The sequence below is a fragment of the Colius striatus genome, unplaced genomic scaffold (genome assembly GCF_028858725.1).
Source record: "Colius striatus isolate bColStr4 unplaced genomic scaffold, bColStr4.1.hap1 scaffold_46, whole genome shotgun sequence".
In the NCBI taxonomy this organism is placed as follows: Eukaryota; Metazoa; Chordata; class Aves; order Coliiformes; family Coliidae; genus Colius; species Colius striatus.
In genome coordinates, this window is record NW_026908527.1 from 870,621 (window position 1) to 940,942 (window position 70,322).

At 49.9% G+C, this 70,322-nt stretch overlaps 1 protein-coding gene, 2 long non-coding RNA genes and 1 pseudogene across 4 annotated transcripts; 1 reads left to right on the forward strand and 3 right to left on the reverse strand.

Annotated features, from left to right (window-relative positions):
• Window positions 1-18,702: 18,702 nt before the first annotated feature.
• Window positions 18,703-19,498, reverse strand: LOC133629457 (uncharacterized). Its single transcript, XR_009821033.1, has 3 exons — window positions 19,447-19,498; window positions 19,294-19,341; window positions 18,703-18,738 (listed from the first exon to the last, which is right to left on the reverse strand). It is a non-coding gene; the product is annotated as an uncharacterized LOC133629457 (long non-coding RNA).
• A 1,192-nt stretch (window positions 19,499-20,690) lies between these two features.
• LOC133629466 (protein NDRG2-like) lies at window positions 20,691-22,396 on the forward strand. The gene is made up of 6 exons (XM_062020095.1): window positions 20,691-20,701; window positions 20,867-20,918; window positions 21,024-21,071; window positions 21,543-21,578; window positions 21,705-21,756; window positions 22,113-22,396. Exons 1-6 carry the CDS (start codon window positions 20,691-20,693, stop codon window positions 22,247-22,249), a joined length of 336 nt encoding a protein of 111 aa, XP_061876079.1. The 3' UTR covers window positions 22,250-22,396.
• A 4,589-nt stretch (window positions 22,397-26,985) lies between these two features.
• LOC133629467 (DNA-(apurinic or apyrimidinic site) endonuclease-like) lies at window positions 26,986-31,067 on the reverse strand (annotated as a pseudogene).
• A 14,105-nt stretch (window positions 31,068-45,172) lies between these two features.
• On the reverse strand, window positions 45,173-49,909 carry LOC133629480 (uncharacterized). 2 transcript variants are annotated; one of them, XR_009821035.1, is made up of 6 exons: window positions 49,855-49,909; window positions 47,679-47,866; window positions 47,175-47,378; window positions 46,593-46,689; window positions 45,438-45,552; window positions 45,173-45,330 (listed from the first exon to the last, which is right to left on the reverse strand). It is a non-coding gene; the product is annotated as an uncharacterized LOC133629480 (long non-coding RNA). The 2 variants fall into 2 exon arrangements; XR_009821034.1 differs by lacking the exon at window positions 49,855-49,909 and adding an exon at window positions 48,967-49,018.
• Window positions 49,910-70,322: the final 20,413 nt, after the last annotated feature.

Genomic DNA, 70,322 nt, shown 5'->3' on the forward strand with positions numbered 1-70,322 from the left:
TACACAACTGGAGGGCAACAACCTTCTCTCCCTGGAGCAGCAGGTTCCCCAAAGCAGGATGCTCTTGCACACGTTGCTGATGTTCGGTTCTTGCCGTTGCCTGCTGGGGACACGAGAGTTGCCGTGGGCAGACCAGAGTTCCCGTGGGGAGATGAGCATCTCCTCTGCTCTGAGAGCGCGGCTTTGGCCCAGAGCAGTTTGCTGACACCCAAACCATGACGTTCTGGGGGCTATTGCATCTAGTAGTTCAGGATCATTTCTGATCCCTGTTGGTCTCTCTGTAGGTTGTGGGGTACCCTGAGCGCTTGGATCTTCGGCCCTACATGTCTGAGGTGCCTGCAGAGCCGCTCGTCTACAGCTTATACGCTGTCCTGGTGCACGCCGGTTCCACGTGTGACTCGGGACACTATTTCTGCTACACAAAGGTACCGAGCAACAGCCTTCCCAGCAGGGGAGAGACGTGTGCCATGAAGAGCAGCTGGCAGGGCAGGGCTCCTGGCAGCCCAGGTCTGGGGGGAGAAGGACTCCTTAGGAGCTGGGTTGGATTTGCTTGGTCCTCCTCTTGCTCCTACAGCTGTCTGCTGGTGTCTCTGTGGAGAAACCCTGCAGCTCCTCTGCAGACAGCAACGTCTTTCTTCACAGGACGGCAATGGGCAGTGGTACAAGATGGATGATGAGTCTGTGACTCCTTGTGACATCAATACAGTTCAGAGGCAGCAAGCCTATTTACTGTTTTATGTCAGGTAATGGCAAGTCTTACAAGAATGTGTCCAGAATATGTTTCCTTTCCCCGGCCTTGCTGTGTTTCTTCTTATCCCCTTGAGTGTTTCTCTTTCTGTCCTAGGAGACAATTAGCTAATTAACTCCCTGTAGCATTCAGTGCTGAGCAGTCTGAACTCTCCCACCGCAGTCCTTCTCATCCCTTCCTGGACTTTGGGCTGCTGCCATGCTGTCAGCCTCTACTTGTCTACTCTCTGCAGCTGGCTAATGTAGAGAAGAGCCCTTCAAGGGGGCCTACAGGAAGGTCAGGGAGAGACTCCTTCTTGGGGAAGGTAGTGATAGGAGGAGGAATAATGATTTTAAGTGGAAAGAGGGAAGATTGATGTCAGATATTAGGAAGAAATTCTTTCTCTGAGGGTGCTGACACCCTGGCACAGGTTGCTCAGAGAAGTTGTGGGTGCCTCCTCACTGGAGGTGCTGAAGGCCAGGTTGGAGTGGGCTTTGATCAACCTCTTCTAGAGGAAAGTGGCCCAGAGCATGTGGCAGGAGAGTTGGACCATGATCTTTCAGGTCCCTTCCAACCCAAACCCTTCTGTAATTCTATGTGTCTAAGGAATGGAGGCTGTGGGGGGCAGAAAGATGAGGACGTGCTGTGACAGGGGCAGAACTGGTGGCAAGACCCCAATCACAATTCCCATTTGTAGACTTGGTTAAGTCTTCACTCTGTCGCAGAAGCTGCTCCAAGGAAATGACTCAACAGTCCAGAACAGCCCTAAAGCAAGATCCTTTGTCTTTTCTTCTCCCCAGGAGCTCTGATTTGAAACCTGCAGAAAGAGCTTCTTCCTCCATCATGGCATTATATATCTCTTCCTTCTTCAGGCTGTTGCAGTCTAGCACCCAGCAGGCAGGTTCTGTAGGAGCACGGGGTCTGCCTTCACACACCAAGGTAACTCTGGTGAGGTGGCTCAGGGCGCCAAAGGGACAGTGGGTTTCTCTCTGGGCTCTTGCATTGCAACTCTTCACCCTCCCACGCTGCAGCTTTCTTGACAGCCACAACTCTTCTCTCTCTCAAGGCATCCCACCTAGATGCATCCTGCTTGTTGGCCTTTGACCCTTCTTTCCCCCTCCAGGGGAGGCTTTGGGAGGGCCTGAGCTGTCCCCTCGCACAGCTTCTGGAGAGTCCCCACAGTTGTGGTCCTTTCAGGAGCAAAGGACAGGACCTTTTCACAGCTCTCTTTGCAGGACACGGCAGTGCACTCTGCACAGGGCAGCAGCTCCCCTGCAACAGCCAGCAGAAGCCAGCTAAGCCAGGCAGCTGCCCCAGTGGCACGTGCAGGCCATCTGCACCTCACCTGGCCACGGACCCCCAGCAGCGGGAAATGCCACTGCTCAGGCCCCGGCCAACACGTTGGTGCTGCGCTGTCTGGTCAGCAGACAGCAGGCAGCAACAGACAGAAGCACACACACAGCCCTTCATCCCCCGATGAGAGCAGCAGCGCCAGGCAGAGGGCTCGCAGCAGATCCCCACAGTGGGGCAGCGGTGATCACAGCTGGAGCGTTGAGCCCGGGGACTATGAGCACTCAGCAGGAAGGTGGAGAAAGAGGAAGAGCAGTCCTGACATTCTTGGCCATGCTCCCAGCAATGACACAGCTCCAGGGTCCTCCAAGGTCCCCTCCATGGGGGTTCCCACACCCAAGGAGGAAACTCAGCAGATGCAGAGAGAGAGCAGCAGATCTGCGACACGGGGCCGTGATCTCCGCAGCCGTTTCGTGGAGTTCACTGATTATTGCAGCTCAGCAAGGAGAAAGAGGAGAGCAAGTCCTCCAAGTTGTGATGAAGCCCCAAGGAACAAAGTAGCTCCAGGGCCCTTCAGGATCACGTTCAATGTGTTTCTCATATTCAGGGCTGCCAAAAAGAAACATCAGCGGAGGCAGTGAAGGAGGAGCAGCTCTGCAGCACGGGGCTGTGATCAAACGTGCTGCTTTAGCCCTGGCTGGGTGCCAGGTGCCCACCAAGTCGCAAACTCCCCCTAGACTGGACAAGAGGAAATCTGCCGGATGGAGACGACCATCCAAGTGCTGCACTAAAGCCCTCAGGGACAAAGGGCCCCCGTTGAACGTGGCTCAGAGCCACGGCGGAGGCCACGGATGGAGCTGGGCCGGGACCCTGCCCAGCTGCGGTACGGCAGCAGCGCCGCACCGGCGGCCCTCCAGGAGTTGCTGGGGGTGGCCCTCGGGAGCAGCGCTGCAGGGCACAAGGGATCACGGGGGCTTTTTCCTGCACGGGCCTTCCCTCCCTGCACCGATGGCAGCAGAAGCGAGGAGCTTCCAGCCTCTCTGGGAACCATCCCGTGTGCCCGGCACATCGTCACATAAAGGATGTCTCTGCTGATCTGACTTGGTGTAGAGAAGTTTTTCTGCCCCAGCACATTTGCAACAACCTCACTCAATGGAGATGAGAGAGTCTGAGGCCCCCACACACACACTTGCTGCCAGTTCATGATGAAAACCCTGGAGATTTGTTCCCCACGCATTCACAGGGCCTGTTGCAATCTTCCCCCGCAGCTGCTGGGCTGTTCCTCCTGCCCCTGCTTACATTTCTGTACTCTAGTTCCATTGGCTCTTATCTCTTTGACAACTTCCATCTCTTCTGTCACTTTCTAACCATCCTTTGACCAATTCTGTCTGTCTCTTTAGGATCACCCCAATTCAAGCTAACTTGAGGCCAGGCTGATTTTTTCAGGCTATAGGGTTTATGGCACATTTCTGCCAAATCTCTTCTTCTCTCCTCAATGGCATGTCACCATCAACCCAAGCTTTGACCTTGAACAAATATTGGAGAATATTGACACACATTACCCACATTTTTCCTGACCCTGAACACTGATTCCCTCACACAATCACACCAGAGGGGCTTCAAACACCCTGGACACTGATTTCCTCACACACATCACACCAGAGGGGCTTCAAACGCCCTGGACACTGATTCCCTCACACACATCACACCAGAGGGGCTTCAAACCTTTTAGGTTCACACACTGGGCACAAATCATTTCCCACAGACACACACTGGCTGTAACAGAACAGTTGGGAGAGCAGCGGGGAGGGTGCTGCAGAGGCCGGCTCTGCAGGAGGCCTCAGTTTGATCCCTCCCCAGTGACCTCTCCTCCTTCCTCTCCTTTCTTCCCCTGTCGCCATGTTGGGCTCCCTGGCCTCACCTTCCCTCTGTGCCCTGAGGGGCCGCCGCCTCTGATTGGCTGCGGGGCTGTCCCTGCCCTGGCTGGGCCCGCCCTCCCTGAGGCAGCGTTTTCTCTGATTGGCTGAGGAGCTGTCACTCTGTCCTGGGCTGGGCCCGCCCTCCCTGAGGCGATGATGTCTCTGATTGGCTGCGGGGCTGCCACAGCCGTGGCTGGGCCCGCCCTCCCTGAGGCGCTGCCGCCTCTGATTGGCCGCCGCTCACACGTCAATCAGGGCTGAGCCCGCTTCCTGCGCTGCCATTGGCTGTGCGGGGCTCTGGCTCCCCTGTGGGCAGCCGCTGCCAGGACACCAGCTCTGCCTCTGGGCTCGGCGCTGCCCGAGCCAGGCTGTAACAACGACGCGATGGACACGGAGGGACAGGAGAAAGCCCCCAGCCCTTCAGGAAGGTCTCAGAGCAGCCTGTCAGGCAGCAAGGGCTGGGAGGGTGGAACTTGGCTGGCTGACATGGATCCTAGGACCTCTCTACAAGGGTAGGACACCCGGGGCTGAGGGCTTCCTTCTGTCCCTCAGCGTCCTGGCGTTTGCAGGGTGGGCTGAGCAGACTCGCTGTGCACCATGAGGGACACCTCACACCGCAAAAGAGTGAAGTGAGGCAGAACTCGGCTGGCTGAAAGGGTCCCCTGGCATCTCTCTGGAGGGGAAGGAAAGCTGCGACTGTCAGCGTTCCTCTGCCGCTCGGGCTCTGCCGCTGATTTCTTGTCTCCGAGCCCCTCCTTCTGGCAGAGCAGCCGTCCTGCATGCGACTGACACCCCTCCCGCAGCCAAAGGGACGAGCAAAGTCCCTCACAGCCAGCCAGACTCCACATCTTGTCCCACAACACTCCAGCAAAAGACACCTTTCCCCTCAAAAACCCACCTGAACCCCACTTTTCCCCTCAAAACCTCACCCAAACGCCACTTTTCCCCTCAGAATCAGGAATTGTTTGGTGGTTAAAGCCCCTGAAGCTGCTGCAGTCCCAGCGCTCCCCACACCCTGCCCAGCCCAGCACTGACCCACGGCCTCAGCACCTCAGCCCCACGGCTTTGGGGTCCCTCCAGGGCTGGGCACTCCCCCAGCTCCCTGGGCAGCCTGGCACAGGGGCTCACACCCCTCTCAGGGAAACGGTTCTGCCTCAGCTCCAGCCTCAACTCCCACCCAAACTGCACTTATTCCCCTCAAAACTCCTTAAAAACCCCACTTTTCCCCTCAAATCTCCACTAAACTCCCACTTTCTCCCTCAAAACTCCTTAAAAACCCCACTTTTCCCCTCAAATCTCCACTAAACTCCCACTTTCTCCCTCAAAACTCCACCAAAATCCCACTTTTTCCCCTCAAATCTCCACTAAACTCCCACTTTCTCCTCAAAACTCCTTCAAAACCCCCTTTTCCCCTCAATTCTCCACTAAACTCCCACTTTCTCCTTAAAACTCCTTCAAGACCCCCTTTTCCCCTCAATTCTTCACTAAACTCCCACTTTCTCCCTCAAAACTCCTTCAAAACCCCGCTTTTCCCCTCAAATCTCCACTAAACTCCCACTTTCTCCTCAAAACTTCTTAAAAACCCCACTTTTTCCCCACAAAACCCCCAAAGCCCCACTTTTCCCCTCAAAACTCTAACAAACACTTTTTCCTCTAAATTCCAATCCTTTTTTTCCCCACAATACTCCACCAAAATCCTACTTTTTCCCTCAAAACTCCTTCAAGACATGACTTTTTCCCTCCAAAACACCACAAAACCCCCACTTTTTCCTCAAAACTCCACTGAAACCCCTTTTTTTCCTCAAAACTCCATCAAAATCCCACTTTTTTACTCTGAAAGCCCCCCGAACCCCCTTTTTCCCTCCAAACTCTGCCAAAATCTCACTTTTCCTTCAAAATTGCACCACAACTCCATCAAAAACCCCCCTTTCCCCTCAAATCTCTACTACCACTTTTTCCCTCAAAACCCCTTCAAAACCCAACTTTTTCCCAGCAAAACACACCTTTTCCTCTCAAAGCTCCACTGAACTCCACCTTCTCCCCTCAAAACCCCCCTTTTATCCCTTAAGACCCCAAAACCTCCCCTCTTTCCTCTCAAAACCTCAGTTTTTCCCCTCAAACCCCCCCTTTTCCCCTCAAAAACCCCTCTTTTAACCCTTAAGACCCCAAAACCTCCCGTTTTCCCCTCAAAACCTCAATTTTTCCCATCAAACTCCCCTTTTCCCATCAAAACCCCTCTTTTATCCCTTAAGACCCCAAAAACTCCCCATTTTTTCCTCAAAACCTCCTTTTTGCTCTCGAAGGACCCCTTTCATCCCTTAAGATCCCCAAATCTCTCCTTTTTCTCCTCAAAACCTCCATTTTTCCTCCTAAAACCCCCTTTTTCCTCTCAAAAACTCCTCTTTTAACCCTTAAGACCCCAAAACTTCCCCCTTTTCCCCTCTAAACCCCCCTTTTATTCCTTAAGACCCCCAAACCCCCCTTTATCCCCTCAAAATCTCCGTTTTTCCCCTCAATGCCCCCTTTTTCCCTTCAAAACCTCTCTTTTATCCCTTAAGATCCCCAAACCTCCTTTTTTCACCTCAAAACCACTTTTTATCCCTTAAGATCCTAAAACTCCCCCTTTTTTGCCCTCAAATCTTGCCCTTTATCCCCTAAGACCCCAAACCTTCCTTTTTCCCCTCAAAACCACCTTTTATCCCTTAAGATCCCCAATCTCCCCCCCTTTCCCCTCAAAACCCCCCTTTTATCCTTTAAGACTCCACAACTCTCCCTTTTCCCCCAAAAGTCTCCTTTTATCCCTTAAGACCACAAAATCTCCCCTTTTTCCCCTCAAAACCCTTTTTCCCCTCAAATCCTTCGTTTTTCCCCTCACCCCAGCCCTTTTTCCCTCAAACTCAACTTTTTCCCTCAAAACTCCACCAAAACGCCCCCTTTCCCCTCAAAACTCCTCTAAACTCCCACTTTTGCCTCAAAACTTCACCAAACCTCACGTTTTGGCTCAAAACTCCCCCCAAACCCCCCTTTTTCCCCCTCAAAACCTCTCTTATCCCTTAAGACCCCAAAACCTCCCCATTTTCTCCTCAAAACCCCCTTTATCCCCTCAACCCCCCCCTTTTTGACTCAAACCCCTCTTTTATCCCTTAAGACCCCAAAACCCCCTTTTTCCCCTCAAAACCCCCCTTTTAACCCTTAACACTCCAAAACTCTCCCTTTTTCCCCTCTAAAGTCTCCTTTTATCCCTTAAGACCCCAAAATCTCCCCTTTTTGCCCTCAAAACCCTTTTTCCCTTCAAAACCTACTTTTTCCCTCAAAACACCACCAAAACTCCACTTTTCCCCTCAAAACTCCTCTAAACTCCCACTTTTGCCTCAAAACTTCACCAAAACCTCACTTTTTGTCTCAAAACTCCCCCCAAACCCCCCTTTTTCCCCTCAAAAGCCCCCTTTCATCCCTTAAGATCCCCAAATCTCTCCTTTTTCTACTCAAAACCTTCCTACTAAAACCCCCCTTTTCCTCTCAAAAACTCCTCTTTTAACCCTTAAGACCCCAAAATCTCCCCTTTTTCCCCTCAAAACCCCCCTTTTATTCCTTAAGATACCCAAACCTCCCTTTTTTCACCTCAAAACCCCTTTTTATCCCTTAAGATCCTAAAACTCCCCCTTTTTCCCTTCAAAACCCCTCTTTTATCCCTTAAGATCCCCAAATCTCCTGTTTTTCTCCTCAAAACCCCCTTTTTCCCCTCAAAACCCCTCTTTTATCCCTTTAGACCCCAAAACCTCCCATTTTCTCCTCAAAACCCCCTTTATCCCCTCAAAACCCCCCTTTTCGACTCAACCCCCCCTTTTATCCCTTAAGACCCCAAAACCCCCCTTTTTCCCCTCAAAACCCCTCTTTTATCCCTTTAGACCCCAAAACCTCCCATTTTCACTCAAAACCTCCATTTTTCCCCTCAGAACCCTCCTTTTCCCCTCAAAACCCCTCTTTTATCCCTTAAGACCCCAAAACCCCTTTTTCCCCTCAAAACCCTTTATCTCTTTAGACCCCAAAACCTCCCATTTTCTCCTCAAAACCTCCATTTTTCCCCTCAAACCCCCCCTTTTCCCCTCAAAACCCCTCTTTATCCCTTAAGACCCCCAAACCTCCCATTTTCTCCTCAAAACCCCTTTTATCCCCTCAAAATCCCCTTTTCGACTGAACCCCCCCTTTTATCCCTTAAGACCCCAAAACCTCCCATTTTCCCCTCAAAACCTCCATTTTTCCCCTCAAACCCCCCCTTTTCCTCTCAAAACCTCTCTTTTATCCCTTTAGACCCCAAAACCCCCTTTATCCCCTCAAAACCCCCTTTTTCCTGCCTTTAGACCTAAAGCCGCCCCTTTTCCCCTCAGCGCCAGGCCCCGCCCCTCCCCTCGGCCCGTCCATTTCTCACGGGGGGGGGGTGCGAAACAAACCCCCCTCATTTTATACAAAACCTTTATTCTGTAACAGTGTGTGTTGGGGTGGGGGGTCCCCCAAACCTCCCCCCGCGACCCCCCAACACTGAGAGGGGGGAGCACAGCGGGTGCCAAGGGGGGACACACACATAGGTGCCCCCCCCCCCCCCGCCATCATCCCGAGGGCCACAATGCCGCCCCCCCCCCGCCTTAAATCTCTTTATCTACACAATAAATACGGCGGGGGGCGGCTCAGGCGCGGGGGAGGCAGCGGGGGGGCGTCGGCAGCGGCGGGGCCAGGCCGGGGGGGCACAGGCAGCGGAACGAGCCCGCGGTGTTGAGGCAGCGGCCGGGCTGGCAGCGGGGGGGGCCCGAACACTCGTCCACGTCTGGGGAGGGCGGCGGCACAGAAGGGGTTAATGGGGTATTGGGGGGGGGGATGGGATGGGGGTGGGGATGGGGAGGGCTCAGGGTGCTGGGGAGGGGGTTTGGGTGCTGAGGAAGGAGTTTGGGAGGGGGGCTGGGTGCTGGGGTGGGCTGGGTGCTGGGGAGGGGGTTTGGGTGCTGGGGGAGGGGGTTTGGGTGCTGGGGAAGGAGTTTTGGAGGGGGTTTGGGTGCTGAGGGAGGGGGTTTGGGTGCTGAGGAGGGCCCTGGGAGCTAGGGAGGGGGTTGGGTGCTGAGGGAGGGGATCAGGGTGCTGGGGAGGGGGAGTTGGGTGCTGGGGAGGGAGTTTGGGAGGGGGTTTGGATGCTGAGGGAGGGGGGTTGGGTGCTGAGGAGGGCCCTGGGAGCTAGGGAGGGGATCTGGGTGCTCGGGAGGGGATTTGGGTGCTGGGGAGGGGGATAGGGAGGGGGTTTGGATGCTGAGGGAGGGGGTTTGGGTGGGGGCCTGGGTGCTGAGGGAGGGGGTTTGGGAGGGGGCCTGGGTGCTGAGGGAGGGGGTTTGGGTGCTGGGGAGGACTCTGGGTGCTGGGGGAGGGGACCCGGGTGCTGGGGAGGGGATCAGGGTGCTGGGGAGGGGGTTTGGGTGCTGAATGAGGGGGTTTGGGTGCTGGGTCGGGCTCAGGGTGCTGGGGAGGGGGATAGGGAGGGGGTGTGGGTGCTGGGGAAAGAGTTTTGGAGGGGGGCTGGGTGCTGGGGAGGGCTCTGGGTGCTGAGGGAGGGGGTTTGGGTGCTGAGGGAGGGGGTTTGGGTGCTGGGGAAGGAGCTAGGGAGGGGGTTGGGTGCTGAGGGAGGGGATCAGGGTGCTGGGCAGGGGGAGTTGGGTGCTGGGGAGGGCTGGGTGCTGGGGAAGGAGTTTGGGAGGGGGTTTGGGTGCTGGGGGAGGGCTCAGGGTGCTGGGGAGGGGGATAGGGAGGGAATTTGGGTGCCGAGGAGGGAATTTGGGTGCCGAGGAGGGAATTTGGGAGGGGGTTGGGTGCTGGGGCAGGGCTGTGGGTGCTGGGGCGGGCTCAGTCTTGAAAGGGGGCTCCTGGTGTTGGGGGGTGGTCAGGGTGCTGGGGGTCAGTCTGGTTGGGGGGGTCAGACTGAAAGGGGGCTCAGGCTGATTTGAGGGAGTCAGGCTGGTTTGGGGGTGTCTGTTTTGGGGGGCTCAATCTGGTGTGGGGGTGTCTGTGTTTTGGGGGGCTCAGGCTGGTTTGGGGGGCTCAGGCTGGTTTGGGGGTGTCTGTGTTTTAGGGGGCTCAGGCTGGTTTTGGCAGACAGTGTGTTTTGGGGGGTTCAGGCTGGTGTGGGGGTGTCTGTGTTTTGGGGGGCTTAGGCTGGTTTTGGGGGACTCAGGCTAGTGTGGGAGTGTCTGTGTTTTGGGGGGCTCAGGCTCGCTTTGGGGGACAGTGTGTTTTGGGGGGCTCAGGCTGGTGTGGGGGTGTCTGTGTTTTGGGGGGCTCAGGCTGGTGTGGGGTGTCTGTGTTTTGGGGGGCTCAGGCTGGTGTGAGGGTGTCTGTGTTTTGGGGGGTTCAGGCTGGTGTGAGGGTGTCTGTGTTTTGGGGGGCTCAGGCTGGTGTGGGATGTCTGTGTTTTGGGGGGCTCAGGCTGGTGTGGGGGTGTCTGTGTTTTGGGGGGCTCAGGCTGGTGTGGGGGTGTCTCACCGACACAGTCGAGCTGCGCCGGGTCCAGCCGGTAGCCGGGGTCGCAGCTGCAGGTGAAGCCGTCGGGGAGCCGGACGCAGCGCCCGTGGCGGCACCCACTGAGCACCCCACACTCCTCCCCTGGGGCTGGGGGGGTCAGGCTGGGGGTCAGCACCCCAAAATCCACCCCCTCCACCCCTCCTCCACCCCACCCCCTCCCCAAACTCACCCTCCTCCTCTTCCTTCTCCTCTTCCTCCTCCACCAAGGCTCCGTGGGCTTGGTAGGACCAGGCGTGGGGTCGGGGTGGGGGTCAGGGTGGGGGTCGGGGGGTTCATAACGGGGTCCCCGAGGTCGGTGAGGGATGAAAGGTAAAGGGGGGGCCTCAAAATCATCCCCCTCGTACCGGGGGGGGAGCGTAAAGAGGATCGTGAGCGCCAATGGTGCCAAGCCCCGCCCCGAAGGAGTAAGGGTCGTATTCGGAACGGGGGGGCAGAGTGGGGGGGGCGAGGTGGGACCCCCCGAAATAGTCGGGACTTTAAGGGGGAGGTGGGGGGGGGCGTAAGGGGGGGGGGTGCTCGAAGGGGGGTGCAGCGTAGCCCGGGGGGCGCAGAACGTTGCACAGGAACTCGAAGTCGTCTGGGGAGGGGGGAGGAGAGAGAGAGGAGAGAGGGGGGTTATGGGGGACCCCCACACACAGTAAACGGGAATGGGAGGGGGTTGGGGGGCTGCGGAGGGGGTTGGAGTGGGGGTTTAGGTGCTGGGGAGAGGGTTGGGGAGAGGGGCTGAGTGCTGGGGAGGGGGTTGTGGGGGGGGGGTTGGGTGCTGGGGAGGGAGTTTGGGTGCTGGAGGTGGGCTCAGGGTGCTGGGGAGGGGGTTTGGGTGCTGGGGGAGGACTCTAGGTGCTGTGGAGGGGATTGGGGAGGGAGTTTGGGTGCTGGGGAGGGGGTTTAGGTGTTGAAGGTGGGCCCAGGGTGCTGGGGAGGGGGTTGGGGAGGGGGTTTGGGTGCTGGGGAGGGGGTTTAGATGTTGGAGGTGGGCTCAGGGTGCTGGGGATGGGGTTGGGAGGGCTCTAGGGTGCTGGAGAGGGGGTTGGGGTGGGGGTTTGGGTGATGGGGAGGGGGTTTGGGTGCTGGAGGTGGGCTCAGGGTGCTGGGGAGGGGGTTGGGGAGGGGGTTTGGGTGCTGGGGAGGGGGTTGGGAGAGATCAGGGTGCTGGGGAGGGGGTTGGGAGGGCTTGGGATGCCGGGGAAGGGGGTTATGTGTTGGGGGTTTGGGTGCTGGGGGTGGGCTCAGGGGGTCTGGGTGCTGGGAGGGGGTTAGGGGGGGACAGGGTGCTGGGGAGGGGGTTTGGGTGCTGGGGGAGGGCTCTGGGTGCTATGGAGGGGGTTGGGGAGAGGGGTTTGGGTGCTGGGGAGGGGGTCTGGGCACTGGGGTGGGCTCTGGGTGCTGGGAGGGGAGTCAGGGTGCTGAGGGGGACAGAGGATGGGTGCTGGGGGGATAAAAACGCCCCCCAAAGGGGTCCTGAGATGGGGGGTGGGGGGCTACGCGCGACCTTCTTAGTGAGGCACTTGGGGTCCCATCATGGGGGTGCATGGAGGGGTCAGCTGGATCCCTCCCATCACCACGGGGTGAGTGGGGGCTGTTGAGGGGTCCCTGTTGCTGCCCGTTCCCGAAGGAAAACACAAAACAACCGAGGTCGTTTCATGCGGTGCTTTATTGAGGGGCCTGGGGACCTGAGGACTAGTGTCCAAAGTCAGAGCCCCCACTAACAGAAAATTTCACAGAGTTTATATACTTTCACAAATGATTACTTCATCAGGTCCCCGTGATGTTTACCAGTTTTCTTAGACTTTAGGATTATGTCGTGCTCTTTCATGTAGTTACTTGAGACAACGCTTATCTGAATCCACAACCAGAAATTTCCATAGATAACAAACAGGTAAACAGGTAAAGAGATAACGATTTCTTTGAGAAAACAAGATTCAGTGTTCAGCATTCTTCACTAATCTCTTTGCTTTATTTAAGCAAGAATGCACAAGCTCAGCATGCCCCACTAGTTCCCTAGACTGCTAGGTTACATCAACATCCCACACTGCTCACTAGGCCTCGATACAGACCTTAGCCTAACTACTTCTAACTTTCCATATACAGTAATGCTAACATTTTGAGGCCTTAAGTGGCCATTTGGGGCTCTTAATGGCCACCAGAAGCTCTCAGGAGCCATTTTGAGGCCTTAAGTGCCATTTGGGGCCCTCAGGAGCCATTAAAGCCACGACAGTGACGTTTTAGGCCTCTAAAGCCTCTTTTTAGGCCTCTAAAGTGACTCTAGGCCAGTAAAATGTCTTTTTAGGCCAAAAAGTGACTTTTTGGGCCTCTAAATTGACTTTTTGGCCAGTAAAGTGACTTTTTAGGCCTCTAAAGTCCATTTTTGAGCCTCTAAAGCACCCTTTTGACCTCTAAAGTGACTTTTTAGGCCTCTAAAGCCCCTTTTTGGGCAATAAAATGACTTTTTGAGCCATTAAAGTGACTCTTTAGACCTCAACCCTCTTTTAAGCTACTAAAGTGTCTTTTTAGGCCTCTAAAGTGACTTTTGGGACACTACAGTGACTTTTTGGCTACAAAAGTGACTTTTTAGGCCTCTAGAGCCCCTTTTTGGCCACTAAAGTGACTTTTTGGGCCTCTAAAATGACTTTTTTGGCTACTAAAGTGACTTTTTAGGCCTCTAAAGTCCATTTTTGTGCCACTCAAGTGAATTTTTGACCTCTAAAGTGACTTTTTAGGCCTCTAAAGCCCCTTTTTGACCTCTAAAATGACTTTTTAGACCTCTAAAGTGATTTTTTGGGCCTCTAAAGGGACTTTTTGGCCACTAAAGTGACTTTTTGGGCCTCTAAAGCCCCTTTTTAGGCCTCTAAAGTGACTTTTTAGGCCTCTAAAGTGACTTTTTAAACCTCTAAACCCCCTTTTTGAGCTGCTAAAGCCCCTTTTTGACCTCTAAAGACCCTTTTTGGGCCCCTAAAGTGACTTTTTAGGCCTCTAAAGCTCCTTTTTGGCCACTGAAGTGACTTTTTGGGCCACTAAAGCCCCTTTTTAAGCTACTAAAGTCCCTTTTTAGGTACAAAAGTGACTTTTTAGGCCTCTAAAGTCCCTTTTTAGGCCTCTAAAGTGACTTTTTGAGCCACTAAAGTGCCTTTTTAGGCCATTAAAGTTGATTTTTGAGGACTAAAGTGACTTTGGGCCTCTAGAGCCCCTTTTTGGGCCCCTAAAGCCCCTTTTTATCCCCGTCTGTGTGTCCCCTTGCCAGGTGACCCCGAGCTGGACGCCGAGGGGCGCGTGCTGACGGCCGAGTTCCCTGCCCTGCGCGTCGTCTGCGTCTACGTGCCCAACTCCGGGCGAGGCCTGGGCCGCCTGAGCTTCCGGCAGGCCTGGGACGAGCGCTTCCGCTCCTTCGTGTCCCAGCTGGACCGGTCCAAACCGGTCGCCATCTGCGGCGACCTCAACGTCACCCACCAGCCCTTGGACCTGAGGAACCCGTCGGGGAACAAGAGGAGCCCCGGGTTCACGCGGGAGGAGAGGGAGGCGTTCGGGGAGCTGCTGGGGGCCGGCTTCCTCGACAGCTTCCGGGTGTTTAACCCCTCGCTGCCCAACGCCTTCACCTTCTGGACCTACCTGAGCGGGGCCAGGGCCAGGAACGTGGGCTGGAGGCTGGATTACTGCCTGTGGTCCCAGAGGGGCAGGAAGGATCTGTGCAACAGCAGGATCGAGCAGCGGGCCCAGGGCAGCGACCACTGTCCCGTGGGGATCTACCTGGCACTGGAGGGGGCAGGCTGAGGGGCAAAAATGGGGCGGGAATGGGGCAAAAATGGGTTAAAATGGAGGGAAATGGGGCAGAAATGGGGGGAAATGGGGTGGGAATGGGGCAGAAATGGGGCAAAATGGGGTGGAAATGGGGCAGAAATGGGGCAGAAATGGGGCAAAATGGGGGGAAATGGATAAAAAATGGCTGAAAGTGGGATAAAATTGGAGGATAATGGAATAAATGGGTCAAAAATGGGTCAAAATGGGTAAAAAATGGGGGAAAATGGAATAAATGGGGTAAAAAATGGGTCAAAAATGGGGGGAAATGGGTCAAAAATGGGTCAAAATGCATCAAAAATGGGATAAAACTGGGAGATACTGGGATAAATGGGGGGAAATGGGTCGAAAATGAGTCAGAAATGGCTGAAAATGGAGGGAAATGGGTCAAAAATGGGGGGAAATGGGTCGAAAATGGGTAAAATGGGTCAAAAATGGGGGGAAATGGAATAAATGGGGTCAAAAATGGGTCCAAAATGGGGGGAATGGGTAAAAAACGGGTCAAAAATGGCTGAAAGTGGGATAAAATTGGAGGATAATGCAATAAATGGGTCAAAAATGGGTCAAAATGGGTAAAAAATGGCTGAAAGTGGGATAAAATTGGAGGATAATGCAATAAATGGGTCAAAATGGGTCAAAAATGTCTGAAAGTGGGATAAAACTGGGGGACAATGAGATAAATGGGGTCAAAAGTGGTGAAAGGTGTGTGAGAGGTGAGTGCGGACAGCGTGTCCCGCCGTAAGCGAGGTCAGGGCCAGGAACGTGGGCTGGAGGCTGGGGAAATGGGTCGAAAATGGGGGGAAATGGGGCAAAAATGCATCAAAATGGGGGGAAATGGGGCAAAAATGCGTCAAAAATGGGGGGAAATGGGTCAAAATTTGGGGGGAAATGGGGCAAAAATGGGTCAAAATGGGGGGAAATGAGTCGAAAATGGGTCAAAAATGGTGGGAAATGGGTCAAAATGGGGGGAAATGGGTCAAAAATGGGGGAAATGGGGCAAAAATGGGTCAAAAATGGCTGAAAATGGCGGGAAATGGGTCGAAAAGGGTAAAAAATGGCTGAAAATGAGATAAAATTGGAGGATAATGCAATAAATGGGGTTAAAATGGGTCAAAAATGGATGAAAAATGGGTGAAAAATGGGGGAAATGGGTCAAAATGGGTAAAAAATGGCTGAAAGTGGGATAAAATTGGGGGATAATGCAATAAATGGGTAAAAAATGGGTCAAAATGGGTAAAAAATGGCTGAAAGTGGGATAAAATTGGGGGTTAATGGAATAAATGGGGTAAAAAATGGGTCAAAATGGGTCAAAACTGTCTGAAAATGGGATAAAATTGGGGGATAATGGAATAAATGGGTAAAAAATGGGTCAAAACTGGCTGAAAGTGGGATAAAAAACCAAAACCCCTTCCCAGTCCCTCCCAGTTCCCTTCAATTTGTCCCAATCCCCTCCCAATTGATCCCAGTTCATCCCAGTCCCCTCCCAGTTCCCTCCCAGTTCATCCCAGTTGCTCCCAGTTCCCTCCAGTTCCCCTCAGTTCCCTCCCAGTTCATCCCAGTTCCCTCCCAGTGCCCTCTCAGCTCATTCCAGTTGCTCCCAGTTCCCTCCCAGTTCCTCCCCAGTTCATCCCAGTTCCTTCCCAGTTGCTCCCAGCCCCCTCAGTCCCCCCAGCTCATCCCAGTTGCTCCCAGTTCCCTCCCAGTTGCTCCCAGTTCCCTCTCAGTGCCCTCCCAGCTCATCCCAGTTGCTCCCAGTTCCCTCCCAGTTGCTCCCAGTTCCCTCTCAGTGCCCTCCCAGCTCATCCCAGTTGCTCCCAGTTCCCTCCCAGTTGCTCCCAGTCCCTCCCAGTTGCTCCCAGTCCCTCCCAGTGCCCTCTCAGCTCATCCCAGTTGCTCCCAGTTCCCTCTCAGTGCCCTCCCAGTTCGTCCCAGTTCCCTCCCAGTCCCTCCCAGCTCATCCCCGTCCCTCCCCAGTTCCCTCCCCAGTTCATCCCAGTTCCCTCCCATTCCCCCCCCCCCAGCCGCCGCTCCGCCTCTCAGCCAATCATCTCTCTTTAGTCCCGTTGCCGGGCAGACTCCACTCCCGTAGCAACCAATCAGTGCTCGGCGCCCTCCTCTCTCCGTCCAATCAGCGCCCGTGGCCGCGGTCAGGAGCAGGAGCCGCTCCCAGTTGCCTCCCAGTTGCCTCCCAGTGCCAAAGGTCAGAGTCTGGGTAGGCCGCACATCCATTCTGAGGGGAAAAGTGGGGGTTTGGGGCAATTTGGGGGGATAAAATGTGCTTTTGTGGCAATTCTGAGGGGAAAAGTGGGGTTTTGGAGGAGTTTTGAGGTGAAAAGTGAGGTTTTGGGGCAATTTTGGGGGATAAAATGAGGGTTTGGGGCAATTCTGATGGGAAAAGTGGGGTTTTGGTGGAGTTTTGAGGTGAAAAGTGAGGTTTTGGAGCAATTCTGAGGGGAAAAGTGGAATTTTGGAGGAGTTTTGAGGGGAAAGGTGGGGGTTTGGGGTATTTCTGAGAGGAAAAGTGGAGTTTTGAGGGGAAATGTGAGGTTTTGGGGCAATTTGGGGGGATAAAATGAGGTTTTGGGCTATTTCTGAGGGATAAAATGAGGTTTTGGGCAATCTGAGGGGATAAAATGAGGGTTTGGGACAATTCTGAGGGGAAAAGTGTGATTTGGGTGAAGTTTTGGGAGTTAAAGTGAGGTTTTGGGCTATTTCTGAGGGATAAAATGAGGTTTTGGGGCAATTCTGAGAGGAAATGTGGGGTTTTGAGGGGAAAAGTGAGGTTTTGAGGCAATTTTGGGGGATAAAATGAGGATTTGGGGCAATTCTGAGGGGAAAAGTAGGGTTTGGGTGGAGTTTTGAGGTGAAAAGTGGGGTTTTGAGGCATTTCCGAGAGGAAAAAGTGAGGTTTTGGTGCAACTTGGTGTGTAAGAGTTCCAGTTTGGTGGGGTTTCGATGCAAGAGTCTCCCCAGTCCATCCCAGTTGACACACTGGAGCGGCGGCTTTTATTGAGCGGCGGAAGGATCCGCAGGGAAAGGGGCCAAACCTCGTTGGCGGAGGGATCCCATTGGGGCACATTTAGATCCAGCTCTGGGGGAGAAGGATCCTCCAAAGCCCCTCCCAGTAGCTCCCAGTAACCCCCAAACTCCCTCCCAGTAACTCCCAGTAGCTCCCAGTTACCCCAAACTCCCTCCCAGTAGCCTCCAGTTACCCCAAACCCCCTCCCAGTAACTCCCAGTAGCCCCCAAAGCCCCTCTCAGTAGCTCCTAGTTACCCCAAACCCCATCCCAGTAACTCCCAGTGACCCCAAACCCCTCCCAGTAAATCCCAGTAACCTCAAACCTCTTCCCAGTAGCTCCCAGTAAGCTCCAGACCCCTCCCCACTAATTCCCAGTACCTCCCAGTAACTCTCAGTTACCCCCAAACCCCCTCCCAGTAGCTCCCAGTAACCCCCAAACACCCTCCAGTGACTCCCAGTAACCCCCAAACCCCTCCAAGTCCCTCCCAGTGACTTCCAGTAACTCCCAGTTACCCCCAAACACCCTCCAGTGACTCCCAGTAACTCCCAGTAACCCCCAACGCCCTCTCAGTCTCTCCCAGTAACCCCTAAATAACCTCCAGTGACTCCCAGTAACCCCCAAACCCCCTCCCAGTCGCTCCCAGTCCCTCCCAGTAACCCCAAACCCCCTCCCAGTAACCCCAAACCCCCTCCCAGTAACCCTCAAACACCCTCCAAGTCGCTCCCAGTAACCCCCAAACACCCTCGCAGTCGCTCGCAGTCGCTCCCAGTAACCCCCAAACCCCCTATCAGTGACTCCCAGTAACCCCAAACTCCCTCCCAGTCGCTCCCAGTCCCTCCCACTAACCCCCAACCCCCCTCCCAGTAGCTCCCAGTGCCCCTCCCGTCTAGATCCGGCCGTCGGACGTTGGGCGGAAGGATCCGATTGCCTAAGCGGCGGCGGAAGGACCCGAGAGGTGACGGAAACACCCGAGTCGTGACGGAAACACCCGAGAGGGGACGGAAGGAGCCGAAGCGCCGCCGGGTTCGGTTCGGGCGGTCCCTCCGTTACCGGGGAAGGGGCGGATCAAGGGCTCCCGGGTGCTCCCCCGACGCTGCCGCGGGACAGGGTTCGGCTCCGGCCCCGTTCGCCTTCGGCCGAGCCGGAACTGGCGACCGAAGCGGTTCGGGACCGGGACAAGCGAGTCACGGTGGACGCGGGCACTGCCGGGAGGGGAGACACCGCGCTTTAACCCCGCCCACCGCCCCCGCCTCGGCCAATCGGCGCGCGTCTGTCCGCGCCTCAGCCAATCAGATGGCGTGCGTCACAAAGGGGCGCGGCTTGGGCGTGGCCACACCTTCTGTCAGGCCACGCCCACGCCGTAAGCCACCCCCCCCACATTCCCCCCCCCTTTACCTGGGTGAGTTGGGGTTGGCCGCCCCTGTCTGCCATCTGAGGGGGCAAAGGGGGCACTGGGAGTTACTGGGAGGGACTGGGAAGGGGGGGGGTTGGGGGTGACTGGGAGTTACTGGGAGGGGGTTTGGGGGTTACTGGAAAGGACTGGGAGGAGCTGGGAGGGGGTTTGGGGTTACTGGGAAGGACTGGGAGGAGCTGGGAGGGGGTTTGGGATATACTGGGACGGGCTGGGAGGGACTGGGAGAGGGTTTGGGCTCACTGGGAGGGACTGGGAGGAGGTGGGAGAGGTTTTGGGGGCACTGGGAGGAGCTGGGAGGGGAGCTGGGGGTGACTGGGAGCTACTGGGAGTTACTGGGAGTCACTGGGAGACACTGGAGGGGGTTGGGGGTAACTGGGAGTCACTGGGACTCACTGAGAGATACTGGGAGGGGGTTTGGGGGTCACTGGGAGTTACTGGGAGTCACTTGGAATGGATTTTGGGTAACTGGGAGTTACTGGGAGGGGGTTTGCGGGTTACTGGGAGTCACTGGGACAGGTTTGGGGGTCACTGGGAGGCACTGGGAGTGCCTGGGGTCAGAGGTCAAAGGTCACCTTGAGGAAGGAAGTTTGGGTCGGGTCGAGCTTGACAATACACTCCACCTGGGGGGGGAGGGGCAAAGGGGAGAGGGCGGGGCTTAACGGGGTAATGGAGGGGTCACAGCATGTGGCCACGCCCCCCACCCCCCAACGCCACCCAAAACTCACCACGGTGTCCTCGTCAGGGGAGTTCTCACCGACCACCAAAAGCACGGGGCAGCTAGAGGGGTCAGGGGGTCACCACGGGGTCACGGGGTAAACGGGGGGTCACGGGGTCACAGCGGGGTCACAGGGAAATCACAGGGTCAGGGGGATGTCGTGGGGTCACGTAAGGCCACGGGGCCAGGAGGGGTGAAAGGGGCAAAAGGAGGTCATGAGGGCTCACAGAGGGGTCATGGAGGGGTCACCGGGAGGTCACGGGGTCATCGCAGGGTCACAGGATCAAGGGGAGGTCGTGGGGTCATGTAGGGTCATGGGGCAATGGGGGGTTATGAGAGCGTCACACAATAAGGAGGGGTCACAGAGTAATCATGTGCGTTGATTGAAGGGTCATGGGGTCACGGTGGGGTCACGGTGGGGTCACGGAGGGGTCACAGGGTCAGGGAGAGGTCATGGGGTCACATAGGGTCATAGGGCAAAGAGGGGTCACAGGGGCAAGGGGGGTCATAGGGGATGTGTGGGGTCACAGGAGGCGTGGGGGGGTCATGAGGGGTCACAAAAAGGTCATGGGGTCATGGAGGGGTCATGGGGTCACAGAGGGAAAAGGAGGGTCATGGAGGGGTCATCGGGGTCACTAAGGGATCCTGGATGAGTCATGGGGGTCACAGAGAGTAAGAGGGGTCATGAAGGGTCATGGGTCATGGAGGGGTCAAGGGGGGTCCTGGGGTCACCGGGGGTCACAAGGGGGTCACAGGAGGAGTCAGAGGTCAGGGGTGACTCACTGCAGGCTGCTGGCGCCACTGCGCTGCAGCCTCAGATCCCCGCGGCTGGGAAGGGGTTAAACACACCTGGCCTCTCCACAGCTCCCATACGCTGTGGTGTAAGTTAAGAGGGGGCATGTGTTATTTGAAAGGGAGCTGAGCAGTCCAAGTGAGTGGGTATGAAGATAGCTCCCACAGGAAAGCAGCTGCAAATGTGACACCATGCTGGCTGATAGACTGCATGGGGACCTACTTACTACTGTAGCTGGGGTCTGCCTTCCTGCTTTCTTGTAGCTCCCATACTCAGTGGTATAACTGAAAAAATACATGTTGTGGGTTAAGTTATATCACCGCACATGATTACTCTGTGACCCCTCCTTATTGTGTGATGCCCTCATAACCCCCCATTGCCCCATGACCCTACATGACCCCACGACCTCCCCTTGATCCTGTGACCCTGCGATGACCCCCTGACCTCCTGGTGACCCCTCCATGACCCCTCTGTGAGCCCTCATGACCTCCTTTTGCCCCTTTCACCCCTCCTTGCCCCATGGCCTTACGTGACCCCACGACATCCCCCTGACCCTGTGACCTCCCTGTGACCCCACCGTGACCCCGTGACCTCCCGTTTACCCCGTGACCCCGTGGTGACCCCCTGACCCCTCTAGCTGCCCCGTGCTTTTGGTGGTCGGTGAGAACTCCCCTGACGAGGACTCCGTGGTGAGTTTTGGGTGGCGTTGGGGGGTGGGGGGCGTGGCCACACGCTGTGACCCCTCCATTACCCCATTAGGCCCCGCCCTCTCCCCTTTGCCCCTCCCCCCCCAGGTGGAGTGTATTGTCAAGCTCGACCCGACCCAAACTTCCTTCCTCAAGGTGACCTTTGACCTCTGACCCCAGGTACTCCCAGTGCCTCCCAGTGACCCCCAAACCTGTCCCAGTGACTCCCAGTGACCCCCAAACCCCCTCCCAGTATCTCTCAGTGAGTCCCAGTAACTCCCAGTTACCCCCAACCTCCTCCAGTGTCTCCCAGTAACTCCCAGTAGCTCCCAGTCACCCTCAGCTCCCCTCCCAGCTCCTCCCAGTGCCCCCAAAACCTCTCCCACCTCCTCCCAGTCCCTCCCAGTGAGCCCGAACCCTCTCCCAGTCCCTCCCAGCCCGTCCCAGTATATCCCAAACCCCCTCCCAGCTCCTCCCAGTCCTTCCCAGTAACCCCAAACCCCCTCCCAGCTCCTCCCAGTCTTTCCCAGTAACCCCCAAACCCCCTCCCAGCTCCTCCCAGTCACCCCCAACCCCCCCTTCCCAGTCCCTCCCAGTAACTCCCAGTGCCCCCTTTGCCCTCCCCAGATGGCAGACGGGGGCGGCCAACCCCAACTCACCCAGGTAAAGGGGGGGGGAATGTGGGGGGGTGGCTTACGGCGTGGGCGTGGCCTGACAGAGAAGGGGGGTGGCCACGCCCAAGCCGCGCCCCTGTGACGTCACGTGACCACGCCCCCTCCCCGCTTGCAGCCAGCCAAGCTGACCGAGGCCTTCAAGTACTTTGTGCAGGGGATGGGCTACAGTGACTGGCTAATGAGCTAATTAGCGGCCTTAATTAGCGCGATTAACGAAGGGCTCGTTAAGGAGGGGGTTGGGGGCACTTCATTCACCAGAATCACCGCGGAGCTAATTAACGGTGGGGGGGAGTGTTCGGAGCCTAACGACCTTCCCCCGCGCCTTAATTAACCCTTTAATTAGCGATTAATTAAGTCGCACCCCCCCCCCTTCCTGGGTTGAATGGAACGGTGCAGCGGCTGGGCGGGGCCAAGCTCCGCGGTGCCTCGCCATCTGATTGGCTGAGGCGCGGACAGACGCGCGCCGATTGGCCGAGGCGGGGCGGTGGGCGGGGTTAAAGCGCGGTGTCTCCCCTCCCGGCAGTGGCCGCGTCCACCGTGACTCGCTTGTCCCGGTCCCGAACCGCTTCGGTCGCCAGTTCCGGCTCGGCCGAAGGCGAACGGGGCCGGAGCCGAACCCTGTCCCGCGGCAGCGTCGGGGGAGCACCCGGGAGCCCTTGATCCGCCCCTTCCCCGGTAACGGAGGGACCGCCCGAACCGAACCCGGCGGCGCTTCGGCTCCTTCCGTCCCCTCTCGGGTGTTTCCGTCACGTCTCGGGTGTTTCCGTCACCTCTCGGGTCCTTCCGCCGCCGCTTAGGCGATCGGATCCTTCCGCCCAACGTCCGACGGCCGGATCTAGACGGGAGGGGCACTGGGAGTTACTGGGAGGGGGGTTGGGGGTAACTGCGAGTCACTGGTAGGGGGTTTGGGAGGGACCGGGAGCGACTGGGAGGGGGTTTGGGGGTTACTGGGAGTCACTGGGAGGGGGTTTGAGGTTACTGGGAGCGACTGGGAGGGGGTTTGGGGTTACTGGGAGCGACTGGGAGCGACTGGGAGGGGGTTTGGGGGTTACTGGGAGTTACTGGAAGTCACTGGGAGGGACTTGGAGGGGTTTGGGGGTTACTGGGAGTCACTGGGAGGGGGTTTGAGGTTACTGGGAGCGACTGGGAGGGGGTTTGGGGTTACTGGGAGCGACTGGGAGCGACTGGGAGGGTGTTTGGGGGTTACTGGGAGCTACTGGGAGGGGGTTTGGGGGTAACTGAGAGTTACTGGGAGGTACTGGGAATTAGTGGGAAGGGGTCTGGAGCTTACTGGGAGCTACTGGGAAGAGGTTTGAGGTTACTGGGATTTACTGGGAGGGGTTTGGGGTCACTGGGAGTTACTGGGAGGGGGTTTGGGGTAACTGGGAGCTACTGGGAGGGGCTTTGGGGGCTACTGGGAGTTACTTGGAGGGGGTTTGAGGTAACTGGGGGCTACTGGGAGGGAGTTTGGGGTAACTGGGAGCTACTGGGAGTTACTGGGAGGGGCTTTGGGGGCTACTGGTAGTTACTGGGAGGGGGTTTGGGGTAACTGGGGGCTACTGGGAGGGAGTTTGGGGTAACTGGGAGCTACTGGGAGTTACTGGGAGGGGGTTTGGGGGTTACTGGTAGTTACTGGGAGGGGCTTTGGGGGCTACTGGGAGTTACTGGGACGGGGTTTGGGGTAACTGGGGGCTACTGGGAGGGAGTTTGGGGTAACTGGGAGCTACTGGGAGTTACTGGGAGGGGCTTTGGGGGCTACTGGTAGTTACTGGGAGGGGGTTTGGGGTAACTGGGGGCTACTGGGAGGGAGTTTGGGGTAACTGGGAGCTACTGGGAGTTACTGGGAGGGGGTTTGGGGGTTACTGGTAGTTACTGGGAGGGGCTTTGGGGGCTACTGGGAGTTACTGGGACGGGGTTTGGGGTAACTGGGGGCTACTGGGAGGGAGTTTGGGGTAACTGGGAGCTACTGGGAGTTACTGGGAGGGGCTTTGGGGGCTACTGGTAGTTACTGGGAGGGGGTTTGGGGTAACTGGGGGCTACTGGGAGGGAGTTTGGGGTAACTGGGAGCTACTGGGAGTTACTGGGAGGGGGTTTGGGGGTTACTGGTAGTTACTGGGAGGGGCTTTGGGGGCTACTGGGAGTTACTGGGACGGGGTTTGGGGTAACTGGGGGCTACTGGGAGGGAGTTTGGGGTAACTGGGAGCTACTGGGAGTTACTGGGAGGGGCTTTGGGGGCTACTGGTAGTTACTGGGAGGGGGTTTGGGGTAACTGGGGGCTACCGGGAGGGAGTTTGGGGTAACTGGGAGCTACTGGGAGTTACTGGGAGGGGGTTTGGGGGTTACTGGTAGTTACTGGGAGGGGCTTTGGGGGCTACTGGGAGTTACTGGGAGGGGGTTTGGGGTAACTGGGGGCTACTGGGAGGGAGTTTGGGGTAACTGGGAGCTACTGGGAGTTACTGGGAGGGGGTTTGGGGGTTACTGGTAGTTACTGGGAGGGGGTTTGGGGGTTACTGGGAGCTACTGGGGCTTTGGAGGACCCTTCTCCCCCAGAGCCGGATCTAGATGTGCCCCAATGGGATCCCTCCGCCAATGAGGTTTGGCCCCTTTCCCCGCGGATCCTTCCGCCGCTCAATAAAAGCCGCCGCTCCAGTGTGTCAACTGGGTTGAACTGGGATGGACTAGGGAGACTCTTGCATCCAAACCCCACCAAACTGGAACTCTTACACACCAAGTTGCACCAAAACCTCACTTTTTCCTCTCGGAAATGCCTCAAAACCCCACTTTTCACCTCAAAACTCCACCCAAACCCCACTTTTCCCCTCAGAATTGCCCCAAATCCTCATTTTATCCCCCAAAATTGCCCCAAAACCTCACTTTTCTCCTCAAAACCCCACGTTTCCTATCAGAATTGCCCCCAAACCTCATTTTATCCCTCAGAAATAGCCCAAAACCTCACTTTTCCACTCAAAACTTTACCCAAATCACACTTTTCCCCTCAGAAATACCCCAAAACCCCCCTTTTCCCCTCAAAACTCCACCAAAACCCCACTTTTCCCATCAGAATTGCCCCAAACCCTCATTTTATGCCTCAGAAATACCCCAAAACCTCACTTTTGCCCTCAAAATGTCACTCAAATCACACTTTTCCCCTCAGAAATACCCTAAAACCCCAGTTTTCCCCTCAGAAATACCCCAAATCCTCACTTTTCACATCAAAACTCCACCAAAACCCCACTTTTCCCCTCAGAATTGCCACAAACCCTCATTTTATCCCTCAGAAATACCCCAAAACCTCATTTTATCCCCCCAAATTGCCCCAAAACCTCACATTTCCCCTCAAAACCCCACTTTTCCCCTCAGAAACACCCCAAACCCCCACTTTTCCCCTCAAAACTCCTCCAAAACCCCACTTTTCCCCTCAGAATTGCCCCAAAACCTCACTTTTCACCTCAAAACTCCTCCAAAACCCCACTTTTCCCCTCAGAATTGCCCCAAAACCTCACTTTTCACCTCAAAACTCCTCCAAAACCCCACTTTTCCCCTCAGAATTGCCACAAAAGCACATTTTATCCCCCCAAATTGCCCCAAACCCCCACTTTTCCCCTCAGAATGGATGTGCAGCCTACCCAGACTCTGACCTTTGGCCCTGGGAGGCAACTGGGAGGGAACTGGGAGGCAACTGGGAGCGGCTCCTGCTCCAGAGCGCGGCCACGGGCGCTGATTGGACGGAGAGAGGAGGGCGCTGAGCACTGATTGGTTGCTACGGGAGTGGAGTCTGCCCGGCAACGGGACTAAAGAGAGATGATTGGCTGAGAGGCGGAGCGGCGGCTGGGGGGCGGGGGGGGAATGGGAGGGAACTGGGATGAACTGGGGAGGGAACTGGGGAGGGACGGGGATGAGCTGGGAGGGAACTGGGAGGGAACTGGGACGAACTGGGAGGGCACTGAGAGGGAACTGGGAGCAACTGGGATGAGCTGAGAGGGCACTGGGAGGGACTGGGAGCAACTGGGAGGGACTGGGAGCAACTGGGAGGGAACTGGGAGCAACTGAGAGGGAACTGGGATAAACTGCGATGAGCTGGGAGGGCACTGAGAGGGAACTGGGAGCAACTGGGAGGGAACTGGGAGCAACTGGGATGAGCTGGGGGGACTGAGGGGGCTGGGAGCAACTGGGAGGGGACTGGGATGAACTGGGAGGGAACTGAGGGGAACTGGAGGGAACTGGGAGCAACTGGGATGAACTGGGAGGGAAGTGGGAGGGGACTGGGATGAACTGGGATCAATTGGGAGGGGACTGGGACAAATTGAAGGGAACTGGGAGGGACTGGGAAGGGGTTTTGATTTTTTATCCCACTTTCAGCCAGTTTTGACCCATTTTTGACCCATTTATTCCATTATCCCCCAATTTTATCCCATTTTCAGCCAGTTTTGACCAATTTTGACACATTTTTTACCCCATTTATTCCATTAACTTCCAATTTTATCCCACTTTCAGCCATTTTTTACCCATTTTGACTCATTTCTCCCCATTTTTCACCCATTTTTACCCCATTTTTGACCCATTTTAACCCCATTTATTGCATTATCCTCCAATTTTATCTCATTTTCTGCCATTTTTGACCTTTTTCGACCCATTTCCCCCCATTTTCAGCCATTTTTGACCCATTTTTGCCCCATTTCCCCCATTTTTGACCCATTTCCCCCCATTTTGACCCATTTTTGACCCATTTCCCTCCATTTTTGACCCATTTCTCATTTTCAGCCATTTTGACCCATTTTCGACCCATTTCCCCCCATTTTGACCCATTTTTGCCCCATTTCCCCCCATTTTCCCCCAAATTTTGACCCATTTCCCCCCATTTTCGACCCATTTCACCAGCCTCCAGCCCACGTTCCTGGCCCTGACCTCGCTTACAGCGGGACACGCTGTTCGCACTCACCTCTCACACACCTTTCACCCCTTTTGACCCCATTTATCTCATTGTCCCCCAGTTTTATCCCACTTTCAGCCATTTTTGACCCATTTTGACCCCATTTATTGCATTATCCTCCAGTTTTATCCCACTTTCAGCCATTTTTGACCCGTTTTTGACCCATTTCGACTCATTTCCCCCCATTTTTGACCCATTTTTGACCCCATTTATTCCATTTTCCCCTATTTTTTACCCATTTTGACCCATTTTTGACCCATTTATTGCATTATCCTCCAATTTTATCCCAATTGCAGCTATTTTTGACCCATTTCCCCCCATTTTCAGCCATTTTTGAGCCATTTCCCCCCATTTTGACCCATTTCTGCCTCATTTCCACCCCATTTTGCCCCATTTCTGCCCCATTTCCCCCCATTTCCCTCCATTTTGACCCATTTTTGCCCCATTCCCGCCCCATTTTTGCCGCTCAGCCTGCCCCCTCCAGCACCAGGTAGATCCCCACGGGACAGTGGTCGCTGCCCTGGGCCCGCTGCTCGATCCTGCTGTCGCACAGATCCTTCCTGCCGCTCTGGGACCACAGGCAGTAATCCAGCCTCCAGCCCACGTTCCTGGCCCTGGCCCCGCTCAGGTAGGTCCAGAAGGTGAAGGCGTTGGGCAGCGAGGGGTTAAACACCCGGAAGCTGTCGAGGAAGCCGGCCCCCAGCAGCTCCCTGAACGTCTCCCGCTCCTCCCGCGTGAACCCGGGGCTCCTCTTGTTCCCCGACGGGTTCCTCAGGTCCAAGGGCTGGTGGGCGACGTTGAGGTCGCCGCAGATGGCGACCGGTTTGGACCGGTCCAGCTGGGACACGAAGGACGGAAGCGCTCGTCCCAGGCCTGCCAGAAGCTCAGGCGGCCCAGGCCTCGCCCGGAGTTGGGCACGTAGACGCAGACGACGCGCAGGGCAGGGAACTCGGCCATCAGCACGTGGCCCTCGGCGTCCAGCTCGGGGTCACCTGGCAAGGGGACACACAGACGGGGATAAAAAGGGGCTTTAGGGGCCCAAAAAGGGGCTCTAGAGGCCCAAAAAGTCACTTTAGTCCTCAAAAATCAACTTTGATGGCCTAAAAAGGCACTTTAGTGGCTCAAAAAGTCACTTTAGAGGCCTAAAAAGGGACTTTAGAGACGAAAAATCACTTTAGAGGTCAAGAAGGGGATTTATTGACTCAGAAAGGGGCTTGAGTGGCCCAAAAATGGACTTTAGAGGCCTAAAAAGTCACTTTTGTACCTAAAAAGGGACTTCAGTAGCTCAAAAAGGGGCTTTAGTGGCCCAAAAAGTCACTTTAGTGGCCAAAAAGGGGCTTTAGAGGCCTAAAAAGTCACTTTAGAGGATCAAAAAGTCACTTTAGAGGTCAAAAATGGGGTCCAGTGGCCTAAAAATACACTTTAGTGGCTCAAAAAGTCACTTTAGTAGCCAAAAAGGTCGTTTAGTGGCCAAAAAAGTCACTTTAGGGGCCCAAAAAGGGGCTTTAGAGATCAAAAAGGGGCTTTAGCAGCTCAAAAAGAGGGTTTAGAGGTCTAAAAAGTCACTTTCGTAGCCAAAAGGGACTTTAATGGCCTAAAAAGACATTTAGAGGCCTAAAAAGGGGCTTGAGAGGCCCAAAAAGTCACTTTAGAGGCCTAAAAAGTCACTTTAGAGGTCAAAAAGGGGCTTTAGAGGCCTAAAAAGTCACTTTAGAGGTCAAAAATTCACTTGAGTGGCCCAAAAATGGACTTTAGAGGCCTAAAAAGTCATTTTAGTAGCCAAAAAGTCATTTTAGAGGCCCAAAAAGTCACTTTAGTGGCCCAAAAAGTCACTTTAGTGGCCAAAAAGGGGCTCTAGAGGCCTAAAAAGTCCCTTTTGTAGCCAAAAAGTCGCTGTATTTTCCCAAAAGTCACTTTAGTAGCCAAAAAAGGGGCTCTAGAGGCCTAAAAAGTCCCTTTTGTAGCCAAAAAGTCACTGTAGTGTCCCAAAAGTCACTTTAGAGGCCTAAAAAGACACTTTAGTAGCTAAAAAGAGGGTTTAGAGGTCTAAAGAGTCACTTTAATGGCTCAGAAAGTCATTTTATTGCCCAAAAAGGGGCTTTAGAGGCCTAAAAAGTCACTTTAGAGGTCAAAAAGGGGCTTTAGAGGCTCAAAAATGGACTTTAGAGGCCTAAAAAGTCACTTTACTGGCCAAAAAGTCAATTTAGAGGCCCAAAAAGTCACTTTTTGGCCCAAAAAGTCATTTTACTGGCCTAAAGAGTCACTTTAGAGGCCTAAAAAGAGGCTTTAGAGGTCTAAAACGTCACTGTCGTGGCTTTAATGGCTCCTGAGGGCCCCAAATGGCCACTTAAGGCCTCAAAATGGCCACTTAAGGCCTAAAAATGGCTCCTAAAGGGCCCCAAATGGCCACTGAAGGGCCCCAAATGGCACTTAAGGCCTCAAAATGGCTCCTGAGAGCTTCTGGTGGCCATTAAGAGCCCCAAATGGCCACTTAAGGCCTCAAAATGGCTCCTGAGAGCCCCAAATGGCCACTTAAGGCCTCAAAATGGCTACTTAAGGCCCCAAATGGCCACTTAAGGCCTCAAAATGGCTCCTGAGACCCCCAAATGGCCACTGAAGTCCTCAAAATGTCTCCCGCGAGCCTGTGGCGGCCACCCAGGGCCTGGAAACGGCCAGCAGCGCCCCAGCTTTGGCTACTCACCCATGCCATAGGTGACAGCCAGGGGTTTGGTCCTGCTGAGCAGCCCCACGCCGCTGTAGCTGGGCCGGTCGCTGGGGCTGTGCTGGTGAGGGAAGGCCCCGAGGCTCCGCAGCTCCTCTGGCACCGACTCGGCCCCACATTTGGTCTCCTGGAGGCAAAGGACGTCGGGGGCATCGGCCTGGACCCGCTGGGGGGGGGGGGAAAGGGAGGTTTTGGGGCGGTTTGAGGCGGTTTCGGGGCCGTTTTGAGCCCGTTTCAGGCGCCATGTTGAGTCTCTTGGCGGGCGCCATTTCGTGGGGGGGTTTTGAGGCATTTTTGGGTCGTTCTGAGGCACTTTTGGGTCATTTTCTGAGTCATTTCTTTGGATCTGTGTTTAAGAGGGTTTTTTGGGGTCATTTTGGGTCTTTTTGAGTGATTTTGAGTCACTTTATGTGGTTTTTTAGGGCCTTTTTCATCCATTTCTGGCTCCATTTTGTGTCTCTTTGTGGGGAGTTTCTGAGGCATTTTTGGGTCATTCAGAGGCACTTTTGGGTCATTTTTTGAGTCATTTCTTTGGATCTGTGTTTAAGAGGTTTTTTTGGGTCATTTTGGGTCATTTTGAGTGATTTTGAGTCACTTTATGTGGTTTTTAAAGCCCTTTTTGCATCCATTTCTGGCACCATTTTGTGTTGGGTTTTTGAGGCATTTTTGGGTCATTCTGAGGCACTTTTGGGTCATTTTTTGAGTAATTTCTTTGAATCTGTGTTTAAGAGATGTTTTTGGGTCATTATGGGTCATTTTGAGTGATTTTGAGTCACTTTTAAGAGGTTTTTAAAGTCGTTTTTGCATCCATTTCTGGCACCATTTTGTGTCTCTTTGTGGGTCATTCTGAGGCATTTTTGGGTCATTCTGAGGCACTTTTGGGTCATTTTTTGAGTAATTTCTTTGAATCTGTGTTTAAGAGGTTTTTCTGGGTCATTTTGGGTCATTTTGAGTGATTTTGAGTCACTTTTAAGTGTTTTTTTAAGGCTTTTTGCATCCATTTCAGGCACCATTTTTAGGCCTTTGTTGGAGCCATTTTTAGGCATTTTGGGGTTATTTTGGGCCATTTTTGGCTCATTTTATGTTCCATTCTTTAACCAATTTTTAAATCATTTTCAGTTTCATTTTCAGCTCCGTTTTGGGCTCATTTTGACCCATTTTAGCCTCATTTTGCCCAATTTTACCTCATTTCAGGCCGATTTTGGGCCCATTTTGAGCCTTTTTCACCCCATTTTTGGGTCAAAATCCCTCATTTTTGGCCCATTTTCATTCCCTTCCTTTGAAGCAACTTCTCAACCACTTCAAGACCCATTTTCAGCTCCATTTTGGACTCATTTTGACCCATTTTGGCCTCATTTTGGCTCCATTTTGCCCAATTTTACCACATTTCCGGTCCATTTTGAGCCTTTTTCACCTCATTTTTGGGTCAAAATCCCTCATTTTTGGCCCATTTTCATTCCCTTCCTTTGAACCAACTTCTCAACCACTTCAAGACCCATTTTTAGCTTCATTTTGGGCTCATTTTTACCCATTTTGGGCTCATTTTGGCCCATTTTGGCCTCATTTTGGCTCCATTTTGCCCCATTTTCCCTCATTTCAGCTGCCATTTTGAACCTTTTTCACCCCATTTTTGGGTCAAAATCCCCCCTTTTTGAGTCCTGTCCAGCCCCATTTCTCTGGGGCGCCCCAGTCTGGTCCAGTTTCAGCCCAGTTTAACCCACCTCCAGGCCTCCTTTCTTCACCCAGGCCCTGAGACCGTCCACGTTCCACGACGTCACCTTGAAGTTGAACCTTCGCCCGTCTTCCGTCGTGTCCCGGGGTGGGGGGGGGACACGTACAGGTCACTGGGAGAAACTGGGAGGCCACTGGAACTTACTGGGAGGGACTGGGAAGGGGGTTGGGGTGGTTTGGGGAGGGGTTGGGGTGGTTTGGGGTGGTTTTGGGGTGGTTTAAGGGGGATTTGGAGTGTTTTTGGGGCACTTGACAGTACTGGTTTGTACTGGGAGGGCACTGGGAGTTACTGGGAGGGACTGGGAAGGGGGATTGGGGTGGGTTTGGGGTGGTTTGGGGGGGGTTTGGGGTGGTTTAAGGGGGATTTGGGGTGGTTTTGGGGCACTTGGTATGGTTTGTACTGGGAGGGCACTGGGAGTTACTGGGAGGGACTGGGAAGAGGGTTGGGGTGGTTTGGGGGGGGTTGGGGTCACTGGGAGTTACTGGGAGCTACTGGGAGTTACTGGGAGGGGGATTGGAATCACTGAGAGTCACTGGGAGTCACTGGGAGGGGGTTTGTGGGTCACTGGGAGTTACTGGGAGCAACTGGGAGGGACTGGGAGTGGGTTTGTGGGTCACTGGGAGCTACTGGGAGGGACTGGGAGGGGGTTTGGCGTCACTGGAAGCCACTGGAAGCTACTGGGAGGGACTGGGAGAGGGTTTGGGGGTCACTGGGAGTCACTGGGAGCAACTGGGAGTCACTGGGAGGAGATTTGGGGTCACTGGGAGTCACTGGGAGCTACTGGGAGTCACTGAGAGGGGGTTTGGGGTCACTGGGAGTTACTGGGAGCTACTGGGAGAGGGGTTTTGGGTCACTGGGTGTTACTGGGAGCTACTGGGAGTCACTGCGAGTTACTGGGAGGGGGTTTTGGGTTGACTGGGAGCTCCTTGGAGCTACTGGGAAGGGCTTTGGGGTTACTGGAAGCTACAGAGAGGGGGTTCTGGGTTACTGGGAGTGACTTGGAGCTACTGGAAGGGACTGGGAGGTGGTTTGGGGGTAACTGGGAGTTACTGGGAGCCCCACCAGGCCCGTACTGGTCTGTACTGGTTTATACTGGCGCCTCTCACCCTCTATAAGTCTATAACTTAACCGACAACATGTATTTTTTCAATGGGAGATGAGGTGAAAAAGAGTGTGGGATTGAAGATAGCTCCCACAGGAAAGCAGCTGCAAATGTGACACAGTGCTGGCAGATACACTGCATGGGGACCTCTTTATCACTGTAGTTGAGGTCTGCATTCCTGCTTTTTTGTAGCTCCCATACTCAATGGTATAAGTTCAGGGAGTGCCGCGAATTTTTCGGCTCTTGGCCTGAAAAACCCAGGGTCGAGGCCTGAAAAATGAACCAGACTTGAAGTCTGAAACCCAGGCTCGAAGCCTGAAAAACCCAGGCTCGAAGCCTGAACAACCAGCTCCAAGCCTACTTCATGCGGCGATCAACCCAGGGTCCGATTCTCAGCTGGGTGGGAAGAAATCAGTCCTACTCAATGTGAGTGATAGCAGAAATCTTCTTCTTCATTGAGAGCAGGCTCTAACTTATATACACAGCAGCTTCAAAGCTAGCTCAGCAACAGCAGCTAATAGATTACATTCTTAAGCTCATCCTACTTGCGGTTTCTGCGATAAGCAAGCTCCCTCACATTTTCCCATCTTGTTTTTCCCCCGTAGTTGTTTTCCACCTTGGGCTGTTACCTCGTTAGCTGAAAACAGCCCGACCTTGAAGGAAGAGAAAGCGGCCTGCTGTCTACATGACAGCAACTGCTTTAACCATGGCTCTGACTCTGGTCTTGATTGTGCATTAAATTCATATAACTAGAGCTCAGGCTGCCTTGCCCCAACAGACCTAACATTATACCCTGAGATCCATGTCCATTCTCCCTCATTTTCTGCACAGGAAAGAGCTGCAAAGGTTGCACAGTCCTGACTGATAGGCTACACAGGGACCTACGTACCACTGTAGGTGGGGTAGGCGTACTTACTTTACTTCCCAGACGCCGTGATATAACTTCTACCACCATACTGTATTTCAAACGGGAGCTGAGCAGGCAGAGAGCGCGGGATTGCAGAGAGCTCCCACAAGAAAGCAGCTGCAAAGGTTGCATGGTGCTGACTAATAGGTTTCATGGGGAACAACGTACCACTGTAGGTGTGGTCTGCTTTGCTACTTTTTTGTCGCTCCACCACGCAGAGGTGTAAATTCTACTGGCAACTTTTATTTATACACTGGGAGCTGAGCAGGTCAAGTGACCACGATTGGAGATAGCTCCCACAGGAAGGCAGCTGAAAAGGTGGCACAGTGTTGGTTGTTAGGCTACATGGGGATCTATGTACTACTGTCGGTGGGGTCTGCGTACCTGTTTCGTGTAGCTCCCAGAGGCAGAGGCGTAACATCTAACGGCAGCCGGTATTTTCAAAGGGAGAAAACGAGGCCAGAGCGTGGGATTGGAGATAACTCCCACAGGAAAGCAGCTTCAAAGGTGGCACAGTGCAAGCTGATAGACCACAATGGGACCTACATACCACTGTAGGTGGAGTCTTCCTTCCTGCTTCCTTGTAGCTCCAAGACTCAGTATTCTAACTTCTACCGACAGCATGTATTTTTTCAATGGGAGCTGAGCAGTCCTAGTGTTCGGCATTGGAGATAACTCCCACAGGGAAGCAGCTGCAAATGTGACACCGTGCTGGCTGATAGACTGCATGGGGACCTACTTACTACTGTAGCTGGGGTCTGCCTTCCTGCTTTCTTGTAGTGCCCATACGAAGTGGTGTAACTTTTACAGGCAGTCTGTATTTTTTCAATGGGAGCTGAGCAGGCCAAGTGCCTGGGATTGGAGATAGCTCCCACAGGAAAGCAGGTGCAAATGTGACACAGCGCTGGCTGATAGATTACAAAGGGACCTACGTACCACTGTAGCTGGGGTCTGCCTTCCTGCTTTCTTGTAGTGCACAGACGCAGTGGCGTAATTTCTACTGGCAGCATGTATTTTTTCAATGGGAGCTGAGCAGTCCAAGTGAGTGGGATTGGAGATAGCTCCCACAGGAAAGCAGTTGCAAAGGTGGCACAGTGCTGACTGATAGAGTACAGGGGTGTTGAGGGATCTGCAGCTTATCTACACAGGAATGCAGATTAGCAGGCACTTCTTTATTATGCAGATATTAGTCCCTTTGTTTTAGTTACAACTAAGGTAACAGCCAAGGTAACCTAACAAATACATTTACCAGGGTCTTGTAGTTAAGGTAACAGCTAAGGTAACTGTTGGGACCTGGGCTATAATGAATGTTATGGAGTCAGTTAGAAATAGAGAACGTTTGTAGTTTGTCTTTGAATTGCCTTCTACAGCAAAAAAGGCCAGAAAGGAATGTCTATGTGATAGCAAGCTTGAGCAAGGGGAAAACCGAAACAGCAGATTGTAACAGAAACAAGGTCAAAGCAAGAAGATAGGACAGGACATTAAACTAAGCATTGGTAGAAGACTGAATATAGCATTCAATTTAGCATTGTATGATTGCTTGTACTTGACTAATAAATTGTAACATATGTAACTAACAATAATATAAAGGTAACTAAATGTAAGGTAAGCATAACCATAGTGTGAGAGAAAACTAACTGAAGGCCGAACAGATGGGATGATATTTTAGACACAATAAGGCTGATGTTTTATGCACAATAAGGATGGTGTTTAAACACAGTGAGGTTGGTGTTTAAGTTGTTACAAAAATGAAACTTTGAGGCCTTATGCATAGCACGTGATGCTTAGTATTAACTATTTGCCATGAATTGTGGCACGTACACAGCATTTGGAAAAGGTATAGAAGTGATGATGATGTGACAATAAATTGGAGCTGATGCACATCAGATTGGTGTCTGGTCACTCCCGTTTCACGCAACAAAGAAGAACCCCTGCACAAAGAAAAAGAAACCCTGCAGAACAGGCTGCCCAGAGGGCTTGTGGAGTCTCCTTCCTTGGAGGATTTCAGCACAAGCCTGGACACGTTCTTGTGCGACCTGATCTAGGTGAACTGAATTCTGGGGGAGGGGGTTGCTCTAGATGATCTCTAATGGTCCCTTCCAACCCCTACCACTCTAGGATTCTATGATGTCACACAGTCTAGATGCAGTACCCAGATGTGCTGTGATGTCACAGAGCACTGTTGAGGCATCCAGAGGTGATGTGATGTTATAGAGAACTGTTGCCATGCCCTCGTCTGCTATGATGTCACAGAGTCTCATTTCAGTGCCCAGATCCTATGTGAAATCTCAGAGCACTGTGTGTCCAGTGTCCAGACGTCCTGTGATGTCACAGAGCACTATTGCAGTGCCCAGATGTGCTGTCAAATCACACAGCCCTGCTGCAAAGCCCAGATGTGCTGTTGCGTTACATAGTCCTATTGCAGTGCACACGTCTTATGATGTCACAGAGCACTGTTGCCTTTCCCAGATGTGCTGTGATGTCACAGAGCACTGTTGCACTGCCTAGTACTAGGACGTCGCAGAACCCCACGGCAGTGTCTGGATGTGATGTGGTGTCAAACACTCTTGTTGCAGTGCCCAGATTTTCTGTGATGTCCTACAGCCCCGTTCCAGTGCCTAGATATGCTATGATGTCACGGAGCAGTGTAGCACTGCCAGATGTGCTGTGATGCGACGCACACCGCACATCCTCTGCAATGCCCACATGTATTGCTGTGCCACACAGTCCTGTTGTAGTGCCTAGATGTTCTCTGATTTCACACACCCCCTTGTCATGCCCAGATGTGCTGTGATGTCACACGGCCCTGTTGCAGGGCCCAGATGTGCTATGATGTCACAGAGCACTGTTGCAGGGCCCAGATGTGCTATGATGTCACGGAGCAGTGTAGCACTGCCCAGATGTGCTGTGATGTCACAGAGTACCACTGCAGTTCCCACTTGTGCTGTGATCTCACAGGCACTGTAGCAATGTCCCCTTGTGATAGGATGTTTCAGAGCACTGTTGCAGTGCCCACGTCTGCTGTGATGACAGAGTCTCGTTTCAGTGCCCAGATACTATGTGAAGTCTCAGAGCAGTGTGTGTCCAGTGCCCAGACGTCCTGTGATGTCACAGAGCACTATTGGAGTGCCCAGATGTGCTGTAAGGTCACACAGTCCTGCTGCAAAGCCCAGATGTGCTGTTGTGTTACACAGTCCTGTTGCACTGTGCACATGTTCTGTGATGTCACAGAGCACTGCTGCCTTTCCCAGATGTGCTGTGATGTCACAGAGCACCGTGCCAGTGCCTAGTGATGCTGTTATATATCACAGCAGTGATTGAGTGCTCAGATGTCTTGTAATGTCACAGAGCACTGTAGCAGTGTGCAGTTGAGATAAGATGTTATAGAGCACTGTTGCAGTGCCCAGATGTGCTGTGATGTCAGAGAGTCCTGTTTCAGTGCCCAGATATGATGTGAAGCCTTAGAGCACTGCTACAGTGCCCAGACGTCCTGTGATGTCACACAGCACTGTTGCTGTGCCCAAAGGTGATGTGATGTCACAGAATACTGCCGCAGTGTCCGGATGTGATGTGATGTCACAGAGCCCCATTCCAGTGCCTAGATAAGCAATGATGTCACAGAGCAGTGTAGTGGTGCCCAGATGTGCTGTGATGCAATACACACAGCACATCCTCTGCAATGCCCACATCTCCTGCAATGTCACACAGCTGTGTTGCAGTACCTAGTTGTGCTGTGATGTCACAGAGCACTGTTGCAGTGACAACGTCTGCTGTGATGCCACAGAAACCCGTTTCAGAGCCCAGATATGATGTGAAGTCTTAGAGCACTGCTACAGTGCCCAAAAGTGCTGTCATGTCACACAGCCCCGCTGCAAAGCCCAGATGGGCTGTTGTATTACACACTCCTGTTGCAGTGCGCACCTGTGCTGTGATGTCACAGAGCACTGTTACAGTGCCCACACGTCCTGTGATGTCACAGAGCACTGTTGCAGTGTTCAGTTGTGCTGTGATGTCAAACGTCCGCGGAAGAGGAAGACGGAGCACTGGAACAGGCTGCCCACAGGGTTTTTGGAGTCTCCTTCCTTGGAGGACTTCAGCACAAGCCTGGACACGTTCCTGTGCGACCTGATCTACGTGAACTTGATTCTGGAGGAGGGGGTTGGTCTAGATGATCTCTAATGGTCCGTTCCAACCCCTACCATTCTAGGATTCTATGATGTCACACAGCCTGGATGCAGTACCCACATGTGCTGTGATGTCATGGAGCACTGTTGCAGCGTCCAGAGGTGATGTGATGTCACAGAGCACTGTAGCAGTGCCCAGATGAGCTGTGATGTCACACAGCTTCTCTGCAATTCCCAGATGTGCTGCAATGACAGAGCCCCGTTGCAGTACCAACATGTGCTGCAATATCACACAGCCCTGTTGCAGTTCCCAGATGTGATGTCGCAGAGAACTCTTGCAGTGCCCAGATGTGCTGGATGTAATAGACTCCCACTGCAGTTCCCAGATTTGCTGTGATGTCACAGAGCACTCTTGCAGTGCCCAGATGTGCTGTAAGGTCACAGAGCACTGTAACAATGTCCATTTGTGCTGTGATGTCACAGAACACTCTTGCAGTGCCCTGGAGTGCTGTGATGTCACAGAGCCCTGTTACAGGGCCCACACATCCTGTGATGTCACAGAGCACTGTTGCAGTGTTCAGATGTGCTGTGATGTCAAACGTCCGCGGAAGAGGAAGGTGAAGCACTGGAACAGGCTCTCCAGAGGACCTTAATCTGAATGAACAAATTGGGTAATGTCACTCACAGTAGAAAAACAAAAGGTTCAAAACCATTGCTCCCCATGCACTGCAGCAAAAATGTGTCTTAAACATTTGACCCTTAAGGGGGAAGATCTGTTCCAATATATACACCCTCTCTCACTTACCCGCTCCCCAACATGAACCTGAACAGGGACCCAGCAACCTGACAAGGATACATCCTGGAGGGCTGGTTCTAGGGAGGGCTCCCAGCCCTGTTCAGATAATAGTAATGTGGAAAAATGAGGACTCTGACACAGAATCTTCCTCATTGGTGTCCATGAGCACTCAATGCTGTACTCATTTAATAACCACCTTAAAGATCCCCTTAAATTCTAAAGTCAAACAGCATATAATTGCCCCATTAAGGCAAGGGGTTGGGCAGGGTGAGCCAGTACACATGAAAGTGCCTTTCTCACCTTCTGATTTAATTCTCTGAGAAAAAATCAACTGATCAATACTATAAGGAGCATCCAGATAAAGTTGGAAAGATAAAAAAAAAACAAAAGAGGAAAAAAACCCCACCAAAAAAAAGGAAAAAAAACCCCAACAGAGAACAGAACCCAATATAAACATGGGAGTAATGCATTCAGTTTTAAATACATGTAGAGGCACAAAAGGAACTAAAACTGCAAATATTGTGGCAACCACAGGGAAAGAGGAAAATGGTCCATTTTTGCAACCCTTAAATTTGCAATTTGGCAATAAAGTGATAACATATGAATTTTTGTATGTTCCAGAATGTCCCATACCCCTGATGGGGAGGGACTTGTTGCCTAAATTAAATGCACAAATTGTCTTTGAAAAGGGAGACTTGTTACTAAAAATATTTGCATCAAAGACAGGACAAATATTGATGATAAAAGAAAAACTAAAGGTGCTAGAATTACCTCCAGAAGTGGAGAATGCAGCGATCCCAATGGTGTGGGAAACTGAGATTCCAGGAAAATCACAATTGACACAACCAGTAAAAATTGAAATAAAAAAAAAAGTAAAATCAGTCAGGGTGAGACAATACCCAATAAAACCTGAGGCAAAACAAGGATTAAAAGTACCAATTGACAAATTTCTGAAATATCAAATTCTAGAAGAATGTCAGTCAGAGGATAACACACCTATTTTACCAGTACGGAAATTGAATGGAGAGTATAGGTTAGTTCAGGACTTAAGGCCCATAAATCAGATTGTGAAAGATACACATCCAGTTGTAGCAAATCTATATACCTTACTCACAGCTCTGAGAGAAAATGATCAGTGGTTTACAGTGCTTGATTTAAAAGATGCTTTCTTTTGTATCCCTTTGGAAAAGGAAAGTCGTAAACTATTTGCTTTTGAGTGGGAAAGCCCCCAAACAGGATGCAAGGTGCAGTCAACATGGACACGGCTACCCCAAGGATTCAAGAACAGCCCGACTATCTTTGGAAGACAACTGGCAAAAGAACTGGAACTCTGGACTAATGAAACGACAGTGAAACTGAGACCAGAGCATCTGCTTCTCCAATATGTGGATGACACCCTAATTGCCACAAGTGAAAGGTCAGCCTGGATACAGGTAACCATTGAACTTTTAAACTTTTGGGGATTAAACGGGTACAAGGTATCAAAAGAAAAAGCTCAAATAGCAGCCAAACAGTGATCTATTTGGGCCTTGAAATTTCAAAAGGAGAACGGAGGCTGGGCACAAATGGAAAGGAAGTGATTTGTGCTGTTCTGGAGCCACACACTGTGCATGAGTTACGGGCATTTTTGGGAATGACAGGATGGTGCAGGCTCTGGATCATGGATTATGGTCTTATAGTCAAACCATTATATGAAGCCCAAAAATCTACCCTTTTACATGGGGCAAAGAACAGCAGGAAGCTTTCCGGAAGCTTAAAATAGCTCTGCTGACAGCGCCAGCCTTAGACTTGCCAGATTGAGCCAAAGACTTTCAGTTATTTGTTCACGAAAACCAGCATTTGTCTCTAGGAGTTCTGACACAGAAACTAGGAAGCTGGAAGAGACTGGTGGGATATTTTTCCAAACAACTGGACTTGGCGAGCAAGGGATGACCTTCTTGCCTGCAAGCAGTAGCTGCCACTGTCACACTGATCCAAGAAGCAAGAAAGATGACCTTGGGAAGGACTGTTACAGTCTATGTCCCACATATGGTAACCACAGTCTCAGAGCAAAAGGGGGGACATTGGTTATCCCCGAGCCAAATGATGAAATACCAGGTAATTCTCACTGAGCAGGATGATGTGGTGTTGAAAACAACTCATCTTCTAAATCCTGCAGTGTTTCTGAGCACTTCACAGGAAGAGCAACAACTGGAACATGACTGCATTGCAACCATTGAACATACATATTCCAGCAGAGAGGACCTGAAGGATGATCCTCTTGAAAACCCGGAATGGGAACTGTTCACAGGTGGCAGCAGCTTTGTCATGAATGGAACTCGCCATGCAGGATTTGTGGTAACAACCGAAAACATGATAATAGAAGCAAATGCATTGTCAAGCACAACTTCTGCACAGAAGGCAGAACTGATTGCATTGAGAAGTGCTTTGGAATTCAGTAAAGGAAAACGAGTTAGTATTTGGACTGATTCAAAATATGCTTTTGGAGTAGTCAGGTCCATGGCACCCTGTGGAAAGAAAGAGGACGACTGTCTTCCCAGGGAACAAACAATAAGCATCAAAAGGAAATCTTGCAACTGTTAGTGGCAGTGCAGGAACCAGTTCAAGCAGCAATCATGCACTGTAAAGTACATCAGACAGGGAACTCAAGGAGAGTAAAATAGCACAACACACAGTCTCACAAATGGCAATCATCCCCACCAGAACAGTAGCGCTTCCTAAGGAGCCACCAAAATATTCCGGGGAGGATGAGAAATTGTCTGAGTTACTAAATGCAGAGAAAAATTCAGAAGGGTGGTGGACGACAAGTACAGGTCAGGTAGTATTGCCTCCCTTAGGTCAGGTAGTATTGCCTCCCTTAGTCATGAGAGAGGTTTTGCAAACAAAGCACAGGGAGTGTCATTGGGGTGCAGAAGCTATGACTCAGCTTCTGAAAAGTGTGATATCAATACAAATGTTGGAAATGGCCAAATGAGTAATTGTGAAATGTGAAATTTGTTTAAAGAACAATCCAATAGTAAAAAAAAGGGCACAGATGGGCAAAATAAAAACTGGAGTGGAACCAGGAGATTATTGGCAAATTGATTTTACAGAATTACCTAAATGCAATGGATATAAATATGTGTTGGTTGGGGTTGACACCTTTTCAGGATGGCCAGAAGTCTTTCCCTGACGCACCAATCAGGCTACGGAAACAGTTAAATGGCTCCTGCAAGAAATTATTCCAAGGTTTGGAATATCTTCAGACAGAGGACCACATCTCATGGCCAATGTGGTACAAGAGGTAAGCAAAGTCCTAGGAATTTCCTGGGATTTACATGCCCCTTGGAGACAGCAATTGAGTGGAAAAGTGGAAAGAATGAATCAGACCCTAAAAAGAGAGATTAGAAAAATCTGTCAGGACGCTAAATTGAAATGGCTTCAGGCACTTCCACTTGCATTGCTACAAAAATAAGAGTGAAAGCTCGAAGTGGAATGTCAGTAAGTATGTATGGAAAAGCCTATGAGGTTCCTGAACCAAATCCAAACATGCATGTGATGGGAAAACAAGATGTGTATAAGTATTTACTTCCTCTTGGAAAAAACCCTGAACAGACTCCGAAGTGCAGTATATGAACTTGATTATGGGGGAGAGGGTTGGTCTAGATGATCTCTAATGGTCCGTTCCAACCCCTACCATTCTAGGATTCTATGATGTCACACAGCCTGGATGCAGTACCAAGATGTACTGTGATGTCACAGAGCACTGTTGCAGCGTCCAGAGTTGATGTGATGTTATAGAGAACTGTTGCAGTGCCCACGTCTGCTGTGATGTCACAGAGCATTGTAGCAGTACCCAGATGAGTTGTGATGTCACGCAGCCTCTCTGCAATTCCCAAATGTGCTGCAATGTCACTGACTCCTGTTGCAGTACCCACATGTGCTGTGATGTCACAGAGCCCTGTTGCAGTGCCCAGATGTGCTGTATGTAAGAGAGTCTCACTGCAGTTCCCAGATGTGCTGTGATGTCACACAGCCAGGTTTACAGACCTGTTGCACTTCCCAGATGTGATGTCACAGAGAACTGTTTCAGCACTCAGAAGTGCTGTGGTGTCACAGAGTCTCTCTGCAATGCCCAAGTGATCTTGGATGTCACACGTCAGTGCCCAGGTGTCCTGTCATTTCAGAGGAAACTGTTGAAGTGCCCACATGTGCTGTGATGTCACACAGCACTGTTGCAGTGCCCACATGTGCTGTGATGTCACAGACCTGTTGCAGTGTCCAGACATCCTGTGATGTCACACAGCACTGTTGCAGTGCCCAAATACGCTGTTATATATCAGAGCAGTGATTGAGTTCCCAGATGTCTTGTTATGTCACAGAGCACTGTTGCAGTGCCCAGTGGTGATGTGACATCACAGAACCCATATGTGATGTCACAGAGAACTGTTGCAGCACTCAGAAGTGCAGTGGTGTCACAGAGTCTCTCTGCAATGCCCAAATGATCTTGGATATCACACATGTCAGTGCCCAGATGTCCTATGATTTCACAGGAAACTGGTGCAGTGCCCACATGTGCAGTGATGTCATATAGCCCTGTTGCAGTGCCCAGATGTGCTGTTATAGATCAGAGCAGTGATTGAGTACCCACATCTGCTGTGATGTCACAGAGCACTGTGACAGTGTCCAGTGGTGATGTGACATCACAGAACCCCACGACAGTGTCTGGATGTGATGTGATGTCAAACACTTGTTGCAGTGTCCAGATGTTCTGTGATGTCACACAGCCCCGTTCCAGTGCCTTGATATGCTATGATGTCACAGAGCAGTGTAGCACTGCCCAGATGTGCTGCAATGTCACACAGCCCTGTTGCAGTTCCCAGATGTGCTGTGATATCACAGAGCACTGTAGCAATGTCCTCTTGTGATATGTTTCAGAGCACTGCTGCAGTACCCACGTCTGCTGTGATGCCAGAGTGTCTTTTCAGTGCCCAGATACTATATGAAGTCTCAGAGCACTATTGAAGTGCCCAGATGTGCTGTCATGTCACACATGTGCTGTGATGTCACAGAGCATTGTTGTAGAGCCCAGTGTTGCTGATATATGTAAGAGCAGTGATTGAGTACTCAGATGTAATGTCACAGTGCACTGTAACAGTGCACATCTGTGCTGTGATGTCACAGAGCACTCTTGTAGTACCCAGATGTGCTGTCAGGTCACAGAGCACTGTAACAATGTCCATTTGTGCTGTGATGTCACAGAACACTCTTGCAGTGCCCTGGAGTGCTGTGATGTCACAGAGCCCTGTTACAGGGCCCACACATCCTGTGATGTCACAGAGCACTGTTGCAGTGTTCAGATGTGCTGTGATGTCAAACGTCCGTGGAACAGAAAGAACAGGAGCAGGCTGCCCAGAGGGCTTGTGGAGTCTCCTTTCTTGGAGGATTCAGCACAAGTCTGGACAAGTTCCTGTGCGACCTGACCTAAGTGAACTTGATTGTGGGGGAGGGGGTTGGTCTAGATGATCTCTAATGGTCCGTTCCAACCCCTACCATTCTAGGATTCTATGATGTCACACAGCCTGGATGCAGTTCCCACATGTGCTGTGATGTCACAGAGCACTGTTGCAGCGTCCAGATGTGATGTGATGTTATAGAGCACTGTTGCCGTGCCCATGTCTGCTGTGACGTCACACAGCACTGTAGCAGTGCCCAGATAAGCTGTGATGTCACACAGTCTCTCTGCAATTGCCACAAGTGTGGCAATGTCACTGAATCCTGTTGCAGTGTCCACGTGTGCTGTGATGTCCCCATGTCTATCAGCCAGCACTGTGTCACATTTGCAGCTGCTTTTGTGTGGGAGCTATCTTCAATCCCACTCACTTGGACTGCTCAGCTCCCATTGAAAAAATAGATGTTGTCGGTGGAAGTTATACCACTGCGTATGGGAGTTACAAGAAAGCAGGAAGGCAGACCCCAGCTACAGTAGTAAGTAGGTCCCCATGCAGTCTATCAGCCAGCACAGTGTGACATTTGCAGCTGCTTTCCTGTGGCAGCTACCTTAGATACCACACTTTTTCTCCTCAGCTCCCATTGAAAAAATACATGTTGTCGGTTAAGTTCTACCACTGAGTATGGGAGCTACAAGAAAGCAGGAAGGCAGACTCCACCTATAGTGGTAAGTAGGTCCCATTGCAGTCTATCATCTTGCACTGTGTCACATTTGCAGCTGCTTTCCTGTGGGACTTATCTCCAATCCCATGCACTTGGCCTGCTCAGCTCCCATTGAAAACACACAGGCTGCCAGTAGAAGTTACGCCACTGCGTGTGGACACTACAAGAAAGCAGGTACACAGACCCCAACTACAGTGGTAAGTAGGTCCCCATGTAGTCTATCAGCCAGCACTGTGTCACATTTCCAGCTGCTTTCCTGTGGCAGTTATCTCCAATCCCATGCACTTGGCCTGCTTAGCTCCCATTGGAAAAATACAGGCTGCCGGTACAAGTTACGCAACTGCGTCTGGGCACTACAAGAAAGCAGGTACACAGACCACAACTACAGTGGTAAGTAGGTGTGGTAGTTTGAGCCTGGCTGGATGCCAGGTGCCCACCACACCACTTGGTCCCCCACCTCCTCAGCAAGCCAGGGAAGGGGAGAAAATAAGATGGGAGTCTCGTGGGTTGAGATAAAAGCAGTTTAATAAAGAAGCAGCAAAGCCGCGTGCGGGAAGCAAAGCAGAAGCAGATAAAGCTGTTCCTCTGCACTTCCCATCAGCAGCGATGTCCGGCCACCTCCCGAGAAGCAGGGCTGCGGTACGCGTAGCGGTTGCTTTGGGAAGGCCAGAAATGCATCTCGCCTCCCCTTCCTGCTCCTCTCCCCCAGTTTATAATACTGAGCTGACGTCATAGGGTATGGAATATCTCCTTGGTCAGCCTGGGTCAGCTGTCCTGGCCATAGTCCCTCCCAAGATCATGCCCACTCATAGCTAATGGTGAAGGTGGTGGAAGGAGTGCTGGAGGGACAGCCCTGATGCTGTGCAAGCGGTAGTCATAATATTGATATCAACAGTAAGCACAGCACTGCAGGAGCTGCTGTGGAAAATCACTACCGTCCCAGACCCACTACAGACAGTCACAGGAATGCAGACATATTACAAACACTATTGTTTCTGTGTTCAAACGAAACACACAGTCAGTAATATCAATCATGAAAACATCTCCTTAATTGTAGCATTCTTTTTTCATAAAGTGTATGCTCAAAAGACCTTGTAAACTCTTACAAGGGCTCCAAGTTTGCTGCATGTCCAATATGTTCATGTGGCTGCACAGCTTCTGAAGTTGTGTTCTATGTTCTGCATTGTCAGTTCCCAGACCTGTAGGCAAAACCTCAGATTGAACGTCGTATTCGTTAACTGACATCTTCAAGTCTGGAAGCCTGGTAACCCAGACCTTGGATGACAAAACACACCAAGTTGAAACCACAACTCATCAGTAGTCTCTCTCTAACTCTAAGCTACTCTAAGTGAAACTTTAAACATGTACCCATTTATTGATACCTGTAAGTAATTGGTTTTCTCCCAATGTCCCAACAGGCACGTTCCCATGTTTAATTCTTCTCCAGATATTGCCATCTTTTTCATCATAATAGTGTCGTAAGGAACTCGTAGTTAACTCCATGGAACACAACCAAGAGAGCAACCAAGTAAACAATCTGAGCCCTGATTACACAAGTTACAACTGAAATACACACCACACAGAATAACTTCCTAGACCAAAATAGAAGAAGAAAACTGCTGGGGGGACACAGTTAGAAAAACTCTAAACAATAGCATAGCAATCAGAAAAAGGCTGAGATGTGCCATATAGGAAAGGAAGCTGCTAAAGAGAATTACTTCCAGGAATTCCCCGTTTCCACTGTATTTTTCATCTGAAATGGACTGAATGCTCAGATGGAAAACAGCATCACACATTATAAAACACTAACTAACTGTACTCTTGGACAGGACCAAGCAGCCACAAGAGGCACGTCACGATCCTGAGATGGAGGGGTGGCCTTTCTGATGAACTTGTCCAGACAATTAAAAAATAACCAACTCTTTAAGCAAAACTCACCTCTAAGTGAATCTCCTACCAACAAGGTTTTGGGAGAATAGGAGAATGCTGAGAGGAAACACTCACTGCATGGAGGGCTGTTACCTTCTAGTCAGTCTTACCCAGAAGAATACTTGCCAGTGCTTTATTACAGACCAGGGAACTGACAGAACAATACAAACATGGCACTGACTAATATTTTCTTTTCAGGAAAACCTGAAGAGTTGACTCTGAGAAAACCAATAATTAAAACAATTTCATCCCATGCCTGAGATTATTGCCATGAGAAGTTATCTCAGTTTACCACAGAATGGCTGTGGCTGGAATGGCCCTCTGGAGATAATTTCATCCAAACTCCCTGCTCAAGCAGGGACACCTAGAATCATGTGCCCAGGACCACATGCTGGTTGCTTCTGCTTATTTCCAAGGACAGAGACTCTACAGTCTCTGAGAAACCTGTTCCAGTGGTCAGACACCACCACAGTAAATTATCCAACAGTATTACCTGAATACCGTGTGGAATCAAATTGAACTTGGAACGGACAGAAGCAAAGAAAAGAACAGGTGCTCTTGGTAAAGGAGTTTAGATACAAATATTTTCTAATGCTGCAATTCTATACCTCCAATTGGGTCAATCCCAGTTGTGTTTCCCAAGGGCAGTACTACTTTTACTTTGTGTAGTTCTCCTTTAAGTGTTTGATGAATAGAATTAGTTACCTAAGGAAAAAAAGTCACTGCACTTGAGGTGAATTCCAACATAACTTTACAATAACTGTAATGAAACAAATCTTCCAAGCTTAAACATGACACGAGTATTAAACAAATAAAACCAGATTTTGTTACTCATTAAGGAAGGAGCTTCCTGAATGGGACAGTACTCAAACACAGTTTCATTTACAGAGGCTACCCTTCCCCCGTTGAATCCCCACAGATGCAAAAGCAGCAATAACGTTTTCTGGAAGAAGATACTGAATTCAGAAGAATTGAAGAAAAAAAATCCCATAAATCTCACTTGATTTTGCAGGAAAACAAACCAAGAAAGCTGACTTCTCAGAATCTGGCCAATAGTAGATATTTCTTGTCAATACTAATGAGGAGTTAAATTTGAAAACTAAGTTTGCAGTTCATTACTGCTTTCTTACAGAAAATAACACACAAAGAGCAGTAAAAGAACATACCATTGAAAATCTGATAAATATTACCTTTGGGTTCCACTCCAGTTCATTACCAATGGGTGTCACTCTACAAAGTCCCCAGCCTGAGGTGGCAGACACTGAAACTTGGCAGGTGAGGGAAGCAGCTGGTAACTTTGGACTTGACATGTTCTGCCTTCATCTATATAGTTAATTTTGACACTACAGAACATATTTTCCTTCTCTTTTGGGGAAATATCTAGCACCTGAGCCCTTCAGAGTTGGAGAGGAAACAAAGAATTATTATAGTTGTAAAGTTTCTTCACCTCCTTGTGTCTAAAAAAGATTAAACTTTCACAGCACAATGTTCAGTGGTGTGTATGTGGAGCCATTCTGGCTTCCCTTCAGCACAGGCAGCATGGGAGAGCTTTTTAAACGACAATTTGTACAGCAGAGATTTTTTTGCTAGTTTTCATGGTGGGTTAATTTTAACTTAGCAGTAAAAGTTCTAAACTACTTTGTATTAAAAAGAGCACATGAATAATTTAAACCAAAACAAATCCACATTTTTACCTGTGAACAACTGTTTTCTGACATAAACCATGAAATGCCAGCTTCTCCACATTTTTAACAGCAATCTTATTATCAGGTTCCTTAAAATACCCATTAATTCCTTCAGCAAGAATTGTATATTGGTTCTTCTGCTGATCTACTATTTGACCAAACTAGTTTGTTGCATTTACAACGTGGAGAGGCAGAATCTGAAAGCATAAAATACGTTATAAAAAAGACAACTGATGGTTTCTTAAGTTAATGAGACGTTTTCATGTTGAAGGTGACCTACCTCTTTCCAGCCCAAAGAGATGACAAATACTGCTGTACACATGCATTTCAGAAGATGATGACCTCTTATTACTCCAAAGATTAGGAATAATCCTGAATGAATGAATCCTTATGAATGGTAACCGTCCATAGCCCAGTCCAGACTGGACAGAGGTTTATAGAGCAAGATCTATAGGTCTTGGTGGTATTCCACTTAAATGAACACTAGTGAACTACAGTATTACCTGTCAAGCTACTAACCACTAAGGCATTTCACATCATCCAAGCTTAATTTTAAGTGGTCTCCAACCTTACAATGAGATTTAGAAGAACTGACTGGGGAAGCGTGACGCCTTCCCTCTTTTTGCACGGAAAATGCTTGACATAAGCTACCAAGAACACCAATTCACAAAATGCTGGGTGCATTTCATCCAAAGGCTCATGCTAGGCACAAGTACTGAGATACAGCTGAGTGTATGAGGCCAGACAGAAAAGAAGACCAGAAAGGTAATTTCCACTTACTAAAACCCTAAAACTCTCACAGTGCAACTAGAGATTCTTAAAGGAAAGCAACATGATACCGAGTTCTAAACAAAAGAGACAGTGAACACTTATCCAATTGACAACTGATTTGTAAGGCATATATCCAGGCTCTGCAGTCAGCAGAAGCAGAACTAGATGAGGAAAGGCAACAACTGCTGTCTTGAGTGCACAAAAGGGAAGTACAAGTTTATAACAGGAGTATTACGAAATCTGTCCAGGTTTCAAGCACTCAGACTGTATCTATAGGTTATCAACGAGTTTGAGCTACCAGCTGCCAACAAAAGCTTATTTATTAGGCAGAAATGGAGTGACACCAAGGAATCCACCCAGTTTTTATTGTGTATTCTCACAACCTATGATTTTTGGGAATGGGGAACACCCATTGATTGCATGACTTGAGCGCACCTGGATTCTAGCTAAAGACAGGACAGGAAGAAAGTGTAAGCAGCTCATCCAAAAAGGAAAGCACCAGCAGTTCTTAGATCCAAGTACTAACCTTGAAAGGAAGCACCAGTGTCTACACATCTGCCCTCAGCAATCATTATCCAAGGTGGAGACGAGACAGACTCTACAGTACTGCTGTACAGGAAGACTCTCTAGTAAAGTAGGGACTGAAAAGCCAAGTGAAGGGAGTTTTGACATACAAACTGTTACTGAGATGTGAAGAGCCACTATAGCAAAGTCAAACCAGTAACCAGGAAGGTTTCATGACTATTTAACTACTAAAAATGGCAGTCTGAATGTAACAGGATTCTATCAAAACTGTTTTCAACACCACAATGACACCTTAGTAGGAAGCAACTGCTCCATCTAGAAGAGAGAATTTATATCCCATGTCTATGGACAGTGCAAATAGAGAAAATATTTGGTTCAATTGACAAGGCCAGAATATACTCATTTTTCAGGAAGTCTGCATCAACGTGGCAGAGAAGGAAAAATCCTCCCTTCAACTCTTGTTAAACAGGCATGATCTTCCACTGCAACGTTTCTTCACTCCAGAGGATTGTGTTTGCTCTACTACAGAAATAATGACATTTACAGGACCTTTAATCTTTGCCTATTTTGGTTTATGTTCTAAATTGATAGAGGAAAGGAATAAACAGAACAAATGCCCTCTTCCCATAGAACATGAGGCTCCAATGCAGGAGAAAACCTAAGGTAAACTCAGAACCACCTACAAAACAATTTTAGGTCAAGCTAAAGATTAAGGGAAAATCTGACACACACTTAAGCAACAGAGAAACTAAAAAAGCTAAAAATCTCCCAAATACCCAAGAGATGTGGGATATGTACTACATTAACATGAAGGTAATATGCTAAGGAGGTATTTAAGATGTGTTCCCGGTACACCAAACCAAGGGAAAAAGCAATAACTGTAACTTACCATCAGATATCCAGGTGTTTGTGTCACTGTATCTGGGATATGCTGGGGCACGTCTGTTTGTAAATTAACTTGATGACGATCCAGACACACTGTTCTGTTTCTACATATTTAAAAACTGGTTTTAGAACAAAGCCCTTTTACTTGTAAACTATTTTTGATGTGGCTTACAACATCTTTTCACACTAACATTTCATCAGCCCTCAGTATTCAATTTCTGCTTCAAGTAGCACCAATGACTGGAGATTAGACAGAAGTGGTCAAAAAGCTCTTGTTGGACAAGTTTATACAACAAAACCAAAATCCACCAGGAAACTAGTTTCAGAATAAAACAAATACTAACACTGAATTTTGTGTTACTTGCAACAAGGGTCATCCACACTAGAAGGAATATCTGAGGGCTTCATCCAAGGCCCTGTTAGAATCCAGTTAGACACAGCTCAGAGAAGTCATCTACTTACCTAATCTGGAGGGACAGAAGACAACAGAGGAGAGAGCAAAGCATAAGCCTTGGGCAATTATGGGCTAGAATACTAATCAAAAAAGAGCCTGAAGTTCCCTCAAGAACACTTGGGCAGGAATGATAATGAATTATGATATCCTGTCAGGCTACATGAGATTGGTCTGCAGAAAATGTTGGTATTTTGATTCTCGTAGCAGTATCTAAGAAGAGTGAAACTGATGCAAAAGTAACCACAAGAAAAAGACTCATGAGCAAAAAATGGTTTCATGAAAGTATCCAACAGCAAAATTGAGCAAGAAAACAGAAGCAGCATCATTGAGGCATATACCACCTTCCTACACCAGTATGGGTGGTAAGAAAGCTTGGCAATTCCTTACCTGCAAGCCCCAAATGTTTTAAGATGGGTACACAGTGGCCTTGACAATTTCTGGTATTCTTCATCTTTTAGCACCTTGGCAGTCAAACCAGGCAGTTCTGGGGGAACTTCAGCTTCTGCCTGCTGCAAATAGCGGAGGATCCCAAGTGCATCACACTCGTTGTTTTCTCTTAACAGAACGACTGACTGTGCCTTTGTGACCTCTTGGTCTACAGAAGAATCCTAAAACAAATACACACGTATTTTTAACAGCTTCTGTGTATCCACTACTTTGTGATCAAATGCACTATTAACCTGGTAACAGTTTGTCAAACCTTTATCGCATTACAGAAGTTGTCAGGCATGCTGTGTACACGATGAGCAAAGATTCTTGGAGAAGGAAAACTGAAATGTGTCACACAAGTGGCATCTGTAGCTTCCAAAGACTGCATGCATTCATCTGTTAAAGCTAAGCACACGGTTTATACACACTTGTAAGTGTACTACTCGAAGCATGTGAAGTGTGACATCACTTTAACAGTGGCTGTTTCCATCTCTCCATCCACTGATTTAAGAATTAAGAAAAAAGGTCCTTCCCAAACCACTTTGTCATGGTTTGCCATGACAGCCTTCTCTGGTGAGGGGGAAGGGGCTGTAAAGATGACTCCTGTAGGAAGTTCCTCGCAGCTCTCCCCAGCTCTGAGCCAGACCCACTGCTGGGGCTGAGCCAATGAGCCTCCATCATCACTTTTTAAGAGAAGCCTGAAGAGGAGGTTTCTTCCTCCATTCTTCTTTCTTCTGCCCTTTCTTCTTCTGGCTGGTGGTGGTGCAAGGAGTAGGAACAGTGAGAGAAACAACCATGCAGACTCCAAGGTCGGCGATGAAAGAGAGGAGGAGGTGTGCTGGAGCAGAGACCCCCCTGCATTCTATGGAGAGAACTGGGGAAGCTGAGGTTTGTTTGCATTTCTTTAAAGACCCTACAGCAGCGGTAGAGACTCATTTTGCTAAAGCTGGCCCCAGTCCAGGGGCAGCAATTCACTTCATTATTGGCCCTGAGCCAGGGGCACTGATTTCCTTCTTTATCACTATGGCCAGAGCAGGCCGTGTCCCGAAGGAGGGACCCAATATCCACAGCTGTAACTGTGGGGAGGAACCATATTGGGATTTATCAAAATGAGACAGAACATAGATAAAAATGTCATCATGAATGCATTCTGTGTCAGACATTCCTGTCAGCCTTTCTTCTAGCTGGCAGAAGGGCAGGGTTTGGGCTATTTTTAGCAGAAGTAGTTAAATTACAAATTCACAAACCTCCTTTACTCTTAGAAGTCAAGATATTTTAGTTTGTTATATCTTAATAATTAAAAACCCCACTTACCTGTGTAAAATGATGCTCACCTGATGAACCATTTCTGCCTCATCTCCTGAATTAGTGAATGTCAGCACCTTCTGAAGATTACTGCGGGTAAAAGCCAGTATTTTGAGTAACACAGCGGTTCTTTCACTGTCCATACAAGGCTGTACAACCTAAAGGTGGATACAAACCAGAGGGCTGGTAATTCATGTAATCTAGACATGCTTTACCGTGTGTTTCTTCTTTTAAGAAGCACGAAGCATTGTTATATGCCAAAGAACATTGGTAAATCCTAAATCTTCTGTTAAACTTATAATGTACAATATAAAACTCTCACAAAGGGTGTGAATTTCTGACAGCTTCCAGAAGCAAAATTAAAACCCACCACAATCAAAATGTCACATCAATATTTTCTTATACACTTAATTTTTGATGATTTGTCAGTGTTGAAGTTTCTCATTGAAGTACCACTGAAGAAGTTTCACACTCCATAAGCACAGTGCACTACCTCAGATAGTCTTAAAAAACGCCCCAAAACATGGACATTTGCAGTGCTGCCAAACCACTAGACTTTTCACAAAAAGTGATGTTTTTCCAGTTTCATGTCATGCTCAGAATGTCTGGTCTTAGAGACTTCCCAACATTCTCAATCCCTAAATGATTATGTTTTGAGTCACAGAAGAATTCAGATCATACTTGTAACATTTGATACAATTGTTCAGCTCTATACCACACTGACTGGAAGTTCCATGAGAAGACACCTCAGGATATACAGTAGCTTTCTCAAAATATTAGGTCAAATTAATTTCTGCACTGTGTGGCACAGAGCAGTCAAACAAGTATTTCACTAGCTCTGTCTTTGGAAAACTCACTTGTAGTTCTGCCACTCAATCAACAACCACAAAAACATTCGGAACATTCTGGTCACAAACAATAGCATTTGCAAGTACTTGACACCAAACTCAGACTCATTTGCACTAACAATAAAATACTCGAGAGTGCACCTTCATCTCAGGCTTAAATAAGACCTTCAGCTGGTTCAGTGATTAACTGACACAGGTCTTCCAAGAGTTCCCTCGCTGCACTCGTGGGACGTGCAACTGGACAGTCCATTCAGGCCTGTAGCACTGCTCATGTATACTGACCTCAGTCAGTGCAAACAGCAAAACAGTGTCGTGAACAAAGAGTGACACCATCCCCAAACTCTTACCTGTTGCACATTTCCGTAGATGGAAGCTTCTTCAATGGCTGTTACCACATCGCAAGGATCGTTCATGAGCTCCTTTATCTCATGTGCTGTACGTTTATTCCAATGAGTTCCAACAGCAATAATTTGCTGTGAATACTTCCATTCTTCAGCAATAACGGGTTTCTTGTAACATTTAGTAAACACCTATCAAGAAAAAGCAGAAGTCAGTTTCTATCCTCTTATCCTGTTCCAACGAGTACGTAGCAGCAGTAAAAAGCAAACTGTTTCAGCCCACTGTTCTTTCCAGTCACAAAAGATGGAAGTCTCAGGAAAAGGAGCAGTTCAAATCTGAAAAAAAACCCAAACTAAGCCCAGGCAAAAGCAAATCCAAGAGGTCAGAGGCAGACAGCAGACTTGTCAAAAAAAACCAAACCCAAGAGCACAAATGGTGTGTGTGCAGCATTAAATTACTTCTAACAAGTGAAACCCACTAAGACAGAACTCACACATTCCTGGTGTACTGCTGACCTAAGTGACGTGCAGTTCAGCTGTGGAACAACAGCAGGATTTTTGGCAAAGCTCTACCACACTTTAAAGTAATATAGAGCTCTGGCACAGTTCTGAGAGATCTTTCTCAACCTGCCACTAAACTTACCCCTAGCTGCAATAACATACCCTTTCTGTAACAATACTTTAGAAGAGCTGCAATCAAATCTTTATCAAATAGCTCAAACATTTTCAAATGACCATTTCCCACTGAAAGAGCATCTTTGTTTTTCCTATTCAAGACAGATGTTTTTGAGAAACTGAGAACTACCTCTCCCACAAGTTTAATGTTATATCCACACTCCATCTCAGTGAGTCCAATAGCACAACAGAAAGAGCAGTCTGAAAACAGCAATAGCCCACTGGATAAAGAAGACATATCATCTAATTTATGACTTGATATTTGCTGCTACAAAGGCACATTTAACAGCTTCACATACAGTAAATTGGGCAACCTATTTCCACTAAGGAATTTCTCTAGCTTATCACAGCTAGAAGCACAGCCCTTTAGTCTTATCACCAATTTTTTAACAGATAATATTAGAAGGTTAATGATTTTAAAAAAATCTGATACTGATACATCCTTGTCAACATGGAACTTGATGCTGTTCCTCTTATAAGACTGTGATCAGCTCCTTCTTTTATCTGCACTGTCATTAAGACCCAAGAACGCAAGAAAATACTTCCAAGATTATTTGATCATTCACTTCTGCCTTTCATTCTACTGTTTAAACAGTGCTGGTAAGAGGAAAAATGAAGTTTCTTACAGACAAGACCTTAAAGCAGATTAAAGACCCCTACACTGAAATCACCGCTACCAAATGGAACAAAAAGAAAAGTCAACTGCTTTGGAAACCATCCACAGCAAAAGACAAGAGCATAATGGAGCAGTAGCTTAGACCAGGGCAAGACAGGGCTCACTGATTAAAGAAAAAAACAAGGCAAAGTCTGCTTTGACTGATTACAACTCCACTTCTCCAATACTTCATTCTGCCAGAAGTATACAAATGTGGGGTTTTCAAACTTCATTTTCTTTTCAACTCTCCCACTGGGGTTCAGGAAGGTGTTTGTTTTCAGTGGGTGACACTTGCTTTCAAGACACTTGCACAATTGAATAGTATTTTACCATCTGAACATGTAAGCTATTTACCTGTTCAGGAGCATCAGAGAACAGCACCTCAACCTCATCAAGAACAAGATGGCAAAGATTACGAAACAGCGTGTGACGTTCAGACAGTCTCAGGAGGCAATATGGTGCAGGCACTATTACCTCACCTACAAGTCGGTAAAGGACAACTGTTAACATTAATTTACATTCCACATCATGACACACTAGTTTTATTAAGAAGGTCTCAACTGCATTTCAGATGCATCATCTTGAAGTTATGGGAAGGTTTTTTTGGTTCGTTTTGGTGGTAAGGTATTTTTGTTTGGATATTTGTGTGTGTTTGGATTTTTGGTTGGGGTTTTTTGTTTTGTTTTGTTTTAAATAGGGACCATATAACTCCATGTTCTGACTTCTAGTAACAGTCATTTTAGTTCGCTTCTATTTCTCTACCCCTGTGTGTCTTTAAGATCTGAGTAGGCAAAACTGTGTTTCTGAAACACTGAAAAGTCTTTGTTAACAGCTTTACAGAGCAGGATGTCATTTCATTTCCCAACAGGACCATGGTAGAACCAGATCGACAGAAGGTAAATATCTAAACACATTCAAGCATAGCCTTTAGAAGTTTGGTTTTAACAACAAAATAAAGCCAATATTTTATCTTCCATATCTACACACGTATGTAAAAATACACACATGTAAAAATAAAACCACTATTGTAAAACCTGCTTCTAAATCAGGAACATCTATGATGAATCTTAATTCAGCATGAACCTCAGCAAACCCCTCCCACTCATTTGACTCAAAAAAGTGGTTATGAGACTTGCAAAAACACAGATCATTTCAACAGCTTTAATGCTATTTACTGTTAAACAGCATTAATGAACTTTCATGCATCACTAGAGTTACAGCATCTAAGAAACAAAATGATCACTTGATAGGAAAAAGTAAAACTTCATTTCTTACAGTTTTGGGCAACTAAGACAGCCTACATTGCTTTCAAGTGTCATTCAGACGACAGAAGTATTCTTACATCCTTGGATTTTCACACTTTTAGCTGCTTCTTTGTTCTGCCCAAGTATTAACAGCATTGGATGAAGCTGTCTGGAGCATCTCTGGTATGTTTTCAGTAGCTCAAAACCAAGTCGTGCCTTCTTCCACCCAGGACACAAGATAAGTGCTAGTGGCTAGGTGTGGATGTACAAAACAGTTACAGTAGAGCATGAGACAACTGTTTAGAATCTTAGTCATTGTACTATTTCAGAATTTAGGGCAAAACTAAAATCTGCAAAACAGGCCTTTCAATGCTTCAAACAGAAGCTTTTAACACCATATCACCTCTTCAATGCAGATGGTACAGGCCCGAGGAACCGTGCACCAAGCTGGAGACAAATGGATGTGCAGCAACACACGGTGAAAGGTCCAAAAGTTTCATAGAAGCAGAAACATCTTGTCTTACTTGGAGCTGTGTGAGCCATTTTCAGTGGTCCCTTACAGCCTCAGTGAGTCCATGTTTCTGTGATCTAATGCAGTAGAAAATGAATGACAATGTTTTAAAAATCAAACCAGACATTTCCATTTCACTATGTAACAGCCCCTTAAAAATCAAGCTGCATTGAGTATCAGAGTGATATGACATTAACCACTTGTTAGATACTACTTGATAAATAAGTTACAGACTCCCACACTCATGCAGTCCATCTCTGTCAATGTCTAAGCAGATGGCCTAAATAACCTGGGAAGCATCATGAAGATACTCTAAGATTCCATCAGATGCACCCATTCTCAACATGCACTACCTTTTGGATCATTCATTGACATTTGCACCTTAGAACACAAAACCTGCAGTACTCTAATATATACATCCTCCACTCCTGTTTCTCAAGGCTTTGTAGCAACTGCTCGACTGCAAAAGTGTAAGAATTGGTGGAATATACATGAAAGGATTATTTCCCTGATATGAGATGGCAACTGCATCACATCCTTGAGCTATTGGTGGCCAACAGTAAGATTCAGTGGAGTTAGGGCCTACAACTTTTTTCCAAGTAAGTTCCTACAGAAAGAGAAATAAAGAGTTCTACCTGAAAATCGTGTGCTTGAAACACCAACAAGGCAACACAAAGCACTGAGCGATTTAAAAGCCTTTGACCCACTGCATAATACATTTCCTTAACACACAATATGATAAGAGTTCTTCTGGGATGAGGAGTTAAATTCTTACATCTCATTCAAATGCCATCATTTGTAGCAGTGGTTGATAGATCAGATGAAACTGTACAATTCTACAGTATCTCTGAAGCATAATTTACTCAACCGTATGAACAACCTCCTACACATTCCTCAATCAAAATTAGCTACTGTCGTATTTAGTATCTGAAAGTTAAGTATGATACTTATGAAAGGTATGAACCATATGAAATAGATGACAAAGGCAATACTTAGTAGATGGGTTTGAGCTTACATCCAACTTAAAAACTGTTTTTTTGAGAAGAATTAGCCAAAGAAATGCTAAACACAAATGAAGTACAACTCACACACACGTCACACAGAACAGTGCTGAGACTCCTACTGTCCCCTGACTTGGCCATGGCCTCTGTTTCTTGCTTTTTTTCTTTTTGTCTCTTCCCCTGCATTTTTTTTTTTGCCCCTCCTGTTTTCACAGAGGCACCATCAACTTTGCTGGCTTGCTGACCTTTGGTCTGGTCTTGTTGCTGATGTGGCTGGATTCAGTCCCTGGTGTCCCTCCACAAAGACCACTCTTGTAGCCTCAACACTACCCACACCTCCACATATATGACACACGTTTGCAGAGGTTAAATGGAAGTTACATCCTGGAATTACCTGTTGCTCATTTTCAGTTCTATGTGTGTTCAAAGGATCGGAATTTAAGCACTGCTGAAGCCTGAGAAATATACAAATATTAAATTCAATGGAAATGCAAAAGGAAAGTGTAATCGATAAATATCACCAATATTTCTAAATGGCATGAAACAGTTCCCCTACAAAATATCTCTGATGTATTACCTGTGCCAACAAAAACCCTCAAATATGACAGAAGAAATCAAAAAGTACCATTTTGGATGTAAAATTTACTATTAGGTTTTAGGTATCTGAAAATAACCCAAAGGTTTTTTAACCAAGACAATTGGTGGGTTCCTCAACTTCAGAAGAAAATCAGATGGGACTGCAGGAAAAAGGTGTCTTAAAGTTGCAAAAACATGAAACAATGTATCTTTGCAACAGTTAAAACTTGAATTAAAAACACCCCTCAGGTTGTTTACATATGCAGCAAGTGATTTGCAGCATAATAAAAGCCTTGCACAAGTCAACTCAGTCAGATTTCATTCAGCTTGAAAACTTTATCAATCACACTAAGAATAAAAGAAGGCAACTGAATATGCTGAGTGTGCAGAAACGTACTGCCTCATCACAGCCTTGCTTTCAAGTTACTGTTTAGAAAGAATTGCTATTTTTACTGTGGTCTGGATAAGTATCAGCAGCTTCTAATGGCCTCCTTCCCCAATACCATGTGCACACATCTTGGCTTACCCTCTGCCCTTTTAGCTGTCTAAGAAGAGTAACTGGAAACATACTACAGCTCCTAATTATCTGACTACACAATTGGTTCAAATATGTAACATACTGTACCATACCTGTCTGTGTGAACTGCTGGATTTTCCTTGAAAGGCAATCCTGGGATTGTTTTGACAATCTATCAAGAAAAGACAAACCCTTTTCTGGCAGTAAAATACTGGTTAAGAGCAACATTTTAGAAAAAAAAAGATTACTGAGCTCAAGGTGGTTTTCTTACCTAACCGAATTTTCTTCATTAAGAATCAAGCATGCAACAAGAACATCAACCACACAGGAGAATCAGTTCATGTTCACTGCTCAAGCTATAGCTTCTGGCAGCTCTTTCTTTGAAGAATCCGCCCCTGTATTCCCCCAACAACTACCAAAAGCTGGCCACACAAAACCACTACACATCTTCACAGCACTAGAGCAAGTGAGCACAAAAGGAGACACAACCTGTTCAAAGTCCATCGTTGCAATCTAAAAAACCAAAACCACCAGAACCACAAACTTGAAGGACAACGTTCTCTTTTAACTAGATCAAGAGTTAGTCCCAGATTTGTTATAGAAAAGGACGTGATAGCTGACTACAGTATTCCTAATCTGCCTTACAGATGCTTCACTTAATTCATTCTGACATTTGAATAGAAAATCTAACACTTACAGATGTGGTAGTTTCACTGTCATCTGTGTTGGAGCTTTGTCATGTCTTTTCAAGAACAGAACCAGATACAGCAAGATCTAGAAAGACAATTTTAAAAGATGCAGAAACACGTTTGTGATTATCTGAATCTATGAAAGGCCAGTGTTTTTACAGTTGGTTGCAACTGACTTCTTTCTCTGCTTGTCTCATTTTCTAATGGCAAAAAGAACAACCAAAAGACAGTTGTATTTACATAAAGATATGCAAATGAACCGAGTGAACAAGGACAGAGGATATTTATAGTGATCCAAGTCTGTTTTAAACAAGACAACTCACAGAAAACATTCAAGTTACCTCTGTGTAGAGAAATCCCTCTAAACTCAAATCAAACAGTAAGGTCTCACTGATCAGTGCTACAAGTTATTTCAACAGTATCTAATGCTTTTCAGCATATCAACAAATGACCCTGCAACTGTCAGTGCACTGATTTACACCACACAGACACAGACAGCAGTCGAAACTCCTTGTCTCAAGTTCTAATTCTGCAAAAGCAACATCAATATTTCTTACACCCGGGGCATCATGGCAAGGGGATGTCCCCTCCCCCCCAAAAAACAATCCCCCCCCAAGCCACGAGGCAAAGGGCACAAATCCCCCCAAACGACCCAAGATGCCTCCAAATGAACCCCAACCCCTCCAAATGAGCCTAAAATCCCCCCAAATGATCCCAAACCGCCCCTAAATGAACCTGAAACCTCCTCAAAGGAACCAAAACCCCCCAAAATGGTCCCAAAAGCCCCCCACATGAGCCCAAAACCTCCCCAAATGACCCAAAAACTCCCAAATGACCCAAAACTACCCCAAATGGCCCCACACCCCCCCAAATGACCCAAAACTCCCCCAAATGAGCCCAAGACCCCCCCAAATGGCCCCAAAAGCCCCCCACATGAACCCAAAACCTCCCCAAATGACCCCAACTCCCTCAAAATGAGCCCCAAAACACCCCAAATGATCCCAAAGCCCCTCAAAATGGCCCCAACTCCCTTCAAATGACTCAAAACTCCCCCAAATGAGCCCAAAAGACCCCCCAAATGAGCCCCCAACCCCCCAAATGAACCTAAAACCTCCTCAAATGACCAAAACCCCCCAAAATCGTCCCAAAAGCCCCACGAGCCCAAAACCTCCCCAAATGACCCCAACTCCCTCCAAATGAGTCACAAAACTCCCCAAATGATCCCAAAACCCCTCAAAATGGCCCCAAGTCCCTCCAAAAGACCCAAAACTCCCTCCAATGAGACCAAGACCCCCCAAATCCCCCCAAATGAGGCCCAAAGCCCCCCAAATGAATTTGAAACCTCCTCAAATGACCCATCCCCTCCAAAATGGTCCCAAAAGTCCCCCACATGAGCCCAAAACCTCCCCAAATGACCCTAACTCCCTCCAAATGAGCCCCAAAACCCCCCAAATGATCCCAAAACCCCTCAAAATGACCCAAAACTCCCGCAAATAAGCCCAAAAGGCCCCAAATGACCCCAGAGCCCCCACATGGACCCAAACTCCCCCAAATCAACCCAAATGAGCCCAAAACCCCACATAATAACCCCAATCCCCCTCAAACGACTCCAAATCCCCACAAACGACCCACACTCCCCCCTAACCTCCCCCAAATAATCCCCAACCCCCCCAAACGATCCCAAATCCCCCCAGGTCCCACAAGTGACCCCATATCTCCCCAAACGACCCCAAGCCCTCCCAAATGACCCCAAAACCCCTCCAAATAATCCCAATGTCCCCTAAATAACCTCAATTCCCCCAAAGGACTCCAACCCCCCCCCAAGTGACCCCATATCCCCTCAATCGACCCTAAAACCCCCCAAAGTCCCACAGACCCCCTCAAACGACCCCAGACCACCCCAAATAACCCCAGATTACCCCCCAAAAGCCCCCAAGACCGCCCCAACTCACCTCCCCCCTCTCTCGATGAGTTTCTGCTTCCCTGTGGCACCTCAGACCCCGCCCCGGATGATGGGGGGCTGTCCCTTATACCCCCCAAAGACGTAGGGAGGGTGGGGGAGGGGAAAAGAGCGTGGTGGGTGGTCGAGCCGAAGCCCACCCACTTTTTGGGGGGGTAGGTGGGGTTTAGGGGGGCTCCACCCCCCTGATGGTGCAATAACTCCCCCTCCCACCCCCAAAATGTCCCTCGGGGTAAGCTGGGAGGGGAATTGGGGCGGGGGGGGGTGCCGCGGGGCACCCGCGGGGGGGAGGGGTATCCCCATGAGCTCAGACCCCCCCCGCGGACGCCGCCATGTTGTACGGACGCCGTTACGGTGAAGGGGGCGGGTGCTGTGAGGGCGCCGCCATGTTGTACGGACGCCGTTACGGTGAAGGGGGCGGGTGCTATGAGGGCGCCGCCATGTTGGGTGAGGACAGAGGCGGCCGCCATTTTGTGCCGAGCGCGCGTTTTCCCGCTTCCGCCGGGCTGAGGGGAGGGAGGAAGCGGAGAAAAAGCGGCTTTTGACGCCAAAAGCGAGGGCGAGGAACAGCGGGGAGGGGCACGGGGAGGAGGAGGGACGCGAGAGGGAGCCGGAGAAACGTGTTGGGAGCCGCGGGGCTGGCAGGAGCCGGGAGAGAGTGGTTTAAATTGCTCCGTTTTACCCCAAAAAGCGGCGGGTTGTTGACCTTAGAGGGACCGTTTTGTCCTCAGAGATTAAATTTCCCCTCACACCTTCGTTTTATACCTCAAATGATTCCCATTTTCGCCCTCAAAGCGGCGGTTTTGCCCTAAACCAGTAGTTTTTGCCTCAGAAAGGCGTTTTTCCCGCCTCAAAGGGATTTTTCCCCTATCAGATTAACTTAATTTGCCTCAAAGCATCTATTTTCCCAAAAAAAAGCTGTTTTTCCCCACAGAACAGCGATTTTCCTGCCTCAAAGGGATTTTTTCCCCCTCAGATGAACTCAGTTTTCCTCAAAGCAGCGATTTTCACCCAGAAAAGCAGTTTTTCCCCTCAAAGAGACGCTTTTCCCGCCTAAGAATGATTTCTCCCCCCTCAGACGAACTTAATTTGCCTCAAAGCAGTGATTTTTACCCTAAAGCATAGGTTTTTTTCCCCTCAAAATGTGACTTTCCCCCACATAAAGTGGATTTTTCCCTTACACAAAGCCTGGGATCAACTTCATTTGCCTCAAAGCAGCTATTTTCACCCCAAAAAGCAGTTTTTCCCCTCAGAAAGGCAATTTTCCCTCCTTAAAGGGACTTTTCTCCCCTCAGATGAACTCACTTTGCCTCAAAGCAGTGCTTTCCCCCCTAAAAAAGCTGATTTTAACCTTAAAAGGTACTTTTCCCCTCAGATGAGCTAATTTTGCCTCAAAGCAGCGATTCCCCTCCCCCCAAAAAAGCAGTTTTTACCCTCAAAAAGGCAATTTTCCCGCCTCAAAAGGATTTCTCCCCCGTCAGATGAACTTAATTTGCCTCAAAGCAGAGATTTTTACCCTAAACCAGAGTTTTTTTCCCCTCAACATGTGACTTTCCGCCACACAAACTGGATTTTTTCCTCACACAAAGACTGGGATCAACTTCATTTGCCTCAAAGCAGCTATTTTCACCCCAAAAAGCTGATTTTTTCCTCAGGTACTTTTCCCACTTCAAAGGGATTTTTCCCTCCTCAAGTGAGTCTAATCTGCCTCAAAGCAGCAATTTTCACCCCAAAAATCATTTTTCCCCCTCAAAAAGGAACTTTTCCTCCTCAGATGAGCCTAATTTGCCTCAAAGCAGCGATTTTCACCCCAGAAAAGCAGTTTATCCCTTCAGAATTGCACTTTTCCCGTCTCAAAGGGACTTTTCACCCTTCAGATGAACTTAATTTGCCTCAAAGCAATGATTTTTACCCTTAAACAGAGCTTTTTCCCCTCAAAATGTGACTTTCCCTTACGTAAAGTGTCTTTTTCCTTCATAGAAAGCCTGGGATCAACTTCATTTGCCACAAAGCAGCGATTTTCACCCCAAAAAAGCAGTTTTTCCCCTCAGGCGCTTTTCCCACCTTAAAGGAACTTTTCTCCCCTCAGATCGACTTAATTTGCCTCAAAGCAGTGATTTTCACCCCAAAAAGACATTTTTCCCCTCGGAAAGGTGCTTTTCCTGCCTCAAAGGGATTTCTCCCCCCGTCAAATGAACTTAATTTACCTCAAAGCAGTGATTTTTCCCCCAGAAAAGCACTTTTCCCTCTGAAAACGTGACTGTCCCCCACACAAAGTGGCTTTTTCCCTCACACAAAGCCTCGGGTCAACTCAGTTTTCCTCAAAGCAGCGATTTTCACCCAAAAAGCGGTTTTCCCTCTCAGAAAGGCGCTTTTCCCGCCTCAGAGGGATTTTATCCCTCTCAGATCAACTTAGTTTGCCTCAAAGAAGTGATTCTTACCCCAAAACAGTTTTTTCCCCTCAAAAAATGTGAGGCAGGCGGAGCCTGGCAACCAGCTGGGCCTGTGGGGTTTGGCCTCACAGGGGGCTGCGGCCTGAGGGAGCCTCTGGGTCAGGCACAAGCAGCTCTGTCCATGTCCTGTCTGTTCTCTGCCTGGGAGCTGTGTGTTGTCTCAGTGCCCCACAGAGAGCACAGACACACTGAGGCACAGACAGTGCTGCTGGGTGGGGGAAATGAGCCGTCAGTGCCCTTGGCTGGCCGTGGGGGGCTGAGAGCTTGAGCAAGGGCGAGACACGGAGTGGTGTGAGGGGGATCCCTCTGCTCTCAGCAGGGGCTGGGGCTGTGCAGGCTCACAGGGGACGGGCAGAAAGGGGCAGGAACAGGGCGCTGGGCAGCAGGCAGAGGCACAGCCCGGCTGCCCTGGCTCTACTCTCACCCACAGCCCATCCTCTGGCCTCGAAGCCCTCGCTCTGTGCTCCCTGAGGGCAGCAGAAATGCTGAGGGCTTCTGACATCCATGAACACTCCCTGTTGTGGTGATGGGAAGGAGCTGGACAAAGCCCAGAACCCCAGAAGTGCCCCATGCCCAGAGGCAGCAGATGTGCAACAGCAGCTCCATCACCCGCTTCCTCCTCCTGCCCTTTGCAGACAGGCGGCAGCTGCAGCTCTGCACTTTGGGCTCTTGCTGAGCATCTCCCTGGGCATCTCCTTGGGCATCACCCTGGCTGCCCTCCTGGCCAGCGGCCTCATCATCAGCACTGTGGCCTGTGACCACGACCTCCACAGCTCCATCTGCTTTACCAACAGCAAGGCCAGTTAGGCTGGTGCATCAGTAGCCTTAATTCCCGCTGATCAGCATTCTCAACAGTGTGTTTTAAAGAGGCCATCAATACATCATAGTGGGGGGCAGACTTCTCCTCTGCTGTATCTGCAACTGACGCAACGGCAGCCACAACTTCACACGGACACTTTGGGGTGGAAAAGCTTCTCTAATGTTCCCTTGGCTTCCAGGGGTGTTTTTGGACAATACCTGCCTTTATTCTGGAGGATATTTACAGGGTTGCTAGATACAGAAGAACATCAACTGCAGTTGGGCTTGGCAGGACTTTTTGCTCGTGTCTCCCTCTGTAGAGACTTGCCGAGCCATCCGGGACACGGCTGGTAGTCCAGCCACTGAGCAAATCCTCTTTCCACCAGCACTCTGTTTACTGAGACCACCTGCAGGGAGGTGAGAAAAAAGCACATCAGAACACCAGCAGGAAACGTCAGCAAGTTCCTCATGAACAAGAGAAAGCCCCTAATCCTGGACGCTGACGGAGCTGCGGCAGTGGGTATGTCACACACGTACCTCATCTCCCATCAAGCTCCACAGCTGAATCAGGGGCAGCCCCGTGGTAGGGTCGTAACTGGTGATGTGAAACGCAGGGAAACATCAGCATGAGGCCGTTCTGGTCTGAGTCATGGAGAATGTAAGGCTGAACATTCCCTACAGTTCAGCTACTCCATCTTGGGGCGGGCTGGAGCGAATGTCACTACTGCCAGCAGGCAGCTGGGACACCGCTGAGGCCACTGTGCTCTAGTCGCCGCAGCCCGTGCCCTGGCTGGGATTAGTGATGCCCTTGAGCGTTGCATCAAACCAAAGGAAGCTGAGAGACTGTCCCAGGTGAGCCCTGGGTCTGCTGGACAAGCGGACACTGTGGGCTCTCTCAGCCCAGGCAGGGGCCCTTCCTCCCTGCCCACATCAGGAACAGGAGGGAGCGCTCATCCCTTGCCAGCCACAGTCCTGAGCGGTGCTGGGGCTACAGCAGGAAGATCTCAGCACCCAGATGTCTCCATGGGATCCAGGCAATCAGCCCTGCCTCTGGGCTCGGGGCTGCCCCGGGGCTCAGGGCCTGAGGGCTCCTGTGGCCACAGCAGGCGGGTGGCACCCTCAGCATGGGGCTGCTGGGCCTCAGGCGCAGGCTGTGTGCAGGGGCAGGAGGGGATGGGTGCTGCCCGTGGCTCCACACTCAACCCAGAGCTGGGGGAGGCCATTGGAAGTGTGCAGGGGGTGTAGGTTGGTGCTTTAACTGGGGCACCAAGCCCATTTCTAACGCCAGCAGAGCCAGCTGCAGCTGCCCCAGGGTGTGAAATCCTGGTCCAACATCCATCCCGAGTTCTGCTTTGATGGTGATGGGGTGTGGCAAGAAACAACATTTTTGCCCCAGTGCAAAGACTGGTGGTGATCTGCAAAGTAGCCACTGTGATGGGGGCCCAGTCAGCTGGTGTCTGGGAATTCAGGTTCTGGTTAGTCCCACCGGTGAGTCGTGGATGGTGGCACGTAGTGAGAAATCACGCTGAAGTGCAGTTTCTCACCAAAGAAAAAAGGGGTAACTCTTCTCTTGCTCCTTTTCCAATCTACTGAGTTATGTTGTGCTGCTGGCAGCAGTGAAGCTGACACTAATAAAACACACCAGAAAGACACTGGAATCCTTGCTAATCCTTGTCTCCAGTTGTTGAAAACCAGAAGAAAATGTCATGGTGTAAACTGAACAGCTCACACACACAGGAACTGAACTGACCCCAAAACCACAACCTGGGCCCTGCAGCACCCATGAGCCAAGTGAGTTCAGGTGGAAGCACATTTCTGAGCCGTGCTCCTTTCTCCAAGACTACATGTCCCAGTCAGAGACAAACTCAAACAGGCTGTGCAAGCATCCCAAGAAGTCCATCCTATGAATACATCAGGCACTTCTGACTTGGCTGAATCTTACCTCCTTGTTTTAATTGTGGTAACTCCCCTCTCCTTTCCTGAGCCATAAAGAAGAGCCAGAATGGCTGCTACAGTGAGTAAAAGTTATTAATTAGCTGTAGAAGTTGGCTTCTTCATTGTGTCACCAAACAGACTGGTGGGTACAAGTAAAGCAAAGTCCAGGTTGCTCTCAAAATCGTGGCAAGAAAGCTGAGTGACGCTGACTCAATGGCAGCTTGTAGCAAATGCTTTCCATTCATGGCTGTTCATGGGAGCAGAAAAAAACCCACCTGAGATTTCCTGCAGAAGCTCAATGGAACACAAACAAAACACTCCCAACAGAGCTGACTGAAATTCCCCAAGGTTAGGAGGAGAAGCAGCACTGCAAATGTCATGTCGAAAAGACACGAACAGTGATCATGAGGAAAAGATGCAACAAGGAACAACAGGAAAGTGGTAAAGATCACTGATGAAAATAAACTCCTGATGCCTCTTATGGTCGTGTTTACCATGTGTCCCCCATCTCCCTTCCCCAAATGCACAGCTGGATTCCACACACCACACAGGAGAGTCACTGGGCTGCTGGGATCAGTCACAGACGTGACTGAGGGAAACGAAGGCATCCGAAGGAAGGGATTTGAGCAAGGGAACCCAACACAGACAAAACCATCCCCTGTGTTGCTTTCACCAGCAAATAGAAATCATCTTCTCTTTCTTTAACGTGGTGGGAACAGCAGCTCAGCAGCTGCACCTCAGGGCACCACAGCCAGGGTCGCTACCTGGGTGTGTGAACTTGCCCGTCTGCAGCTCAGCAGCAGGTTTGTAGGCACAAATGTGACATGGACCAGCCAGCTTGAATAAAGATGATAGGGACAAGTTAATGCAGCTGGCAAGCTACTTCCAATAATCAGAAACAGCTGCTGCAAGGTAATCAATTGGCCCTGGGTGATCACAGGGGTGCAAGAAGCATCTGAGGAAGTAGCTGGCAAAGGAAGGGTTTGAGTCAACACTGTTGGTGGCATTACATTGCCTGTGTGTGTCTCTGCACGTGCATTACCTCGCTTCTCTACATCTTTGGATGAATATTGCTTGCACCGTTACAACAGGCCTGGAGCATCTTTCTGAGCAAGTAGAGGCTCAACTCAACCACCTCCCCACCTGCATGTGCCAGCAGCTCTCTGCATGATCCACGTCCTTCTGGGCTGTGTGCAACAGCTGAAGCCTCAAAAGCTGCACTGCCCAAACCGCTCCAGCAGTTCAACCCCACGCTGCAGCCTCCGGACCCAGAAGCCAAAGACCTGCCCCGAAGGGCTTGGGGAGGCCACTGGGGAGGCAGGAGGGCTGGCAGCAGCTGCCAGAGCTCCCAAAGCACAGCCAAGCCCCAGCTGTGTGTCCCCCAGCTCCCCTCACCCAGCCCCAGGCCCCCAGCACGGCTCCAGCGGCTGCCCCCTGCTCACCATCGTGGGTTCGTGGCAGAGGGCGCTGAGGGCTCTGAGCACCAGGCACCGCATCACACTGCTCTCGCTCCCCAGGGACCAGGCAGGGGAGTGACAGCCCTGCAGCCAATCAGAGGCGGCACAGAGACACACAAGGGCAGCATCTGCCCAGCTCCTGCTTGTGCCCTCCCAGGGGAGGCCTTGGAACCTGAAAACAAGGGGGTTTACCCAACAAGGTGTGTTAGAAAGCTAAAACAAGGCTTTGGATGCTGATAACTGAGGTTGAGACCCGAGAATGAGGGATTGAAAGCTGAAAAGGAACAGGTTAAAGCTAAAAAGAAGAACTTGGGCCACAAAGTGAGACTTTGGAATCAAAAACTAGAGGACTGTGCTCCAAGCAATAAGGTTAGAAACGGCAAAAAGGAGGCTTTGGAAGCTCAAAATGAGCATCTGGGCCACAAAACGAGCCTTTTGAGGTTAAAATTGAGTATTTGGAAGCTAAGAAATGAGGGTTTGAGCACAAAAATGAGACTGAAAATAAAGGTGATGGTTTGGACCTGGAAGAGGATGATTTGAAATCTAATCCCAAGGTTTGGAATCTGACAATCAGGCTTTGAGAATTAGAGTTTGGGTCACCAAGTGAGGTTTGAAAGATTTACATGGTGGCCTAGGCCTCAAAATAAGGCATTGGAAGCTAAAAAGGAGAGTTTGGGCTCCCAGAGGAGGGTTTGGAAGCAAAAACTCTCGCTTCGAATGGTGAAAATGAGGATTTGTTCCAAAAAGTACCACTTTGGAAGCTAAAAATGCGGTTTTGGATGCCAACCAGGAGGTCTTGAGGATTGAGGACTGCGCCAGCCAAGTTCTACCTTCCCAGCCCTTTAGGTGTGGGAGCTGCCCTCAGTCGTGTGCACTTCGTCTGCTCAGCCCAGATGAACAAATGCAGGGCGCAGGCCAGAGAGATGGGGTGGGCACTGAGGCACACAAGGAAGAACCCAGCCGCAGCTTTCCTACCTCTGTCATACAACCATGGAATTGTTATGGTTGGAAAAGGCCTCTCAGATGATCGAGTCCAAGCTCGTGCAGATGTTGAGGCTGCGAATAGTGCAGCAGGAGATCAGAGAAGCGACTGTGCAGGGGGATTTCTGAGCTTCCCCACCAGCCCTTGACACAACCAGCTCTGAGCCAGAGGCATCCCTCTGGGGGGAGAGAGGTGCAGCGATCAGCTGCTCTCAGGAATCAGAGGCAGCCTGAGATGGAACCTTCCCTGACTGATTCATGATGGTGTCTTCCCCAACAGCCCCCTTTCTTAAGCCATTTTTACAGTCTCTTTCCCTTTGAGGTGGGGCTGGAGTGACTCTGGTCACACAGACCTTCATCTGGATTGCTGTGTAATGCTCTCACTTTGCTTTTAAAGGTGTGGGGTAAGGAGAATGCAGAGCACATGCTGAGTGAGGGCTGGTGGCACCTTGGAGCTGTGTGGGCTTTGGGATGGAGCTGTGTTTAGGTGTTATAATCAGAGTCTAATGAGCAAAGATCACCCAAAACCCAGCGTTTTTTCAGACAATGACAGGCTGTTGGCCCAGGTGTCAAATGAATTGCAGATGTTACAGAAGCCTCAGAGCACAGAAGCGTCATTCAGCCAGAAATCTGCAAGAACACATTTGTAAGTGTTTGGTATCTGAAATATTTGCCTTAGGAACTTGTTCCCTTGTGGCAGTACAAGCTTCAGGACGTTGCTGATCTTGGAGAGTCACAAGAAGCCATCACTGCAGCACATCTCACTCCTGTTGTTATCTGGCAAGAACAAAACTTATCCAGCAGGGCACACACTTGGTGGAGCCATCCCCTGTGTGCCCAGCGCTGCCAGAAACACCTGCTTGACAGTCACATTGGCTGCTGAGTCCTGGTTGGCACTTTCCTGGCATCACAAACATGCAGCTTGTGAGTTCCACAGTACCCTGCAGCTCCCTTCTTCTGCAAGAGCTCACAGGACTTGCCCACGCAGTCTCTGCTCTGTCCCAGCCTCTGTGCTGGTGTCCCAGGGAGCCACTGTGGAGCGGATTTCTTGCTCCCCAGCTGCCTCCTCCCTGCAGCCCTTCTGTGATTCCAGAGGCTATCCCAGGGGAGGGGCAGCGCTGTCGCCAAGGGAGACAGAGAATGTTGGGCACTGCTGATGTCAGGGGCTGTTCCAGACCCCACCCGGCGTTTGTGACCTCACCTGGCCAGGGACTATAAAGCCTCCCAGCGGGACAGCCAGAGCCAGAGCCTCCCAGCAGGACAGTTGAGCTGCCCTTGGGACAACTTGGCTCCTTCCCTTGTTACTCGCCTTCGTGATTTCTTCCAGACATTTCTCCGTTACTGCTCACTTCTCCTCAACTTCCATCCTCTTCCAAAGGTAAGGATGACCCAAACTCTCAGGACAGGGAAGAGGATGTAGGCAGGGATGACAGGAGAGGCTGCTCTGCACCTCCCAGTCCATTTCCAGGCTGAGCTCTTCCACCTCCAGAGCCTGGCCAAGGCTATGGGTAGTGTTGCTGTCTGGTGATTCTTCTGTTGACCACAAGATGAGGCTTTGGAAGCTAAAAGCAATGCTTTGGGCCCAAACATGAGGGTTTAGAGCACAGAGCTGGTAGAGCAGAGCTGTGAATGGAAGGAGCAGCCAG

What these genes read in the sequence shown, in the direction of transcription:
- LOC133629466 (XM_062020095.1), top strand. An exon ending in CCCCTGACGAGGACTCCGTG is followed by an intron (nt 20,919 to 21,023) that starts GTGAGTTTTGGG and finishes CTCCCCCCCCAG; the next exon opens with GTGGAGTGTATTGTCAAGCT. An exon ending in CCCAAACTTCCTTCCTCAAG is followed by an intron (nt 21,072 to 21,542) that starts GTGACCTTTGAC and finishes TGCCCTCCCCAG; the next exon opens with ATGGCAGACGGGGGCGGCCA.